The 72,089-nt window shown below is 32.9% G+C and overlaps 4 protein-coding genes, 1 long non-coding RNA gene and 2 pseudogenes across 5 annotated transcripts; 3 read left to right on the forward strand and 4 right to left on the reverse strand.

Moving 5' to 3' along the window:
- Nucleotides 1–18,175: 18,175 nt before the first annotated feature.
- On the reverse strand, nucleotides 18,176–18,757 carry LOC114744454 (putative glycine-rich cell wall structural protein 1). The gene has a single exon (XM_028932625.1). The coding sequence runs from the start codon at nucleotides 18,755–18,757 to the stop codon at nucleotides 18,176–18,178; it is 582 nt and encodes a 193-aa protein (XP_028788458.1).
- A 5,575-nt stretch (nucleotides 18,758–24,332) lies between these two features.
- Nucleotides 24,333–26,345, forward strand: LOC114744448 (trihelix transcription factor ASIL2-like; annotated as a pseudogene).
- A 2,059-nt stretch (nucleotides 26,346–28,404) lies between these two features.
- Nucleotides 28,405–38,012, reverse strand: LOC114744451 (DNA mismatch repair protein MSH7). The gene is made up of 17 exons (XM_028932619.1): nucleotides 37,559–38,012; nucleotides 36,394–36,925; nucleotides 36,155–36,250; nucleotides 36,008–36,063; nucleotides 35,659–35,725; nucleotides 34,990–35,085; nucleotides 34,000–34,128; nucleotides 33,870–33,903; nucleotides 33,725–33,772; nucleotides 32,741–32,937; nucleotides 32,521–32,647; nucleotides 32,140–32,417; nucleotides 31,419–31,613; nucleotides 30,736–31,143; nucleotides 30,315–30,411; nucleotides 29,256–29,383; nucleotides 28,405–29,080 (listed from the first exon to the last, which is right to left on the reverse strand). Exons 1-17 carry the CDS (start codon nucleotides 37,894–37,896, stop codon nucleotides 28,604–28,606), a joined length of 3,303 nt encoding a protein of 1,100 aa, XP_028788452.1. The 5' UTR covers nucleotides 37,897–38,012; the 3' UTR covers nucleotides 28,405–28,603.
- Nucleotides 38,013–42,145: 4,133 nt separating this feature from the next.
- On the forward strand, nucleotides 42,146–42,797 carry LOC114744450 (multiprotein-bridging factor 1c-like). Its single transcript, XM_028932617.1, has one exon. It carries the CDS (start codon nucleotides 42,190–42,192, stop codon nucleotides 42,625–42,627), a length of 438 nt encoding a protein of 145 aa, XP_028788450.1. The 5' UTR covers nucleotides 42,146–42,189; the 3' UTR covers nucleotides 42,628–42,797.
- A 61-nt stretch (nucleotides 42,798–42,858) lies between these two features.
- Nucleotides 42,859–48,412, reverse strand: LOC114744449 (aldehyde dehydrogenase family 2 member C4-like; annotated as a pseudogene).
- A 4,514-nt stretch (nucleotides 48,413–52,926) lies between these two features.
- LOC114744461 (aldehyde dehydrogenase family 2 member C4-like) lies at nucleotides 52,927–57,219 on the forward strand. The gene is made up of 9 exons (XM_028932632.1): nucleotides 52,927–53,032; nucleotides 53,673–53,815; nucleotides 53,968–54,351; nucleotides 55,895–55,984; nucleotides 56,096–56,269; nucleotides 56,359–56,496; nucleotides 56,580–56,717; nucleotides 56,804–56,865; nucleotides 56,946–57,219. Exons 1-9 carry the CDS (start codon nucleotides 52,927–52,929, stop codon nucleotides 57,217–57,219), a joined length of 1,509 nt encoding a protein of 502 aa, XP_028788465.1.
- A 1,531-nt stretch (nucleotides 57,220–58,750) lies between these two features.
- Nucleotides 58,751–59,324, reverse strand: LOC114744446 (uncharacterized). Its single transcript, XR_003740102.1, has 2 exons — nucleotides 59,124–59,324; nucleotides 58,751–58,943 (listed from the first exon to the last, which is right to left on the reverse strand). It is a non-coding gene; the product is annotated as an uncharacterized LOC114744446 (long non-coding RNA).
- Between the last annotated feature and the right edge of the window lie 12,765 nt (nucleotides 59,325–72,089).

The raw sequence follows: 72,089 nt of genomic DNA on the forward strand, positions 1-72,089 counted from the left end.
TTTTAATGTCTGTGTTAGTTAACAATTTTTTTAGTATAATTAGTTAACTGTCAGGTTTTTAGTTAACAATTACTTGATATTGGTCGGAGTATTTTGACACTAGAATACAATTTTAAACTTTTAATGTTTTAATTTAAAATTTTCATTGGTAATTTTTAATTGAAAAATCTTTTTTAAAAATTTAGTAGTTAAATGAACATAAATAAATGTATAACTATATACAAATTGGGTGAGATGAGATGAGGAAGAAAGGTGAAAGGGTAGAATGAAAATATTAAAAATAGTCATAAACAATTTAGTCAAAATAAAATAAAAATATACTTTTTCCTCTAAATCTTCTCAACTTTTGAGGGGGAAGGGGAAACTTCATGAAATTTTTCCTCCCCTCCTATAAAGTTTGGATTGCTAAACAAAGAAAGGGAAGCAAAATCCTTCTCCTTCTCTCCCCTTCTCTCTAAATCTCTTATACCAAACGCACCTTAAAACTCTTGTTTTTTTTTTTCCCCAATCTTTTTATTTACAAATTTATGTGAGGTTCAATGATGGAATTGCAAGGTATGAAAGGTTAAGGATGTTCAATGTGAAAGGATATCTTGTTAGGTAAAAAAAAGTATTTTAGTTAAATATAATTAAATTTTAGGGAAATCACAAATAAAGGTCGTGGAATATGAAAAATTGCAAATAGCAATATGTTACAATATTATTATGAGTTTTGATAATTATAGTATGGGTTTTGATAAAAAAAGTTGTAAACGGGTCCTTATTCATAATTTTTCAAATTCTATGGTCTTTATTTATGATTTTCTCTAAATTTTATTATAATCTAAACTATTTTATAATTTATTAAGGGAAAATCCCTTAAAGAGGTACTTTAATAATTCAAATTCTTTGAGGAATTTTAAAATTTTATAAAATGACTTTAATGCCCTTTTTATTAGAAACCTAGATAGATGAGAATTTTTATTATTCCCATATTACATAAGAACTTTGAATAAAAGAAACTCGATACCTACTATTACAAAGTTAAAAAATCAATTAAGTAAACAGCGATGAATTAGTTTTTATATTAAATTTTCCTCCCTTAGTGCAAGTGTATTATGAAGATAGAATGTTATTAACTTAAAAATTAAAATGTGTTAACCGTGAAATGAAACATGTTAATTTTCAATGTTATACTCTAATCAAGTTTTATTTAAAAACTCATTGCAAGGGTGCTATGCCAATATAAAGCTATTAAGTGAGAACTAAAATTTGTTAACTAAGTAATTGAACATATTAATTTTCAAGATTGTATTGTAATCAAGTTTTACAATAAGTGTGTTATGGGGCCAAAAAGTTGTTAATTTAAAATTGAAACGTATTAACTGTAAAAACAGAACATGTTAACTTTTAAGATTATTTATGATTAATTTTTATTCAAAAATTTATTGCAAGTGTATTATTAAAGACTTCCTGTAAATGTATTATAAAAATAAAAAGTTGTTAATTTAAAATTAAAACATATTAATTGTAAAATGAAATATGTAAATTTAGAATTCTTTTAGCTTTCAATGTAAGGGAAATTAGAGTTATTTCATAAAATTTTAAAATTTTTCTTCAAGCCATGTGACGTGATCAGAAGTTTGATAAATTTAGCTACCTAAATAAGAATTTGGGTTATTTAATTATCTTTTTAAAGAATTTTCTCTCTTATTAATCTATATGTAAATTTCATAGAAAGTAAATATTACTCGCCTTGTTTCTAAGTCAAAATTGAGATTGTGGTGTTTATGAGCGCGCCCACACAAAAGATAACTTACAAAAATTATAGGAGTAATAATTATTTCTTGAAGTACATTTAATTAAATAATTTTATTCTAGAAAAAAGAATGGAATGAGTATTTGATGGGAAAACTTGCAACAAAAACCTTAAAAATTAAAAAATTGCATGAAGGGACCTATTCAAAAAAATTATTATCTATGCTAATGCTCTAATGGGATTTTATTTGTATTTTTTTTTGCGATTATCCCTTTTTTTTCTTGGTTTTCCAGAATATCCTTCTATCCGAAAAGTAAGAGATTAATCTCTCAGAGTACTGTCAAACGTCATAGCGAGGATCATCCTAACAATGTTTTTTCCATATATATCCCATTTTGATGTGGAGGAAATCGAAATTCAAAAATTAATGAATCAAACGAGGCCTACAGCCCATGTTCCATTTTACTTCGACAGTTTTGGGCCTATTGCTTTGAATAATACCCTCTCTTTTTTTTCAAAAAGAAAGCTGAGCGAGTGCCGTACTATGGGAGCGGAGTCCCTTTAGTTGAATAATATTCCTTTTCCATCTCTCCATTCTCACATTAAAAATTTCAACAACTAAAGCCTCATTTGAAATTATTTATAAAGATATTTTGCATAAATCATAATTAAAATATTGCTCATAAGTAATTCCAAACGAACTCTAAGATCTAACATAAAATTGTTATTATACTTCATCTAATTCTTAATATAAAAATTATTTAATTAATTTAAATAGATTATTAAAGTCAATTAATTATAATAATTGTGACATGATCTCTTACGATATAAGATTAGATCGTACATCATTTTATAAGTTAGATAAATGAGTTTGGACAAAAATGATGAACATAAAAAATAAAGGAGATTAATGTCTTATATTTTAATATTAAATCTTAGGCAACCTAACTCTCATCTTAGGCACTGAAGGGAGTATTATTGAATAAAAATAAATAATTTAAATTATTAAAATTTGACCTCAATTGTTTAGGATTATGATAAAAATTAAAAAAAAACTAATAAAATATTTCAATAATAGTTTATGGTTATATACATGAAAAAAATTTAATTACTAAAAAATCTCAATAATAAGTGATCGACCAGAACTTGTTGTTATTACCTACTCTGGAACTCACTATTACTTACTATTCACTTGTCAATGAATTTTAGAGTAATTAAATCCTAGTTTTGAGATCTGATTGTAATTCTTTCTAAAAGTTTTACAATATACTACCTTCGGTCTTTAATATAAAAGCTTGTTTGACTTTTACTTTGGTTCTAAATATAAAATATCCCAATTAGGAGTGAGCATTCAATTTTTCGATTCAGTTATTGGTGATAACCAAATAACCAAATAGAGCAAATTTTAAGCATTGAACCAAAACTGATTAACCGAACTAACTAAAACTGAATTTATCAAAATATTTCAGTTCGGTTAACCAATTAACCAAAATATATAAATATAAAAAGTGATTTTAAATTAAAAATAATAATAAAACACAATTGTAACCATTAGTTAATAAATATTTCATCATTCAATGTGATTTATTATAGTAATATTTATTATAATCATATTTATTGAACATAAATATATTTAAAGAGTTCACATAAACCCACATATATATTTATTATAATAATATTTATTAAATATGAATATATAATATATTTATTTCGGTTTTTTGGGTTATAATTGAATTTTTTTTCTACTAACCGAACCGAACACCGAAACTAAATTATTCAAAAAATAAAAACCAAATATGTAACTGAAAACCGAAATAACCGAACTGAAAAACCAAAACTAAATTCAGTTCGGTTTGGTTTTCTATTACAGTTCGGTTTTGCTCGCCCCTAATCTCAATTTACTTTATTTGTCATATTTATCTATTTTTTTCAAATAATTTTTGTAATAATAACAGTTCTAACCAATATACTTTATCAACATGGATATTTTAGAAAAGATAACATATATGTATTATAAATAACTAGCTTAATTATTTTTTTAATTTATTTAAATTAGTCTATTAGCTTTTATATTAATTACGAGAAGTAGTATTCCATATCTATCATTAAGATTTTGATCCTGAGTGGAGAAGAAAAAGAGAAGATCGTCCATGTGCAATTAATAATAGAGTATCATATACCACTCCGGTCCTAAAAGTAAATTATTTGTAAGGAAAGTTTTGCTTCCAAATATAAGTCACCCTTAATATATTTAATGTTTAATCTTTTTTTTTAATTTTCATTAAAAAGAGAGAAGATCGAAAAGGAAAAACATGAAAATGATTTGTAAATGAAGAAAGTAAAAACTTTAATAAATGTAAAATTAAAAAATTTTATCAACTTAATATATTTCTTAATATACTAAAATATGTTACAAGTGATTTATATTAACAAATTGTATAAGGTGAAAATGCCTTTTATGAAAAAGTAGAGGTTGAAGGTATAATCTTGCAAAAATACGTGTCAGTGTATTTGTAGTTGTCCCTGCTAAAAAGAAATGAAGCACACAAGATTAAACACGTAAAGTTATATTTTATTTATGATGAAATCACGGGATCCTACATGAACCTTACACTCAATACAATCTACGTACAAACCCTGCCATAACACTAACCATAACAAGTCCAAACTAATAACAAGATCCACGCATGCATGGATTTATTTTGTGGTAAACATATCACATAATAATAGAAAATTATATATATATATATATATTAACGTAACCTTTATAACTTAGTTAACTAACGTACGCCATAAGCTTCCAACGTAACCCTCCAATGACGTAAAATTTCATGGCTTTTTTGCATTGCTTTTAGTTTTCATGGCAGTCACAGTTCTACCCAGGCCACCTCGATATCCGTACCTTGGCCGTCCCCTATAGCCAACATATCCAGCTCCGCCACCTCCATATCCTCTCCCTCCATAACCACCGTCGCCATAATATCCGCCTCCGGGACCAACATTGTAACCGACACCACCACCTCCATATCCTCCTCCTGGCATTCCTCCAACTCCACCACCTCCATATCCTCCTCCTGGCATTCCTCCAACTCCACCACCGATGCCACCATAATATCCGCCTCCAAGACCACCACCGCCTCCGAGACCACCACCGACACCGACACCACCACCAACTCCATAAGTGCCACCAGCGTGCCACTCTCCCCGGATTGCCTCTAATGACGACTCGTCCAAATCTTCCCCCCTAAGCTTTCTCCCATCTCCATTTCCTAGGGCTGAGCAGATCAGCCCCAGAAAAATCACACAAATGAACTTGCTCTCCATCACAACGTAACGTTGTTATACAAACTAGATAACTTCCTATAACTGCCTCCTACACAAATCAAATGCAGAGGGTCTGCCATTTCTGCCATGCACGCTTGAGCTTAAATAAGAAGGTAACAAAAGGAATATTGAATAATGTTAGGCAAAAGTAGTAGTAATTGTACGTAGATTTGGTATGGGGTTAGGAGAAATGGCTTAATTATACTGTACCATTACCTGTTCCCTCGTCAGAGGTTAATTACGCAGAGACATTTCCTTCGCTTCATGCCACTGCTATTTGCGGCGTCTATGTATTATATATATATATATGATCAGGGTTTCCTTTTGATAAAATTTTTTTGTCTCTCTCAACAAATACATTTCTTGATATTCAAACTTATGTTTTACTCTTTGGAACCTTAACTGACAGCCACTACAAAAAAATATGTTAATTCTAGCGGTTAGAGTGTTACATTTCTAGCGGTTTTAACCGCAACAAATAAAATTTGTAGCGGTTAAGGAAACCGCTAGAAAAACAGGTGCAAGAAAAAATTTCTAGCGGTTATCGCAACCGCTACACATCATGGTCAAAACGATAGAAAATTTCTAGCGGTTCCGAACCGCTAGAAAATATCTGAAGAGACACATTCCTAGCGGTTAGAAAACCGCTAGAAATTTTTTCTGCTAGAAACTTTTTCCCGGAAAAAATTTCTAGCGGTTTTCTAACCGCTAGAAACCTGCTAAACGAAATCCATTTTGCCGGGAATTAAATAATTTCAGTAGCACGCGAAAATTACTAGCGGTTATAGAACCGCTAGAAATGTTTGGGAAATTAAATTTTCCCGCCAATTGAATTTCAGGAATGGCGGGAAGACGTTTCTAGCGGTTTTGAACCGCTAGAAATTTTGGCGCAAAATTTAAATTTGACGAAATATTTCTAGCGGTTTGGAACCGCTAGAAATGTTTACCGTGCCAGAAAAAAAAATTTATGGTTTTTCATATTATAATTTTAAAAATCATTAAATAAATTATTTTGAAGAATTTTTGTTAATTTGTATAATTAGTTATATGTTACATTTTATATATTCAAATTTTGTAATAAAAAATATGTAATTAAATTATGAATGTGTCAAAAGAAGTGAATTTAATTTAATAAGATAATTTAATTGAATATTTAATAAGATAGTTGAATTGAAGATGATATATTTTGGAATATTGAACCTATAGTATTAGGTTGATGAGTATTTGAATCAGTTGAGGAGGGCATGACAAATGTGGAGAAGAAAAATCTGAAAGGAAAGGAGAAATAAATATGTTAGTAAATTTTAAATAAAAACAAATAAAAGATACAATGAATTATAAAATAAAATTCACTTACCATAGAGTAAAGAGAAAAAAACCACAATATGAGATAGTAAGAAAAAAAGAGAGAATTATGAAGAAGAATAGGAGAGGAAGGAAAAGATGGAGTAAATGAATGTAGAGAAGATATGGTATTTATAGAGATCAGCGACACATTTGTAGCGGTGTTTTTGTAACGTTTTATAACATTTTGTAGCTGTTATTCATTTTCTAGCGTATATATAAGCGCTAGTATTTAGTAGCGGTTATATATGTAGCGGTTATTAACCGCTAGAAATTTAGTATTTTTTATTTTTAAAATCTGAACGGATTTTAATTTACAGGTATGTATTTTGTAGCGGTTAATAACCGCTACAAATTATTGTAATTTGTAGCGGTTATTAACCGCTACAAATTACAATTTCGTGAAAATACATTTGTAGCGGTTATGAACCGCTACAAATGAAAATTTTTTTATTTTTAAAAATTTTTTACGAATTTTAATTTATACATATGTATTTATGGACGAAAAATTTGTTAAATAATTTATTTTGGATGCTGCTACTCTCCATCATCATCCGGCCTGAAAGGACACATTTTAAAAAAATTTGTTAAATTTATGTTGTATTTGGAAAAAATTAGTAATTAGTAGTTAATTATTTAAATAATTTAAGAAAAGACGTGTACCTGATAAGTGGCAAATTATCATCTCCTTGAGGAAAGAAGTCTTCAAAATTCGAGGGTTGGAAGGGTTCACTGTCGTAAATAATGTCACCATCACCCATATCGTAAAGATCCCGTGGCTTGAGGTGAACGACCATATTCCAGTCTTTATGTTTCTCGTCCTCGACATAGTAAATTTGGTGTGCCTCAGAAGCAAGGATATATGGCTCATCATCTTCAGATGCCCCTGTATGAATAAGTCTAGAGAAATTGACTGAGGTGATGCCCAAATGGTCAGTAGCGAGTCCCCGTGAAGTTGTCGTATTTGCCCAGGAGCATTTGAACAGTGTCACGGTGAAAAGCTGGTAAGTCAACTCAATAATGTCAATTAGCTTTCCATAGTAAGTGACGCCTCCAAAGCGCATATCGCCATCACTACTGCTAGCATAACATCTCGTTCCGAATGTCCCGCAAACTCCAGAGTTTTGTGTGAGCAATCCCTGATCACGTCCAACCGTACAGAACTTGAAGCCGTTGACATTGTACGCGGTAAACCTTCGTGCATGGTCTAACGGACCGAGAGAAAGAGCTCTGAATTCATCTGTGTATGGGCTGTTGTCATTACGTATTCGACGTGTAAACCAACTGGGAAACTCTTTGTGGACTCTTTTATCAATGTCAGCAGAACGCGCACGGCCCCGTAGCTGACGCCTGAGATAACTCCTAAACTCACTATAGTAAAGTGTAATTTGTTAGAAGAGTCAGTAAGAAACAAATATAAAGTGTAAAAGCTAGTGAGCTTATATGATATATATACTTACTGCATGAAGGGTTCAACTTGGCTGCAATTTATCAAAACATGTCTGTGTGCCTGGAGTTTCTCTGTAGGAGTGAGTCTGAAGAATTCATATCCTCCAACTGGTTTCCCAACAGGAGGAAATAAAGTTGACGTGGAAGGACCGGAGGAGAATCATCTACGCGACGCGGGCGGTTAAAAGATGTCTCCATGTCATCAAAGTACCTCGAACAGAAAGTTAGGACCTCATCTCCGGAATAACCTTCTGCTATTGACCCCTCAGGCCATGCCTTATTCCTAACATATGATTTTAATTTTCCCAAGTACCTGTAAGTTAAAATTGCATTAATAATTACGAGTAAATGAAAGAACAATGTGAAATTTAAAGAGGCGGGAATAAAAGATAATCTAGTACCTCTCTATAGGGTACATCCATCGATAGTGAACTGGGCCAGCAACCTTTGCTTCTCGAACAAGGTGGACAGTCAAGTGAACCATAACAGTAAAGAATGATGGAGGAAATATCATCTCCAAGTGACAAAGTGTAAGAATAATTTTATTTTGCAGCTGATCAAGCTCTTCCGCTACCAAGACCTTCGCACACAACTTCTTGAAAAATGAACATAATTCTACCAAAACCACCGATACATCAGAAGGAAGTGTGTTTTTCAAGGCCAATGGAAGTAACTGTTGCATAAGAACATGAGAGTCATGACTTTTCAACCCAGTAACCTTTCGAGCCTGCAGATCGATACACCTTGAGATGTTGCTAGAATATCCATCTGGTACTTTTATGTTCTTTAACGTCGAGAGGAAGATATCCTTGTTCTGCTTTGTCAAGGTGAATTTAGCTGGCTGAAACTTGTCGTTTTCATCAGCCAAGCCTCTTCACGAATTCCCCAGGCCCGTAAATCTTTTCTAGCTGCGAGATGGTCTTTGGACTTTCCAGCTTCATTGAGCAACGTATATAGCACATTATCGCACACATTTTTTTCAATGTGCATAACATCCAAACTGTGTCGTAGCAAATTAGATTCCCAATAAGGAAGAGTGAAAAATATGCTTCTCTTCCGCCATTGCATAGGTTGCGTATCAGATGTCCCACGAGATCGTCGTCCCAATCGTTCGGGATCCACACTCTTACCAAACTCGATATGAACATCTTCTAACTGCCGCAAAATATCCATACCAGACAAAGTAACAGGAGGATCTCTCTTCTCCTGTTTCCCATCGAAGCGAATCCGTTGCAATCTAAGTTGTGCTTGGAATCAAGGAACCGTCGATGTCCTATGAAGCACCACTTGCGACTGTGTGGAAGGCGACATGGCACAGAATCAAAATTGCACTCAGGACAGGCCAACCCAGTATGCACATTCCAGCCAGACAAAGTTCCCAAACCGGGAAAATCACTTATTGTCCACATCAAGGCTGCACGGAGATTGAATAGTTGCTTGTCATGTGAGTCATATGCCTCAACACCATTCGTCCATAGGTCGAGCAATTCGTGTATCAACGGTTGCAGGTATACGTCAATATCATTTCCTGGTGCTTTCTTGCCAGGAATGATCATGGAAAGCAAAAAGGAGCTCTGCTTCATGCACATCCAAGGTGGTAGATTGTATGGAATTAACACCACCGGCCAGATACTGTAACTTGTGCTCATGTTTCCGAAGGGATTAAAACCATCGGTTGCCAATGCAAGACGTACATTTCTAGGATCATTGGCAAAGTCTGGAAATTTCGCATCAAACGCTTTCCACGCCTCCGAGTCTCGTGGGTGCCTTAACCTACCATCTAGGTTTTCCTCAGTCGCGTGCCACCTCATGTGCTGAGCCATTTTTGATGACATATACATTCTTTGCAACCGTGGTTTCAAAGGAAAGTATCTAAGAAAATAATATATTAAAAATTTAAAATACCGAATATTTAAGTACTAAATATTGACTCAATTTAAGAAAATTGATGACATAATCAATTGTTTTAAGAATTTCAAATATCGAATATTTTTAGAGACGGAACAAGTAACACGCTGTAATAATTTGTACCTGAGAATTTTGGCCGGTTTCTTCTTTTGCTTCTTGCCCTTCCGTACTGACTTATAGCGTGACGTCTTGCATCTCGTACAAATCTCTTTGTTGGCATCATCTCCCCAATATAGCATACAGTCGTTTGGGCATGCATCTATCTTCTTATAGTTCAAGCCAAGCTTGTTAATAATCTTTTTTGCTTCGTAAAAAGACGGAGGGAATTCAGCTTGGGGGAAAGCATCTCCCAGTAATTCCAGCAACATAGACATCGCCTTGTCAGTCATACCGCACAAGCATTTGATGTGATACAGCCTCACCAAGAATGACAACTTCGAATACTTTGTACACCCAGAATAAAGAGGCTTGTCAGCTTCGGTCATGAGGTCAAAAAATTCCCGAGCAGTTTCGTTTCTTAGAAACTCCGGTTGAGGTCCCTCTACTTCATCTTCGTTGGGATTCGAGCTTTCGTGAACACCAAAAGCATCACGCACAGCATCATTCACGGCATCGGCCTCATCCACTCGAACTCCCATCCGTGAAACTACTGGCACTGACTCAGCACCCATATCTAGCCGTTCCCCATGTAGTTGCCAAAATACGTACTCTCGCGAAAAGGCTTAAAGATTAAATGTTCCCTAACAATATCTTTGGGATGCCACTTTTTGAAATTACATTTAGGACAGGGACACTGAATCTTACCATTTACGGTAGCATTGGCGAAAGCAAAATCCAAGAAATAGTTTAGACCAGCCAAGTATTGCGGAGTCGACCGGTGCAAGTTGATCCACGACCTATCCATGACTAATAATGCTCAAATTTCATGAAAATATGACACAGAGCTCAAAGAGAAGTTAAAATGGAATTCAGTTGAAGTGCTTCAGCTTATAAAGGAGGCTGGAGGAACGGTCATTTTTTTGTAGCGGTTACAAAACCGCTACAAATTTGTAGCGGTTTTAACGGAAATTTTCAATTTCCAGCGGTTATTAACCGCTAGAAATTCTAAATATCGGTTACAAACCGATAGAAATTTCTAGCGGTTTAACGGGAATTTTCTCTCCATCGGTTTTGAATTTTCTAGCGGTTATAAAACCGCTAGAAAATTAGGTAAAATTTGCTAATTTTCTAGCGGTTCTGTGAACCGCTAGAAAATTGGAAAAATTTCTAGCGGTTCCTGTGAACCGCTAGAAATTATAAAATTTTGTAGCGGTTCACATTAAAACCGCTACAAATATGGTTAAAATCCAGTTGAATTTTCTAACGGTTTTTGAACCGCTACAAACGCTATTATTTTTAAATATTAAATAGAAATACCGCACAATAAATTAATAACATTACGAAAATAAATATTTATTAAATTAATAAATGATTATAGAATTATTTTGATTAATTAACATGTTTAACGTGTTTAATAAATTGTAATGTTGATGTTGTAATAAATAAATAAATATTTCAATATTAATTAGTACTTGACATAAATAAAATTATAGAAATAAATCAATAAAGGAAACAAATAAATATAAAATTTAGATAAATATCTAAATAGTATATAAAACCGTAAAATCAAGATTCTAATAAAATCCCATATAATGAAAGCAAATCATGGGTGGGGGGCAGAAGCAGCATCATCGGGATCATCCTCTGCTGAATCCTCCGGCTGACGGTGGGCAGGCCGCTCAACCTGCTGGGACTGGACTGGCGGATGGCGGGGTAGGGGCGGGACTGGTGGCATGTGTAGGTCGGGGATGTCAGGAACTGAGATGTTTGGAGCTATACTGACCACCACATGACGCAGAGCCGTAGCAGCTGCCAAGAGCTGGTCAAGCTGCGTCTGGAGCTGACGATCACGCTCCTGGAACTGACGATCACGCTCCACGATCCTGGCCTCGAACTCTTGTCTGAGCTCCTCTCGCAATTCCTTTGAAGATGAGGAACCCGGCCGCTTCGCACTCGCATGAGAGCTCCCAGCAGTATATGAAGGGCCAGCGCCACTTGAGCGGGGCAACCTAGTCGGTGTAGGTCCAAGTCCAAGCCCGCTAACTCGACCAGGGTGCTGCGGCCGGCCACGACCCGATAAAAGTGAGGCGGTGGGATCCAAGGCAGACCCCTGAGACTCACGCAACTCGGAATCGACCTGAGTCATCCGTGCCTACCAAAATTAATATAAAGAAGTTAATTATAATATAATGATATCTACACTGTGATATTATATTAATATTTAATTTATTACTTACCGCTATCTCCTCAACCTCATCCGACGCACGCCCGTCTCGGGGTCTATACACCATCGGCCACATCTCGCCATAAGTGGGCGTGTATCCCTGCTCCTGCTGCGTCTTTTCCCTCTGTAAATGAAATCAAAGAAATAATTAGTTACAAATTAAATACATCTACATATTTAATAAATTTATTTCAAGTACTCACAATCTCGTCATAAGTGATCGCAAAGCTCCTGGATCCAGCCCTATGACGTATCGTCTGATGCCTGACGCTCCTAGCATTTCTCCTAGAAAGAGCCTGAAGCAAAATGTAAAAAAATTAAATTAAATGAGTCAAGTCGGATAAAAAATAAAGAAATTATAATTAATACAATATTATCATACCATCTGGTCAGCCGTCATCCTAAAATAGACGTAAGTGGACCAGTCTTGGTCCGGGACTCCACCAGGTACATTGCCAGTATCTCCTGGAGGGGCCTCGTCCCGTCACCTTTCTTCTCCCTCCACAGGTCGGCCCTCCTGTTCTTCCATGCCATCCCAAGCCTCTTGATCGTGTCAGCCCTCAACTCCTCCCCCAGAATAAATTTACTCTATGATTAAAATAATAAATTAACTAAATAACAAATTATAAACAAATAATTAAGCAATTTCAATAATCAAAAACAAATAATTAGTTTTTAACTAATTTAACAATATTATAAATAAAATATAAATTAATCAAAAACAATAATAATTAAACAATTAAGTAATTTAAATGAAAAAATATTTTTACTCAACTAAATTTAAAATTATTATAAGTAATAAATTAATGAAATCAATAACAAATTATTTTCATTTAACTACTTTTAAATAATTTAAATAAAAATATATTCATTTAACTACTTTTAAAAATATTATAAATAACAAACAAATTAAATAAATAAAAAATTATAATCAAACAATTAAATTATTTGAAAACAAAATATATAATCATTTATTTAAATTAAAAAAATTATAAATAACAATTTTATATTACCTTCATCATTTCCCAGCCTTGCTGCTTCTTGTCTAAGGTAATCTTCTTCCAGTCCTGCACGTAGATAGGGAACAGCGTCCACTGCTGACCAAGGAGGCGCACGTACTTGTTGTACAACTGGCCACCTTTCTTCGTCGGTTGGCCCAACTCATTGAGCGGCACAACCACTCGTCCGCCCGTCATCATAGACAGCTCTCTGGCTGTCAGCCTCCGATAGGACCTATTCCCCTCAGTGTCTGCAAAATTTAATTAAGAAATAAATTATATATCAATAAATTAATATAATTTCTATATAAATTAAATACTGATCAAAACTTTAAAAAGTTAAATAAATACTTACCGACAAATTCCACCTCATAACCAGCCTGACGTCTCGGAGCAGGACGCTGTGCAGCCTGGGGATACTCATTCCCCTGATCCTGCTCCTCCTCCTCCTCCTCCTCCTCCTCGTCAGCAGCATCAGCATGGGGTTGCTCATCCCCAGTAAAATGAGCCTCCTCAGTCCGCTCAACACCATCCTGCTCCATAAAACTGAGGATATCCTCCTCGCTCAGATCGTAGTCATGAATGCTGGGGAATGGCTCACCAGCATCATGATGAACCTCACTGGGACCAGCTCTCTCAGGATCAACTGGGTCTTTCCCGTGTCGACGAGGCATCCTAATAACAACAAATAGTAATTATTTATAAATGAAATAAAAAAAAATTATTTTTAAGCTATAACATAATAAAATAAATAAAATAAAAACATAAAATAAAAATTATTTATCAATAAATTACTATTTTTACCTGAAAATAAGGATCTGCAACTGAATCAGAACTCGAATATGTTTGTGAAGAAAATTCAGCAGAGCTTCGCTTCCAGAACGATTGAAGAACTGAGAGTGTGGGGGGGTATATATAGACCGAGACTTTCTAGCGGTTAGGCACAAAACCGCTAGAAATTTCTAGCGGTTTTGAGCCGAACCGCTAGAAATTCCCAACGGTCACATGTGCCTCGGGAATTGGCTAGCGGTTCGGTCCAAACCGCTAGCAATTTCTAGCGGTTCGGCCAAGAACCGCTAGAAATTCTGGCGGTTCGGTCCTGACCGCTAGCAATTTCTAGCGGTTCGGCCAAGAACCACTAGAAATTCTGGCGGTTCGGTCCGGAACCGCTAACAATTTCTAGCGGTTCGGTCCATAACCGCTAGAAATTGCTAGCGGTTCAGGACCGAACCGCTAGAAATTTCTAAACTCCTCGGGGAATGAAAAAATTTCTAGCGCTTCATGCATCAACCGCTAGAATTTTCGGTGTCTAGCGGTTTATAGCCTGAACCGCTAGAAATTAAACGCTACAAATTTGGCGCCAAGTTCCCGCCAAAGCCCGGGGAATTTTCTAGCCCTAATTTTCTAGCGGTTAAGGGGTAACCGCTAGAAATGTGCGGGTAATGGTCAAACCGTCTGTATTTTGCAGCGGTTTTTTATGGGAACCGCTAGAAATATTTGGAATTTCTAGCGGTTTTGTTGAACCGCTAGAAATGTTCCGCTGCTACTTCAGCAATTTCTTGTAGTGAGCTTGTTAATGTTACTTGTACGTACACATACTTGACGTCATCTGGATTTATTTTCCCTAACAATCTTATTAATACATACAGCTATACAATGAGGTGGTTTTTAATCCAAATGAGTTATTTTAAAGAAACCGACATATATTTATTATAAATAATTAATTTTATTAATTTTTTTAATCTCAAAAAATTAATTACTCAATCAATATAATCTTTAATATAAAAACTATATAATTAATTTAAATAAATTAAGAGAGTTAAATAAATTAGTTTAAGAAAAATAGTAATAAATATAAAAATAAAATGGATTAAGATTTTACATGTATCAACAAACTAGCTTCTATATTAGAGGGAATTTAGATTATATAGTTAGGATTAGAGAGAGAATACGTAATATATGTAATTAGGTATATCCCTAGCTCCATTAGGGTGGGCAAAATTTGAAAAATTGATTTATTATAGATCTAATATTGCTATTAATGATATTGACATTTTGTTGTTTTTTGAAATTGCAGTCAAACTGTAAGTTCCAATACTTATTACGATATTCCAGGTCAACAAAAAAATTACTTATAAAATAGTGCGGAGACTGGAGAGCCAGGAAGTGTACCGTGAGCTGGCATCTAGTGGACATTTTCTTTTTCTTTTAAATAAAAATATGAAAATGAGATTTTTCAGATTTATCTCATGTTTTTACTGTTATTACAGATTGCATTTTCACTTTTTTAACATATTTTTTAAAATTGACAATTTGATTTAGTCATACATTAATACTAAATCCACAATATTTTTAGAATTTCAATAAAACTTGAATTTTTTAAAACTATTTTACCCTTTATATAATAAGTTCATAAAATCAGAGTTGAATATATATATATAGAATAAAAAATTGAATTTCTTAACAAAATATCATTACAATTTATTATATTATCTATTTAACAATTTAATAATCATTTCGATGCTCGTGTAGAAATAATAAAACTTAAATGCTGCTCTCAAGTGACAAAGGTAGAATAGGATGTGGGTAAAGATAAAATGTTTAAGTATATTCAAGGCTTCAAATTCTTTTAATAATACAATATATCTATATATATTTATATAATAAATTTGACGTTTTTAATCTTTTTATCGGATTATCCCCCCAAATATATACGCAATAACTCAATAATATACTCAATTAACTAATTTGAATAGATTAAAGATATTAGTTAAATTAATTAATATGACATTTTGTTTGAAAACACCATAAGCATCTTTTTGAATTCACTCCCTCATCCTTCTACCTGATCATTGTCAAGAAAATATCAATACGGTTAATTTTTTTAAAAAAATTGATAAACATATGAAATAGGCTTTACCTATAGAATTAACATTAATTTCCTAGTTAGTTTCTATATTAAGAATCGAAATAGTAGCATGTTGAACTATAATGCGTAGAATCATATATAGACTATCTTTTACAATTTACACGCTTTCAAATTAAATAACATACTCGTATATTGTGTCGGTATTTATGATATTCGAAAGAAATGCTTTTTGACAAGTCCCTGCCATGGCCATGAAACGATGAAGATGAAAAGTAAAACTATGACGAAAACAAGTTAGGAAGTCCTTCATATGCAATATTTTGAAATATAATGAAAACTATAAGTAAAACTATGGTTAAAAGAAAGTACTACTATTTTGTAAATTAGCTTGAGGTGGAATAGATATAGTTTTTGTTACCAATTGTGTAGTCTCAAAGCACAGAGTAAAACATGAATAACAGGGTTATATATTTGGATTAAAAAAATAATTCAATCTAAAAAATAATTATAAAGATCAAATAACTTAGCTTTTTTATTAGTAAATGTTATTCTTCCAATCCTAAATATAAGACCCATTTTATAATATAATTTACGTTGCAAAATATATTTTACATTTAGAATCGAATGAGTAAATGATTAAAATTTGCTTACAGAATCAAAGAAGGAGGAGTATTGAGTTATATAATATCATTCTTATTTGAAACATTTTTTACGGAGAATAGCCAAAAAAAAACCGTGAAAATAAAAAAAATTACACATAGGAACCTGTTACAATATTAATATTAGTTTTGATAACAATATATAATTAAATAATAATTTTGTGAATGAGTTCTTATATGTAGTTTTTTAATTTCCAGGACTTTTTTTGGTGATTTTTCCATTTTTTTTATTCTTTATTATTCATTCTAACATGCTAAACTCACAATAAATGAATCAAGATGAGGTATACAAGAATACTATATGTAAGTTTTATACTGCCTTGGCTCTTTAATATAAGATTCAATTGATTAATTTGAATAGAGTAAGCAAGTAACTAAATTACTTTAAACTATTTATATTTATTTTTTTTCCAAACTAATTTGTCTTATTTATAAATTGATATATAATCCAATGATCTATATGAGTATTTTGGAAAGATTACATATCACATGCTATAATTAATTAATTTGGTGATTTTTTAAATATCTCCAAATTAATTAATTGGATATTATATTAAGCATCCGAGGGAATATTTTACTGATGATGGAATTACAAGATTCTGTGAATATTATATTACTTTATGGGCAGCACTGCCGCACCAACTATTGACAAATAAGACACATAAAATGAAATATACAGGCCAACTAATAGCGTATGCAAAAGGTGATAATTTTTGGCACAGTTTTATTTTGTAGTAACAGAACATTAATGAAAAGATGTTATATTAAGGGAAAATGACATAAAAAGAAGTTAAAAATTACAATATTCTAATTTAGGCATTTAAAACTTCAAAATCCCATGAAAGGAAGTAATACTTGATATGGTATTTTGCAAAGTTAAATGACAAAAATGCCTTTGTATTAAAATGTTTATTAATAAGTTATAAACTGACAATGATAAGTGTTAGATAGCGAACAACAAGAAATGTACTGACAATGACAAGTTCTTTATTAACAATTTGGCAATGACAAGTGTTGAATAGTTGATGACAAAAAATATATTGGTAATGATAAGTTTGATGACTTTTTTTTTTAAAGAAAATTGATATAAGGATATTTTAGTCATTTGATTACATTTGCAAAATACCAAATCAGACACCAGTTTCTCCTTTGGGTTTTTGAAGTCTTAAGTGCCTAAACTAAAATATTGCAATTTTTAACTTCTTTTTATATCATTTTTTATTATATTGGAAAAATCAGAAAAAAAGACCTTGAAGATAGAAAAATCATAAATAGGTACCCATTACAATATTAGTATAGATTTTAACAATAATTGATAAATAAAGGACAATAATTTTTGTTAATGGGTTCCTATATAAAATTTTTTAATTTTTAAGGTTTCTTTTGCGATTTTCCCTTAATGTTTGCTACTTTAGCATTTAATAATAACCTAATAACACAATAAGGTGCGAACTCCACGACAACTATTTCAAGGTTTATTTGCTTTACCATTTTTCATGGCAGACTCACACTTCCACCCATGCCACCTCAATAGCCTCCTCCGTTTCTAGATACCCTGCTTCACTAACCACCTCCTCCGCCCCCACCACCCCCGCTGCCACCTCCTCCACCACCCCCACCCCCCCCCCCCACCACCCATGCCGTTCCAACCGCCACCTCCCCCACCGCCGCCCCCCCACCCATGCTGTTCCAACCTCCACCGCCGCCCCCACCACCTCCCCCACCGCCACCTCCTCCTCCGTACCTTGTCCCTGGGCCATAGCCATCATTACCACCTCTATATCCGTTCCCTCTGCCTTCCATTCTTCCACCATCACCGTCACCATCATAATCTCTGTCTCCGCGACCACCATCGTAACCGTCACCATCACCATCACGACTGCCACCTCTATATCCTCCTCTTGACATTCCTCCTCCATTTCTGCCTTCGTATCCTCTCCCTTCATCACCCCCGCCACCATAATCTCCACCATCGCGACCGCCACCTTCATAGCTACCGCCACCAAACCACCATCCCGAGAAAAACGAATCAGGCCGTCTCACATCGTCCAAATCTTTTCCCCTCCTATAATAACTTCGTCCATCTACATTTCCTAGGGCTAAGCAAAGCCCCAGAAAAATCACACAAATGAACTTGCTCTCCATCATCTCACAGCGTTAATATAAAACTATGGAGCTTTCCGACTACCTCGTACCCACAAATTAAGTCAGTACAAGAGTCTTCCATTTTCTTCCATGCATGCATGAACTTAAATAGGACCGCAGCACAAGAAATATAATAAGTACAGATGGAAGGGTTAGGAGAAATGGGTCATTGCAGTGTTATTACACGGTCCCATTCCTCTGCATATAATTCTTTCATATGTAATATCGTCACGCCATTAGTGTGGGTGGATTTATATATTTATGTTTCTACGTCGTACACACGCACCTTTCTGGCTGCCATTTAACGAGGGACCATCACCCTCGCTGCAACTTTAGAATAGCTTCCCATAGAAACTTTTAACTTTTTTTTAATATTTACAAATTTGTTATCCGAAGGTTTTTTTTGTTTAGAATGATTTATAAATAATTTTTTAACGATAATTTATGAAATACAAAGTAAATATGTGAGAGAAATTTTTATATATTTAAACATACTTATTGATTATAAATTCAAACAAGCCTTGAGTACACGAGTGTAATGCAAATTTAATGAGTTTTTCCAAACACTTCATCTTAAAAGTAGTATTCCTCCAGTCCTTAATATATGACTTAATTAGAAAGTTGATCTTGATCCTAATATAGGATTCATTTCTCATATTTATCAATTCTTTCTTAAATTACCCCTATTAAATAATTAAATACCACAATAATACTTGTTACTCATTAATAATACACCTATATATTTTATAAAGTGAGTGCGTACTTATTACTCATTAATTCTACACATATATCAATTTTACCCTTTTATATTTTTAATTGAAATGTTAGTTTTTAAAGAAGTTTTAACTAAATATTTTGGGAAACATACACCATATTTATGATTATTACCTAATTTAACTAAATTTTTTATTTTAATCAAATAGTTAAATAAATTCTATATTAAAAATAAGAGAAGTATGATGTTGCTGCTCAAGCATTAACAATGGAAATGGATAGTTAGGTTGTGTTTGGATGAAACCAAACCATGGTTTGGAGAATAGCTTCTGGAGAATAGATTCTGAAAAAATAGATTTTGGGAAGAATAGATTTTGTGAAAAAGTGATTTGAGAAGTGTGAGTGTTTGGATAATTGTTATTAAAAGTACTTTTATATATACAATTGGCATAAATTAATATGATATTATAGAAAAAATATATTTTATGATATATTTTAATTGAAGGAATAAAATGTTAATAATATATTTTTATTACATATATTAATAATATAAGATAATATAATTAATAAATAATTAATTGTATATATATTATAAGATATAAGATTAATATGTTTATAAAAAATATAACAAGATATATATCCTATAGGCTCTCACACTCTCCATTTTTCCTCCAAAAGTAAAAAATTTCTGCTTTTTCCAAAATCATGGTTTTGAACTCAAACCATGGTTTTGATTTTTTTAAGGGTGTTTGGCTAACATTTTTCCCAAACCATGGTTTGGGTCCTAAACCCATGGTTTGGGGTGCTTGCCAAACACACCCGAAAAGGAAGGCAACAGGCCAGCCATATACTTCTGAACAGAATTTGTGAACAGCGCAAGCAAACAAAAATGGAGCAATGGCGGGCCCCCGCGGCCAGACGCCCTCCTGCTATTGTTAAATGTCCGACCTTATTGTGGGGCCCGTGACTGGTGACGGTCATGCCACGTCATCATCTCCTATGTTCTGGTTTTCACTGATCTTGGGAATTGCCACTGGTCCTTTGATCGGTTGATCCCTCCAAGGGATGGTTCTTCCATGGAAGTGTGTCCCTTTTGCCATCCTACACTTACTCCGATGGATTAAATTACTTATTTATAAAAATTTGTTTCTCTTTTTGAAAACTGTAAACTGATGAATAAATAATAAATATGGATATATTTTGTAGTATAAATTATATTACAAAATAGGTATTATATTTAAAATTAGAAGAAAAGTATTAGTTAAATCAATGTTCATTAGAAGAATAATCAACTCTTCCAAAAGGTGATTAACGTTAAACTTTTAGACTACACAGACATGATGAAGTGAAGATCTATGTTAAATTTTTGTTTTTTTTTCTTTTCTTCTGTAGAGAACCTGTGTAATCCCAAGAGTTTGGAATTGGCTCGCCCTTAATTTTTGAAAGTTTCATTATTTTGTTCTTCTTTCTTCATAAATTTTCAATTCATTTTTACATTTCAGGTAAAAAAAAAATTTACATGTAGTATTTTTTTTCCCCCTTGCTCTTCTTTGTTTTTTTTATGTACTTTTTTGGTGGCCCAAAAATGGGGCCTACGCCAGGGCCCCAAGTTTAAAGGCGTCATTATGATGGCACATAGATGAGCTTTTTGGCCACTGTCAGGGTTTGAAAAGTCTTTGTTGACCCAAGAAGAAAGGGTCTGAAAATTTCTCTTCTGCTGTGAATTTATCATAGCATTAACTGACAACAACAATATTATTTAAAAAAACTATTTCAAGAATATTCATAATCTCTTTAAAATACTATTTTTATAATTTCATTTTATATTTAATGGCATAATGCCTCGATACTTCTAAATGGATAGTTGTCTAATATTTACTCTATATAACCTTCAAAAGTTCCTTCTTCTTTTTTTTTTGCGTAATTGTAAATGTTGAAATAATTGTTAAGGTTTGAGACCTATAAATGGGCCACATGCAGATCAAATACATGGGAGTGGTCCCAAAAAAAAAGGGTCCCCGTTAGGTTCCAGCAGGCAGCAAGTAGAACTGTAGAAGGCAGTTGGCTGTAATGCTGCATGTGCCCGGATGGCATATGCCGGGATCGAATTTAATTAGGACTAGCTTTTTCAAAAATGTTTTGGGCTTTTACATGGACTCTAACTCGAAACTTTATGTTTAAATGGGCAAAACTTCACAAGATAATAAATCAAGGTTTAAATTCTTATATCAAGGAGATTAGGTCTGGTAAAAGAAGTTATTCCTTCACAACGTGGTAAATCAAGATTCAAATGCCCACATTTAATGACTGACAGTACCTCGAATAGGATTGCTTCCAATAGAAAGATACCTATACTTTAGTAAAAAAAAAAGTTTGAATTCTTATTGGGAGAGATGCTCACATTTAGTGCTCAATAATATTTTGAATATGATTGTTTTTAATAGAATGATACCTATATTTTAACGGAAAAAAAAGGCCAAAACTTGTTCACTAAGACCAACACCTAATGTTAATAGCATATTGTTTTTGTAAATATGCCAAGGGCATTATTGTATCTATCTTTTTCCCTGACATGATGTTGTATCTAGTTGCTGATTGTTTTATAAAGATTAGATGCAATAAATTAAAAAAAACAGAGTAATGTAAAATTAAAGTATAATTACTTTTTAACTGCTTTTTTGATATTTAAAAACATTTAAGAAAGATAAAAATAAAAAGGGGATAGTTTTTTTTTTTGTGCTTAAATTTGAGATGGTTTTGTTTGAAGATCCTGACCTCTTGAGGCTTCTAAGGGGAGATAATTGTGTTATTTGAAGGTCTGATTTTTAAGTTCAAAGGAATCATTAAAAAGTAGACAAGTATTGACGAAGGAATGGAGGAAGAAGGCATATATTATTGATGGCTTAATCGCTACACAATTTGAGAATATTTGAGTCATTGTGTTTGGCATATGGCTCAAACAAGATAAAAGCTCAATATTTTCGCCCATTTAAAAACTATATGCAGGAGAATGAGAAAGAATATATTTTGAAGAATATGGATGATACTGCCATATCAGTTGAAGGCTGACCACCATCTAGGCATTATTTGTCGGAAAAATCATTACAAGATCTCAAGAAAAATATATAATTATAAGAAGTCTCAAGAAAATAAAATGCAATACAAAAAAACAAAGCCAATGCCAGATAAGTCCGCACGAGCCTAGCTTGTGGAGAAAGATGGAGAATGACATATGACCCGAAAACAATAAAAACAACTACCATACCTCTAACACTAAATATAAGATTTAGTTTGTAATGTACTAAATCCTATATTTAGGATCGCAAGTAGTATACATTATGTTATGTCAAGTTACAATAATGCCCATGGGTCATATGTGTATAACTCAGTCCCTCAAACTTCACCTTTTTAGCTTTCACAGACGAACTAGAGCTCCGACAAATTCCATGATGATCGATGAGTTCAGGGAAGAAGAAGAGAACATTGTCACTCTTTTTGTTCTTTTCATCTTTCTCATTTATTACTCATTAAGGGCAATCTTGTCTTTCTTCCCTCACCCTTCTTTACTCTCAAGTAGGGGTGGAAACATGCCAGGCCAGGTCAAGCCTTACCCTTAACAGGCCCCACTTGTGGTGAGGCCTGTTCCTGTGGCCTGTGAAAAGTTTTTTGTTCGGTCTGAGCCTGGCCTGTGGCCTGTTAAGATGCCTGTTTTTTTTAACAAATTTCAAACATATATAAATCAATTCAAAATTATAATAATTCAATCCAACTTATTTAAAATACAAACAGAAAATATGAAATTATCAAATTAACACAATTTGTAAAACATGTTCCTTTAGACCAAAAAAAAAATCGAATATGAAACGTTATTAGAAAACATAATTTCACCCTGGTATAAAAATAACACTTCATTCCATCTCTAGTATAAAAATTAGTTGATGACTAGATCTAGTTTAAAATATGAAACATCCTTAATCCCTTTTATATTCTAAATTTATCATTTGTTCAAACTAATTTACTAACAAAATGATATTTGATCTTGTTGTTACACATGGTTGTTTAAAAAAAATGTTACATTTATTATAATTTAAATTAATTGAGCAACTATTATAATAAGAATTAGATTGAGCACACATATATACAGTTTAAAACATAATAGATCAATTATATATACATATATATATATTCTATGTAAGATTAACATGAAAAGCATGGATCAAGTAAATTAATGATGCTTTTTTTTTAATGTACTTATGTTTTCTTTCTCTGTTTAAATGTGTCATTATATATACATCAATTATTTTTATTATAGAGAATGGAAATGAAATGAAACGTGCAATGAGTTTTGAATAACACGTTTATGTGGGTGGAGTTTTTTCAATTAACCAATCAAAATAGGAGATTTTCTCTTGTTCATTTACAATTTTAACCTAAAAAAAAAAGGATAACAGGCCCAGGCCGCCTGACAGGCTAACAGGCTTACTATCAGGCATGAGCCTGGCTTGATAAAGTAAACAGGCCTTTTTACAGGCCTGAGCCTATTCTGATATCTAAATAGGCCAGGTCACAGACCCCTGATAGGCCGCCTGACCTATTTCCATCCCTACTCTCAAGGACCTCGGACTTTTTTCAAATTTTAAGGAATATGGGTAATAAATTTTCCACAAACATCAGAAAGAGCAAGGGCCTGAGATCTAGTTCATTGATATTTGAGTCAATTTAGGCCCACGTTTGACTAGTTTCAAGGCCAGATCTTAATGGGCCCATTTGGGATCACTCCACACCGTTTCGACCCATAATCAGGGATCATTGGATTCATCCTGTGCCACAAGTCGCGGTTATCTCTCCTTCGCACGCCTCGTCTAGTTCGGTATCCCACCCAAAACCCTAACGATTTCGCGTTCTATTCATCCTTCGTCTTTTCCAACATTCTTTTCTTCTTCGAATGGTGAATTTTGCTTAGCGAGTTAGTTTCTCTTTAGCTTCTTAAATTCCTTGTTTCCCCTCAATTTTCAGAAAATATTCAATTGCGATTCTGAAAAATTGCTTATCTGTTCCTTTATTAGCATACATGGACAATATCGTGGAAGATGATGCAACGTACCTTCGAAAGCCCTACGCTTCAAGCCGTCCTAACTATTCCCATCGCCAAGAGCACTTGGTTCGCGCCGCCCCATATCGTCGTCCAGTGATTAGTCGATACGACGAGGACGGTGATGATGAAGAAATGGATGAATATGATGTAGGGAATGACCTGGAGGACGGCGATGGTGAAGGGGAAAATGGTTATTGTATGAATATTGATAGCGAAGACGAGTGTGAGAAAAACCCGAAGAAAAGGAAATTGCGGAATCCGTCTGTTTCGAACTATGAGTTGGTACCTCATGGGAAGCTTTCGCATGGGAATCGAAGCCCAACAGATGAATGGACGGAGCATGCGACGTTTGTTTTGCTAGAGGTTTGGGGGGACAAATTTCTTCAACTTGGGAGAAAGAGCTTAAGGTCTGAGGATTGGCATGATGTGGCCGAGAAGTTTTCGGAGGAGCTGAAGATGGAGAGGACCGTGGCACAGTGTAGGAGCATGTTGGATAAACTGAAAAGAAGGTACAAGAAAGAGAAAGCGAAAATGGATGAAATGGGGTGAGTTCTAGTAAATGGGCTTATTTTAAGAAGATGGATATGTTAATGGCTTCATCAGCGAGGCAAGAATATGGACTGTCCTGTGGAATGGACTCTGGGGAGTATGTTTTCATGAATACAAGGGTTTATTTAGATAGATCGAATGGGCTGGATGAGATGAGAGATAGCCCTGGGGAGTCAGAGACGTCTGAAGATGATTCGGATGGGCTTCCACCCAGGAGGACTAGGATTGGAGACAATGATAATGGAGAAGAGTCTTCCTTTAGGGAATTGGCTGATTCTATTCAGAAGTTTGGGAAAATATATGAGAAGATTGAGAATCGTAAGAGGCGGCAGATGATGGAGTTGGAGAAGATGAGATTGGATTTTAATAGGGAGTTAGAACTGCAGAAGAAGCAGATTCTGGAAAGAGCTCAGGCCGAAATTGCAAGCTTGCAAGAAGGAGGTGAGGAGGATTCCGAGACATCTACAGAGAATGGCAGTGAATGATGTAGGTGGGTTGCTGTTATCCTGCTTATATTTTCAATTGCTTGTTGAACGTGGATACTTTTGCATCATTTGCCTTGTTGCTTTTGATTCATTATGCTGACCAGTGTAATTATGTTACTTGGAAGGGCTACGTCTACATCATCTTTCCGCGAAAAATGCTGAATGAAAAAAGATTATTGAGTCTATTTGTTCCTTCTTAGTACTTAAAACCGAGACATTGATTATGTTACATTTTGGCACGCTTGTATTGATTACATGTTTAATCTTTCAGTATTATTTCAATTATGGCGCACAAGGCATTCGCTTAAATACAATACTCGTTATGTCATGAAGATTTGGTTGGTTGTGGACAAAGTACAGTGGCTTTGTATAATCCTAGTGGGATAACGCTTCTTCTTGTTCTTGTTGGGGAGACTGTGTACTCGCTACCAGGAATTTTACTTGGATGAGTGGTTAGAATGTTGAAATGGTGTTCTATATTCACGATATCGAGTGGCATACAAGTCCCAGAACCAGACTGGTCTGGTCGACCAAAAAAACACATTTTAAGACTACTCAGAAGGGAAAGTTCCTAACTTTGTAAGGTGGATAGCGCATTCTTCTTACATTGTTTGGGATATGTAAAATATTCTACTAAAATAGAAGGCATGCAGAGCGTGTATCTTTCTTTGCCTTGCTTGCTATGCTCTAAACTTCCTTGTAAGATGATAATTTGATCTTAAAATGAGAAAAGTTTTGTGAGTAAGTTCATTCTTAGGGAAGCGTATCACTTTAAACTAGTTTGCCAGTTCTAAGTATCACACAAGAGGTGGTTGGCTAATAATATCTTAAAGATAGACATCTTTGCCTTATCTCAATCTGCTGCCTTTTTTATTTCCTGTTTGTCAACATTATAAGAGATCCTTGTTTGGATTCAATGATGGGCCTTTTCTCATAGCTACTTACATGTATGATTTCGAAGTGCAAATGGTGCTGGTTTTCTGGCATTTCTTTCGTCTTACTTTGTCTTAGGAGTTGGAATCAGGGCAAAGGTGGTATATGGTTTAGTGCAAACATCATTGAAGGAAAAGACCGTCTTCAAGTGAAAGTGTGGGTGTGATCTACGAGGTTTAACCATCTGTATTTATTCCTACGATTAGGACATTGTTTAAACTGTTTAATAGTTTTGTACTGTTACAAGGAAGGGGTAGCTCTGATTTTTTGGTCGTGTTGTGATCATCGTTACCCATTCCAGCCAGATGCTTGGTTTATCCTGTTGTCAAGAAATTGGTAGCTTAATGCTCATCATTTGCCAAAAGTTACATGCAACGCCCCTGAATTTTGATGTAAATTCCCCGCAAACCCAAAAAAAAGAAAAAAGAAATGTTAGACTCCACTTAGAATTGCTTCTCATTTGGTCTACTGGAGGGACAAATCTCTCTCTGAACTATGCTTATTCCTTTTGGATTTTGGATCTTGCGTTTGTTCAATGCGAAACAGTGAATATTTTCTTGGATTTAAAATGTAGGGAAAATTACAATTAGGTCTCATCCAAGGAAATTAAATACAAAAAAATCCTTGGAAATCATGAAATTATTCTTAAGTTCAAATGAATCCTATTGTAAAAAATTTTATTTGTTTAATTACTTTTTTTTTTTAAGTTTGTATTGACAACTGAAAGAATAATGGTTGACAACTTGAGATACAAGTATTGACAACTTATGCATTATATTTTATGATATGCTAAGAAAATGTGTTGTCAATATTTGCCGTGACAGTTGTCAATTCTTGCATTTTAAGTTATCAATGATTGTTCTTTTAGTTGTCAATGCAAACTTAAAAAAATAATAAGGGTAATTTGGTAATTAAACAAATAAAATTTATTGTAAAAAATTTTCTTGGGACTTCAGAATAATTTTATGATTTTAAAAGATTTTTTTGTATTTAATTCTTTTAGGTGGGATTTAATTGTAATTTTCTTAAAATGTACCTTTCTTTTGTTCACATCGTCCGCGATCATTCTGCCATGGATCAGCCCCGTTGATGAATCGCCTATTACATTTGCAACAAGTCTTTCGATCTAGTACGGTTCTTGGAGGGACTAAAACGGTATGGGGGAAGACAAGGGAATAGTGCTAGCATATTCAATTTCATTTCCAATTCTTAGAGTTGGAAGATATTTATTTATTTTTTGAAACATTTATAAACTTCTAAAGACAATAAATAGGAAAAATGTAAAATTTATAAACTGGCATCGAGTATCATATATCACAGATCCATCTCAAAACATCTATTTTAATACCATAAAAAATAAAAATAAAAACAAAAACAGGAAAAAGAAAAAAAAAACCAAGCTGCCCATTTTTTTCCTTACCAACGCTTCCAAAAATTGTGGTTATAACTGGGGGTCCTCAACTGCGTCGGCCGCAGGATAAATATAAAATAATTAGAAGTTATGGTTATTTAAATTATACAAAGATGATTTTTATTATTGTATATATGGTAATAAGCTTTTTCATGTATTAATCATTTTCATGTTGAGAAATCAAAATGGGCGCATGAGGCTACACAAAACTGTGATTCCACGCTGTTAATGCCGAAGCCAATTGCTAGCACCAACAGTAATTTCTAGTGCATCACAAAATTCTGTCATTATATACTGACCATTTTGTTTTTTAATTTAGAAACAGACACCATCGACATAAGATTATAAGCAAGAATGATACGAGATTAGAAGTTTTCATACAGTAGATTACATCGTTGTAAAACTGTTTAGGAGACATGAGTGGGAAAAATGTAAGTACTCGTATCATTGCGTGCTACAACTTACAAGGATATAAAGATATCTTATCGATGATTTCCACCCAGGAGATATTTCAAGCCATCTCTTCCAAACAGCCTGATGCTTGAAAGAAGCCAAGCCTCTTCTTAAAAATAAATGTGTTGACCACCTAAGACACTATAATATAACACTCAACCCTATGGACTTTCTACTCTAAATAATCTGCTCCTTGTTCCTACTTCCTAGTTTCCTGATCTAAGCGAAGTCTTTAGCTCACACCACGTACAAAACAAAGAATCGAAGGCATCTTCATCGAAAGTCTCGGAATCTTTTATTCTGGATATAGACACCAAGGTCTTCAACCACTCTTCATGAAGAGTTGAGAACTCTGATCTCTGTTCGCTTGACTGAAAACTTCTTCCAATTGATTTCTTCATCTGTTGGCTAGCCTTTGAAGCAACATTCACTGTCTTTTCTGGGATCCCAGCCATGAGAGCCACCTGCAATCCATAGCTCTCTGGACACGCTCCAGAGGCAAGCCGATACAGGAAGACTGGCTCCTTTCGACGCTTGGAATGGCCATCAGATTCTGACTCAAAAGCACAGGCCATGTGCTGCAGTATAACATGTGGATGAGAGGCAAACTCTTTTGTGAGTGGATGGTAGTGCGTGGCAAATAGTAAGCGGCAGTTGACTTTTTCCACCAGATGGCGGAATACCTGGAGAAGAATGAAAATGATTCACTATTTAGTCATGCGTTGAAGCATTGACAAGAACAATAAAATCTTTAACCGAGCCTTAAGCTTACAGGTAAACATAGAATAGGAACATTTAAGGAATTGAATCGGAGATTCCAGCAAAAGACGATGCAGGCAGTTAAAAGAAGCAACTTACTGAATATGCTATTGCATAGCCATCGAAAGTACTAGTTCCTCGCCCCAGTTCGTCGAGAATGACCAGAGAATCTTGAGTAGCATTCTGAAGAACTTGTGCAGTTTCTGTGCACTCAATGAAGAAGGTGCCTGCAAAAAAGTGAACTTTGTTATTGGCAATCCTTCGAGCATAGAGACAAACAGTAGCTGCGCACATGGAAGCATCTAAATATCAGATTTCAATAATTCCCAAGTCCTAAATGGTTTGATTCATTTAGAAATCCAGCTTGCAGAAATTTGATGTGTTTAGGAAGAGAAATATCCTCTGCATACCTCATTTACATGCATGCCAATGGCCATGCAATCATATTGTCTGTCCTTTGATGTCCATGGGCATGTCATAATTTGACCATGAAAAAGTAAGTTTCACCCTCTAATATACATTGGGTTCTAAACAATCATTTTTAATGAGTTAAATACATATATCATAACCCGTTAAAATTATATAGGCATCTCCTTTATTTTGAAGACATAAAACTTAATCTAATCATAGATTTTTAAACCAAATCCCCTCATAACATGTAAGAACGCATTTTAGTTTTTTCTTTAATTTGCATTTGGGTTAATGAATCAAAATTTAAATTGAACTAGTCTAATGCAACTTGTTTTCTTATGAGGAGATCTACTTATATCAAAACGGATGAAAGATACCATGCAATTTGATACAATAGTCTACTTATATTTTAGATTATGCTCGAGAAAGCAGAGCTTCTTAATTAGCCACGTAAGTTATATTCACAAGTTTTGAACATCATATTTGGCGCTAGCAAGTCCTATCCAAACTAGCAAGCAATCCACATATGAAAATTCTTAAGGATATTCCCCCAGAAATGACACGTTCAGGCTACCAGTTAATTATTGTTAGGTGTTCCATTCCAAAAGCCAGTGGACAATGTTGTGTTAGAAATATCAGCTCACAGCTAGTTGGGAAAATTTTCGCTGCAGTGAAGTAACTAGCAATTGCATGATAGAAATAATCACTTTATTGATAAAGCACACTTTTATGCTGAAGAATACATACTCTCGCCGGCCATGATTCTATCAGTGGCTCCAAGCCTTGTGAAGATAATATCCACAACTGAGAGATCGCAGTTTTCACAAGGCACGTAACAGCCTAGCTGCAAAGACATCAGAGACACATCTATCATAAAAAAGAAACAAACTGGACATCATAATATGTCACGCAGTGCGATATGGTAAATGAATGAAATGTAACATGTTCCCTTGAGGCTTGATCATACCAAATCAACAACCCAAAATCTCTTGAAAAGGTTATGACCTACTGTTTATAATTTTCTGGAACATTTTTAACTTTCATCAGGGGAAAAGTATCTTAAATTTCAGTACTTTGTATCCAACACTAACGAGGGTAGCATGTTCTACAGATTGAAGTAGTCACCCATCATGCTTGTTAGAATTAAAAGAATAAAATGAACCAGAACCTGGGCCATAATAACAGCTAGACAGGTGGCACGCAAAAGTGTTGATTTTCCACCCATGTTTGGTCCAGTCAGCAGCAATGTATGAGGATGATGGGCACCCGTATTCTCACCAAGATTTATGTCATTGGGGACAGGCAAACTTCCATGCTCTCCAAGGGCAAATGGATGCCATAGTCCCTTCATTTCAAGCACAGGTCCCACATAATCTTGACTTGTGCTTTTAGATGAAGACAACATGACAGGCCGGCACATGGTTCCACATGACATGCTTGAAGTGACGGCAAAAGATCTAAGTACATCTATGCAATTGATGGCATGAACAACTTCAAACCATTCGGTAGCTTTCTCCATAAACACTTCCGTGAGTGTAGCAAGTATTTCAGCATCTGCATCTGTTACCTCGTGATTCTGGCATCAAAGAGAAAAAAAAAATCAGACGATTACACATTAGCAGAACATTCTGCACATTAAATAAATTGCCTTAAGGAACATGAACGACTGCAGAATATAACAATTAAAATCTCCATTGTGTTACATCCATCGAGTCAGTTGACAGTTGCCAACTCCATACAGAAGAAACAAAACAGTTCAAATCATTTATTAAATCAAAATGTACGAAGAACATAATATGTGGAGCAAGCTCCTGTCCTTGGCAATCGATACCAAATGAGGAAGAAAAATACCTGGTAATTGGGGAAGTCACTTTCTATAGCAGCTTCAAATTGAGTAAGAAATTGATCAAGCCCACAGCCACCTGTCAGAACTGGAACTTTGAAAACTTTTGTAAAGGATGACATTAGAGGTCTCTCGTTCTGTAGAAGCAATAATAAATTCAAACCAGTTCGAAGGCCTTTTACAAGTGACCCAAACACTTTTACCTGTAACAAACTTCACATTCATTAAAGAGCACTAAAAATATATACATTACAGACTATGAATACATCAGAAACATATAATGAAACAGAAGAAAGTTTGTTCATCTTCAATATGAATAGGACGCATTTACAAGGGAGGAGAGCTCATATTTATAGGCTCAAGGCATAAAAGAATTTACAATAGCGCCATCCACCAAAAAAATAAGAAAAATTCGCTTCTAAAACAGACATTCAACTTATCACACATAATGGACTGAAAATCAGGGCAGCAAAATTATAACAAAACCTTTCTCAACACATCAATAGGTTTACTTTAAAACATCAGAGAAACAGAAAGAGACGTGGCATAAAGAAATGAGACCATAGAAGCTAGGGGGACAAGTCTGATCTTAATAAAGTAATGATAACTAAGATAATAGTGCAGAATTGAAAGGGGAAAGAGGTATAGCCGAACATGTGAGCACCGAAGAGTCCTTCAAATTTCAGAGTAAGAAATGTTTCACAAACAAAAAACTGCAGCAGAACTGACCCTTTGCTTCAATATTTTCCGGCGGAACATTGGCAGTAGTAGAGGACCTGATGACTGAAGGGTAATCTTGATTCGGCCAAGCAGTCGTTCCAAATCTGGTAGCTTGCGAAGATGTTGAGTAATGAGTGACACAATCTCAGGCCGTGACACTAGACCATCCACCACGTCTAGCCTGTTGTTTATCCCATCAACATCTTTTAGAGGATGGCAGATCCAACTCCTTAGAACCCGCTTTCCAGATGAGGTTACACAATTATCAAGATATTTATATAATGTACCTGAAGCTCAAGCAGATAAACTTTAGGATTGCATACTGAGTTGTTCAAAAATACGTAGAATATATCCCGATCCTTAGTAAAAAAGAGAAATGCTAGGACTTGCCTGAGACACCACCATCAGCATTATTACTAAATATCTCAAGGTTGACCAATGTCTGTCCGTCCATTTTGAGGCAGCCCCTATAAACTTGGTATGGATATATATCCCCATTCTGTAGGACATCTTCTAACTGAAATTAAAGTAGAACTGATCATCATTATATACAAGCTATATGTGAGTTCCATTAGTATAGTAACTCTAAATGGCATAATATCAAGTATACCATCAATCTCGTGAGATGATTAATCAATCCGCCAAGAGCACAGGCGGTGGTTTCAGGATGATTCACTTTGTTCAGTGCATGATCTAGTGAATTAGATGACCTCTTAAAGTATCCATTCAAGCGAACTAAATCAGTAACTTCAGGGGATATTAAGTCAGTGAGCGACTGCACTGGAGTCAGTTGTAGTGTCGTGGAACCTACAAGAGAAACAAAACCTGTAAACAAAATGCAATTGATTTTTTTTTAAAAAAAAAAAACTTATATACTTAACTTGGCATTGTGACAAACATTTTGCTCTAGAAAAATGGGTATAATGGTAAAAGCATTTAGAGGCGATCAGATGGAAAAGCTTCATGGAATCATCTAAAAAGCTTTAATATTAGGAGGCCAAGGAGTGAGTCATATTAATATCCCCAGTGCAATCCTTACACAAAATCCCTTTGAACTCAAAGCATGGAAAAAAAAAAAAACTCTGTTGAAACTTTCATTTTAATTTGAAACGTGAAGTGTCAAGGTTTGGATTCTCAATTGTTTAGTCAAAAAGTTTTGGATACTAATAATTACTCAAAAGAACCAACTATCTGAAAAGCTTAAGCCGTTAAGAGTCAGGCTGCTAATAAATCATGATAGAATCCGAACATTTAATACAAGCCTTGACTTTGCAAGGAGTCCAAAAGGTACACATCTCTGAGGCCGAGTTCATGGGCGGATAAATTAGAACGAACAAAAGTTAAAGCACAGCTAATTGCAGCTAGGAATTATGTATTCTCATTAACAAACCCAAGACACAATTGTCATAAGAAATATCAGGCATAGAAGATCCACTATCCAAGCAAAGTTGTGTTTTATATCACATACCACTTCCAGGGAATGCAAAGAATTGAAACAATCCCATTTAGAAATTCCATGTCTGTACACCCAACAATGCTTTGCATATCTTGTTATTGTATCTTTAAATCATCAATCGCAAAGAACGTGTCTCACCATTTAATGTGTATTTTTTAAGTGCTTTCTGAGCTTCTTTGGACAACCCTGCAACAAATCATGTTTCAACATTAAATCACTGTTTCATCAATTTTGGAGTCAAAGCTAGTTCAAGCCTAATGAGAACGGGGATAAAACTGTTCACCTTTTCTTTCATATATAACTTCCTTCGGTGACACCTGAAATCAAACTCTCAGAGATAAATTAGCTAATCATACAAAATTAAAACTGTTCACGCAAGCTTAGTGTCAAGAACAAGTACAGGAAGAACATACTTGCAACAATAAAGCCCCTAAAGCAGAACATGATGCATCGTCATCAATAGAACCAACCCAAAACTTAAGTGCAGCACAATCAACAAAGGCGAAGCCATACAGAACTGAACCATTATTCAGGTCGCTCCCCTGCAAAAAGTTTTCAGTGCCATAAAATGTGAGTACCTTGCATGATTCACAAGATAATTTTCCAGGAGGGGACAAATAATTTAGAAATAGGGAAAAACTGGGAATGGAGCAGAAGTCCAATGTATATAGACTATGGAAAAAAGGAAAAAAGTAGTTATCAAATTGTCACTTGATGGGCAGCCAAGTGGGATGGGAAACCCTTCCCTAAAAGCTAGCTATTAAGATGGAGAATCAACAGATTTAATTACCCCATAAAATATCCCATATAACTCAATGTGAGAATCAGGCATCCCATGCTACCTATACCTTAGCGTCAATCTATTGGGCCCCTATTGAGAGCAAAGTTCTGGTATCTAAACTCTACTACAGTTCCTTAACTAATTGAGGGGTACTCAAACGGCATGAAGAAAACTCCCCCAAAAGCTAGCTATTGTGGTGGAAGAACTACCTACTTAAATCTTCCAGAGTATCTCATACCATATGCGACTTGGTCTTTCAGTCCAACCAAAAAGAAAAATATTTCTTGAATGTTACCCATTTTTTAAATGTCAGGGGTCCTTTCTAACATCAATCCAAAACCATTCATTGCTATGGGTAAATATAAATCTTTGATGACTGAAATATATCAAGCCTCAATTCTGAAGATATAAACAAAAGCTGAACAGGTCTTTTTACCTAATTTCCATATACGTCATAATGTAAAAAAAAGGAGCATTTAGGAGAAACAAACTGAACCGTAGTTGGAAAATGTTCATCAAACACACAAGATAAATTAAAAAGTAAAAGCAAAACTTTTATTGAATCACTAATATATGTAATCTGGCAACGACATGAAAAGGAGAAATCAGCAGCAGCGTGAACCTCTTTTATCGCAAGAAGATGAACAGCATCAGGACCAATATTGTTATCCACCAAGGTTGATGGAGTGACAACCTGAACTAATTTCCTTGGAATAATCTGCAACAAAACAGTGAGTCATAACATGCAAAAGGAAATCCATGTCCAAGCAGTCACGTAGATACTTGATGAATCCAAAAGCATCAAGGATACATTATGAAGTCAGATCTGATTTCAACTCCAAGAGTTTGAATAATTGGGGTAAAAACAACTTTTAAATGATAACAGCAAGTTCAACTGTAACTGTCCTATTTGAATAAACTCACATTAGAACTTCAGAGTTGAAGATAAATAAACCCAGACCTGAGACAATGATAGTGGAAGGAGAAATGAAATAAAAGTACGAGACTAAGAGTATCGAAGCATCATTCATCATGCCAAGGGGCGTTGGTGATTACAGGTTATATAGGTTAGACTTTCAAGGAATTAACAAGCTGACCTCTGAATAGAAACAAAATTAGCATTCTATTATTTATTACGCACCCTTTTCCATCCTAAGGAAATCTCCCAAGTATACAGTAAAAATATAAATGAAGCATTTTATAGGAGCAAAAATATCACACGCAACTAGTTTGCAAAAAAATTGCATCAATTTATTGGAGACAATACCATTACATGCAAAGTAAAACTCACAGAGTTAAAGCCTTTGGCCTTTGCTTCTTCAGATGTCCCCAGTTGCTCCACTCTTCCTACCTTGTATCTTCACAATAAGGAAAGAAAAAAGTACAGTGAGTCCACAACCAAAAACAGTGTGGAATGTCAGAATTGACATCTAAAATGAGTGTCAGGGTTAGATTTATGTACACCTATCTGGGATTAGGAGAGATAACAAGTAGTAGACATAGTGTGATCTGATATGCATGCAGTGATTCGTTGTTAAATATGCTCAGACAACTACATAAATTAATTGTATTCATCCCAATGGCTTTAAAGAGCAGGAATTTTCAATGATCTGACAATAAAATTCCAACTCCATCCTTACCCACGAGCTACCAATTTCTGAACAGCATCATCAATCCCACTTTCAGAGATACCGACCTGAAGACACAATTATAAATCACTTGCTTTTCAAGATGGACAAATAACCAAAAAGGGTCGAGAAAAAAAGCAATCATTGAGTTAGAACAACCTGCCGACATTTTCCTACACCACTTAATGTCATCTTCCAGTCAAGTTCCTTATGACCAATTTCAGCATCCATTTCATAAAGCTCATAAAATTTACCCTGCAGATGACCATCAGTTGCGGTACAATATAATTTCAAATAATGAATTAAGTATCAAAAACGAAAACAAAAAAATAAATAAATAAACTTTGTGGTAGAATAGGCTTTTATATACTGATATTCAAAGTACTGAATTGACTAACCACTTTGAAGAATAGCACAATATCCATGTATTTACATTTGACACCCCAATACTGTTTCTGAGATGCTGACATTTTTTTCAAAACTTCTGGAGGTATATAAAGGGTTGTCCTGTCATATAGAGGATCATCAGGCTTCCTTCCATTAGCATCTCTGATACGAGGAGGATCCAGCCACTCAAACTTGCTAATCATATCTACTTCCTTTTTGGTCATATTCGGGGATGTTAAATCCTCCAAAAATTTGACTCTTTTGCTAGAATCTAGCAAGGAACTAAACTTAGACCCATCATCTCGGCATCGCTTTGCATGAGAGGCAAGAGGCCGCATCCCTGGGGTTTCTGGTCCAGGAACATCCTCATTATCTGCAACAGGGATGATGTCTTCCTGATCTGCCCTATTGGAAATTGCAACATTATCCTTTATTATAGGTTGAAAAGCTACTTCTTGTTTGTACTGTTCTTTAAGGTTTGTATTCGTACATCTTCCAGATGCTGGCGATGTTTTATTCAATATCTCAATGGCCGACTGGCTCCTGCAAAAATTTCAAATGACATTGTTTTACATGAAAACAAATGTGATGAGATGCAAAAGTATCACAATCATCAATATCAATATATATAATAAAAGTCTATAATAAGTTACACCATTTACAAATCATAAACAACGTAGTTTATTATTGAAATTCTATGCAACGCATGTGAAAATGTATGTTTAACATGGTCACAAAAATAAAATTCAGTAAAAATATATTTGAAAATCCGTTACTTTGCTTCAATTTAATCTACGTCGTGACATCAGTTTGTTGAAGCGCCCGCAACTCATCAACACGGACTTCTCATAAATTCTGAGCAACCAAAGAAATATCATCGTTGAAGATAGATGGTACATTAATGTCTCCTTTTGGAATTCAATTAAGATGAAAGTTATAGAATCTTTTCAGTTTTCAATCTCAGGATTACCATTTATTAAATGAATAAAACACGAATGCGATTTCGTTTTAAAGTTTTAAAAACTTGTCTAAACATTTCTGCTTCCCCGGAGATAATATGCATGGGCAAAAGGGGGGGGAAGGGACGATAAAGGAGGTTCAAATTGCATTTAACACTGTACAAATTCTTCCATTAGCGGGGAAAAACTATCTTAGGTAAAAATACATTAAAAATACCTCCGGGTAGCTTTTCCGCCATCATCGTCTCTTACAAATTTATGCATGATCCTCGAAAACGGAGTAGCGCCATTCCTTTTCTCATTTGAAGAGAAAGTGGACGGTAAAATCTGACGCGGCACCTTCTCTGGTGGCGTATCAGTTCCCCTGACTTCAGCAGATGAATCATTTGCCGGAAGTGACGCTGGTTGAGTGAAAGCGGCCGGAACATTGAGCTTCTCTTCCTTACCCGAAAATATCGGAGCTCCAGGGCCGCCGCCTAAGTGTCCGGTACCGGAATCAGAGTTCGCCGATGATGATTTTTGGAAGAATGAAAGTAAAGACCTCTGGCGATTCATCTTTTCGACGAGCAAGAAAGAAACAAAGAGTGCCCGAGGACGAAAAAGAGGAAGTTGTAAGTCGCAAAATTTTGGCGCCAAAAATGATTAGCGCGCCAAGCCCATTGAACGAAAATTGGCGAGCGAGCTAGTTTCACTCCACTCTTTTCCAGGGAGAGGCTTCCGGCTCTCAAGCAAAGAACCAATATGGGTTCAGATAATTTATCTTATATATTTACTTCATATATAAAGCAAACAAATCAATCAGATGTTAAAAAAAAAAAATCAAATCAAGAAATTGTTTGAATCAACTTTTGAACAAACAAATTTTTACTTACATAAAATTTATATCATATATTTATTTGGAAAAATAACAAAAAAATGACTGTTGAAATTTGAAATGACAAATAGGCATACGAATATATGAAATAACCAAATGGGCATAAAGTATCAATATGGAATTTTGATAATTCGGTAGAAAAACTAAAATACTCATGAACCTCTTTGAAGACATGAACAGGTAGTAACTCTTAATACGAAAGTTATAATTCACATTACAAATATTGTCATTTTCATTACAAGGGTAATGAAATTAGCTCCAAATACATGTTATTTGAGTTTGAAAGAAACGAGTTGTAAAACGGCAGTAGCGAAATGGTAACTCTCGTTACGAAAGTTGTAATTCACATTACAAATGTTGTCATTATCATTATCGAGGTAATGAAATTAGCTCCAAATACATGTTACTTGGATTTAAAATAAACGAGTTGCAAATGATAATAGTGAGATGGTAACTTTTATTAAAAAAGTTGTAATTCACATTATAAATGTTGTCATTATCATTACCAGGGTAGTAAAGTTGGTTCTAAATATATGTTATTTGGGTTTGAAAGAAACAAGTTACAAATGGCAATAGCGAGATAGTAACTCTCATTATGAAAATTGTAATTCACATTACAAATATTGTCATTATCATTACCGGGTAATGAAATTGGCTCCAAATACGTAGGGGTGAGTATTCGGTTTTTCGGTTCGGTTATCGGTAACAACTGAATTAACCGAATAGAGTAAATTTTAAACACTGAACCGAAACCAATTAACTGAACTAATCGAAACTGAACTAATCAAAAAATTTGGTTCAGTTAACCATTTAACTGAAATATATAAATATGAAAAATGATTTTAAATTAATAATAATAATAAAACACAATTACAATTATTAATTAATAAATATTTCATCATTCAATGTGATTTATTATAATAATATTCATTATAACCATATTTATTGAATATAAATATATTTAAAAAGTTCACATATACCCACATATATATATTTATTATAATAATATTTATTAAATATAAATATATAATATATTTATTTCGGTTATTCGGTTATAACCAAAATTTTTTTTACTAACCGAATACTGAATACCGAAACCAAATTGTTTAAAAAATAAAAATCGAATATATAACCGAAAACCGAAATAACCGAACCGAAAAACCGAAATTAAATTCGGTTCGATTCGGTTTTCGGTTACGATTTAGTTTTGCTCATCCCTACAAACACGTGTCAGGGGCGTTTTAGTCTTTCTACTGAATTGTCAAAATTCCATATTGATACCTCATGCCCATTTAGTCATTTCATATATTTGCATGTCTATTTTATCATTTCAAATTTCAACAGTCTTTTTTTTTTGTCATTTTTCCTATTTATTTTATATATAAAGCGAAATTAATTTTTCAGGACTAATTTGAACAGGCACCAATTCTTTGGTTTTAAAAAAAGAGTGCCAATCTGAAGTTCTCTAGACAATTTATGCACTTATTTGGGATAATATTTAAAAACATTTATAAACACATTTTATGTAAGTTAAAGCAAAACTACTTTCACATAAAAATTACTTATCAGTTATTCCAAACGGTTCCATGTCAAACAAATCAACCATAACATCATATTCTTTTTATAATATGAGGTTTCATTCAAATTTATTTTTATTCGATTAAATTAATATTCCTCTATATATATTTCAGAACAGTTAAAATAATAAAGTGATATATATAATTTACAAAAATAATTAAAATTAAGATCTCTACAAAAAAATGGATACAGTATCCTGGTCAGTTATTAATTAAATGAAATAAAGTCAGGGAAGAAGCAAAATACAAACTAGTTGTAAATGTTAAAATCCATTTATTTAGCTCATTTCTGTCTTGATTTATTTTTAATTTTTAATTCTTAATTCTTAATTCAACTGAATAATAATATAGTATAACACATATAAAAAGAATAAAAAAATATTCTTGAAAGAATGTTCGAACTAGGGGTGTGCATGAAGCCCAAATGCCCGCTAAGCCCGCCCAAGCCCGAAGAAAAATTGCCCAGCCCAGCCCGAAAAAAAGGAGCCCAAAAAAGAATGGGCATATTTGGGCTGGGCATTTCATGGGCAGGGCTGGGCATCGGGCAGGACATGCTGCCCTGCCCAGATTATATTTATATATATTATAATTTATAAAATAATATTAATATATTACATTTCTTTACTCTCAAAAAAAGTTATTCCCTCCTCTTTGTAATTTAATTTATTATTGTTACATATCTGTTAGTTTTCCGTCTTAGGGATCTAATTTTTTAAAAAAACAATAGTATCTTGCTTTTAACTTGTTCTTCATGAGCTTTATTGAGTACATCCTATTGTGTATTGCTGTTGTAAAGAAGTCTTTTAGTTTATATTTAATTTATATTTAGTTATTTTGTATTAATTTTTTATGAACAAATCATATGATAAAAAGAAGTCTTTTAGTTGTATGGACTACTAACTGCATTGTATCACATAATAAGTGTTTGCAAATTAAAAGTGGTTATATTAAATTATTATAAGATTATAAGATTTTTTTATTTATCTTTTTACAATTATTTCACCATATTTTTATATGGTCTATATTATTCCTTTTAACCCATTGCTTCAGTTTTAATATCTTTTTACAATCCTTTAGAAAACATTTAATTTTTGCCACTTGAATGGATAATCAAGCTTCTACTACATCGCCATCTCCAACCCTTAATGGAATATCTCAATGTGCTTCAACCCATCTTCAATTTTTCAAATGTTTTATTCTTTTCTCAACTTTTTGGAAATTGACGCAAACCGTTTGAATTTCAAGGCTTTAATTACAATCTTGAGAGTTGTTTTGTTCTAAATGGATTGTGAATATTATTTATTTAGATATTTGCTGAGACTTGTTTTAAATTATTTCTGGATAATTTCAATGTGTGAAAATGCAAAATTATGAAATGTAATTTTCAGTTATGGATGAAAGTTTTTTTACATGTGATATCGGCAGGTTATCACTATTTGGGCAACGAAGCCCGCCCTGCCCAGCCCGCCTATGCCCAGCCCAAAATGGTTAGGGCTTCTATGGGCAGGGCCGGGCAGCGGGCTGCAAAATGCAGCCCGTTCATATTTCGGGCCGGGCATCGGGCAGGGGTCCTGCCCTGCCCAGTCCTGCCCATGTGCACCCCTAGTTCGAACTTCGAACCCGGCCACTCGTAGTGTATAAAATTTATGAAAGGAAAAAATATTACAGCAACTGTATTATTTATAAATATTTTATATTTTATTTTAAAATTTTTTAATTGAAAAGTCAATAAAATCATGATTAATTAATTTTATTGAAGATAGAAATAAAAATTATAATTGATTAATTAATTAATAAAACCTCATTATATTTTTTATTGCCTATGAAATATTACTTCCAGTATTTAATGTAAGAGCTAATTTAAATAGATTAACAAAATTAGTTAATTTAATTATTTATAATAAATATGTGTTATCTTTTTTAAAATATTTTTATTAATCATGTGTATTAACTAAAATTACTATTTGATAAAATCTTTGACATGTGTAACTATTAAAAGGGATAAAAAGATAAAGTTGATTAAAATTTTATATTTAATATTAAATTGGTTTTTACATTAAGTCTCCGCTCCTCAACTCGAGTACCCTTTCTGACTGCTGAGTCAGAATCCACGCAAGCTTCATTACCGGTAGATGAATGCCATGTAATCATTTTCCGCCGGATCTCGAACCGAACCGAACCGAACCGATCCCATGAAAAACGGTACGTCCTCGAACGTTCCAGAGAAAACTCGGAGCGAAAATATCAAATACTCTCCTGAGAACGTTCCAGATACTCATCACCTATATAAACCTCTCCCATGCCGTTGTTTTCCAGCGTTGTTTGGTGATTCATCATCTTTATTTGAGCGCCATTTTTGTCATTTTTGTACATAATTGTTGTTCTTCTCGTTTAAGAATGCCAAGCCGATCAACGGGAACCATAACTCAAGACTGGGAACCGGTGGTTCTGCACAAGAACAAACCCAAGACCCAGGACCTGCGCAATCCGAAGGCCGTGAACCAGGCACTCCGGTCAGGAGCTGAAGTCCAGACGATCAAGAAGTTCGACGCGGGTTCGAATAAAAAGAATGCTCCGGTCGTCAACGCGAGGAAGCTGGATGAAGAAACCGAGCCGGCTGCTCTGCAGAAGTTAAGGACAGAGGTGAGGACAGCTATACAGAAGGCTAGGTTGGAGAAGAAGATGAGCCAGGCGGATCTTGCGAAGCAGATCAACGAGCGGCCACAGGTGGTGCAGGAGTACGAGAACGGAAAAGCGGTTCCGAATCAGGCCGTGCTGGCGAAGATGGAAAGAGTTCTGGGCGTGAAACTCAGGGGAAAGACAGGCAGCAAGTGAGGATTTAGGCTTCCAATTAAAGGAATTGTAGAATGATTTCCTATCATTTAGCTCTGTTTAGTTGATGTGATCTGGGAAAAGATAAAATCAGGATCATATGATCTTGCATGTGGGAAGAGATCGTGTGTAAATTGACTGTTTCGATTTAATTATAATGAAACCTTGATGTAGAAATTGTCTATAATCAAGAGCTGAATTAACAAACGATAGGCGCAAAAAGCACCTCAGGATTTCTTCAGACAGAGAGAATTCTGGAAACTCATTGAAGCTCGAGGTTGTAGAATGAGATAAATTCAGAGCCATGGCGAATTGTAAATGGGAGTGACGACAGATTTGATTTGGAGGTACTTGTGAAGTGCTTCCATTCCAGACTCTCTACCAAATCCGCTCATCTTATAGCCTCCATAAGGGCAATCGAGGCTGAACACGAGGTAGCAGTTGATCCAGATGGTTCCTGCTCGGATGGACCTGGACATTGCGTTTGCTATATTTAAGTTGTTGGTCACAATGCCTGCTGCGAGGCCATACCTGGTGTTGTTTGCCCTCCCGATTGCTTCCTCCATGGTGCTGCGTTTTACGGACGCAAGAAACCAGAACCGAGTAAATAGCGCGAAATAGACACGACAGCAAAAGTAGAAATATTGGACACTGACATGATTCCAGTATAGATCAAGTTGACGAACATCAGTCATTAATGGTAACAAATGGAAAAAATAAAAGGAATCATGAAATGGGATTTTTATTATATCTAAAAAATGAAAATATATGTTGATTCATGTGAGCTGATTACTTAATTAGTTGTGATGCGTTGTAGTCAGAATCATATTAAATTAGGTAGCCAAAAAAAAAAATCAATAGAAGAGTTTGTTGATTAATTTAAGTGAATTAAAATGATTTGGTTGAAATTGATTAAAAAAATTTGTTAAGTTATTTTTTATAATAAATAGATTTTTTTAAATATTAATAATGTGTATTAGTTAAAACTATGGTACGATGAAATCTTTAAAATATGTTATTATTATAGTGACTATTTTAGAAAAGAAATATAAAAAATAAAGTGAATTAAAATATTATATTTAATATTAAATTGAAAGTTAAACTAGTTTGGTACTCCCTGGTAAAAAAAAACTAGTTTGGTACTCTCTCTGTCTTTTTTTTTTATAAGCAACAACTACAATTATCTTCTTGTTCCTAAATATAAACAATATTTATAAGTTGTTTTAAAATTTTATAACAAATTTTTTATTTTATCTCATTAATTACTTATTTCAATACTCAATATATTTATTATCACATCTACCACACTATCATTTTTTTCATCATATATTTCTCTTTCATAATTTTTTTATACTCTCTCCTTTTAAAGATATTTTGAAAAAAAAAACTTTTAATTTTTACCTATTTATTATCTTTAACTAATATTTTTATCTACATAATGGAGTCTAATGTTGCGGATGGAGTATTAAATTAGCTGTTTGCGTGAAAACACCAAATGGAATTGAAACACATGAGATTAGAGGTGTGATTGAATTTGTGAAACCATTTACGCTGCTACAGAATAAAATCATCAATGCTACCTATGTTTTCTTGTACACCCTGATCTTCTTTTTTCCATTTTAGATCGGCTCTGTACAGTAGTTAAATTACTTTAACTGACAGTAAATTAATGTTGCAGGAGAAATAAGGATGAAGACACAAGTCATCTATGTCCTATGTTTGCCATTTCAAAAAAAAAAAAGAAGGCAAAATGTGGATAATTTATCCATTTTTTGTTGTTATCCCCATTCCCCATCAAAGTATGTAGGAAAATGTTGCATTAAACCAAATGAATTGTGCGAAAAAAAAATAAAAGGATAAAAAACTGTACGTGGCTGAAGAAGATAAACAATTTGACACTAAATTTTATATTTACTTATTGATATTGATTGCTAGAAGTCATGGGGCAGAATTAAGGTTTTGGTGCACACATTTTTTAAAGATATTGCATGGGAAATAATGCAACCATGCTTACCGGAACTTCATTAGTGACATGACAGGTCCAAAGATTTCATCTTGTGCGATAAGCATGTCCTCCTAATCCAGTTTTCATGTCCCAGAGAGATCAGCAAAATGGTAAAGAAAAGTTGAGAATTCAAAAAGGCTGTCATACTGAAGCCGATGTTTATGTGATGTTAGAATTAAGTGAACCTACATTGACATTGGCGAAAATTGTTGGCTCGATGTAATAACCCTTGTGGCCCAATCTCTTGCCACCCGTCAGAAGCCTGGCTCCTTCCCTCTTTCCATGCTCAATATATGAAATTACTTTATCAAACTGTTTCTTGTCAACCTGTAGAAAATTATAAGCATTCTTAGGAGAAGCATGACATAATTGGTTTGGTGGGTTTCAAAACTTGGGTCTAATTTTAGTTCTGTTGTGTTTCCTCAATTACCTGTGGTCCTTGTTGCACGCTGGGATCCAAAGGGTCTCCAACTACCCAAGCTTTTGCCTTTTCCACCAATTTCTTCTCAAATTCATCGTAGATCCCTTCGTGAAATATACACGAGAACTAGCAACACAGGTTTCTCCCTGTGAGTCACAAATCAAGAAGAAAAGAAAATGAATTAGCATCAGAACTATGATTTGGTTCTACTTTAAAAGGAGCACATAAGAGTTAGTGAAACAGAAGTTTATTTCTTTCACCTTGTTGAACATGATGCCTGCTATTGCGAGCTCTGCTGCCTTGTCTATTTCAGCATCATCAAATATTATTAATGGGGACTTACCTCCTAATTCAAGTGAAACTGGTTTCAAGTTACTCAGTGCTGCAGCTTTCATGACTTCACGCCCTACTTCTGTTGAACCAGTGAAACTGACCTACACATATACAAGAATCAAGGCTAAACTGATTAGGACCGTCAAAGCAAACAAATCAATCTGGTAAGTTTGTCAGTTGTGAATACACATACAACAGTTAATTCCTCACTTCTTTTTGTGATAAGGATTCAATATTTTGCTCAAAGCCTTTTACTTGAGCGGTAACCCACATCCCCCTCAAATGGGACAGATTGTGGGAACATGCTCAAAGTGGGTGGCTATGTGTCTCCCTTTTATATGTAAGAGGACTAGGCTAAAGGTAAATTCTTTTTTTTTTTTTAAACAACTATTCAGTATTTTGTGTTATGATCTACTTTGAATTCAAATATTTTTTCTTAAGCCTATTCAACATGGTATTTTTCCATCTACAAAGCTCAAACTCAAAACCTTACTTAAAGGGAAACTAAGCCTCTTCCATCTGAACCAATCGTTGTTGATTAGTCATTTTTATCACATTGAAATGTAAAGAACTCAGGATTGAATCAATGTAAACAAACAAGTGAACTACCGCATCAATGTCCATGTGTGAGCTAAGAGCAGCACCAGCAGTAGGACCAAATCCAGGCACAACATTGAGCACTCCATCTGGGATACCAGCCTACACAAAAGATAGATTCTTAACTAGACTTCTATCTAAATATACATAAAAGCTGAGATATTCTTAAGTGGACTTAATCTATCCATATATATACACAAAAGCTTGCTGATAATTTGCAGCATGTGGCATATACCAGTTTGGCAAGATGAGCAAAGAACAAAGCAGAGAGAGGGGTTTGTTCAGCAGGCTTGAGGGCCATAGTGCGGCCAGCAGCTAAGGAAGGAGCAACCTTGGAGAAGAACATGAAGGTTGGGAAATTCCATGGAATAATGTGTCCCACCACACCAATTGGTTCAAGAAGTGTGTAAGCTTGGAACTCTCTGCTCATTTTCAGTACATCCCCATGAACCTTATCAGCAGCACCAGCATAGTATCTTAGGGCTGCCACTGCTTGCGGAATTTCAGCATCCTTGCACCAATGGTACAGCTTCCCACAATCAATCGCATCCAATGCTGCTATTTCTTCTTTGTTCTCTTCAACTATTTCTGCCCGTTTCATCATTATTCTTGCTCTCTCCTGATCATCATCCCACCGCAAAAAATCAATTTCTTGAATATTTTGGAGGGAACTCATGATAGGAGCTAAAGGGGGCAAAACGGTCACTTTACATGGGTGTTTTGCGTCCCCTCCAAAAAAACAAACTCCTTCAACATATTTGCCTCGTCTATTTCTATCTCATTCATAACATAGCCTCATACATTTCTATCACATTCATAACATAAAAGCTAGGTAGGAATTATATTTGATTTTAGGGTTAATTAATCTATAAGTCCTTATAGTTTCAACCAATTTTGAATCAGGTCCTTATAGTTTTTTTTTCTTTTTATTAGGTCCTTATTCTTTCATATATTTTTAATTAGGTCTTTACATTTATTTTTCTTTTTATAAAGTCCTTATAATTTTCCTAAATTCTTAATCAGGTCCATGTTGTTTTAATTTTTATTTATTAGTTAAATATAAACTTAATTAATTAGATTACTGAAATATAAAATATTAATAATTAAATTAAATTAATATAAGTAATATAATTAATTAATTCAGATAAATTTTTTAGAACAAATAATATTTTCTTGCTGGCAAAAAATAAAATTATTGTAATAATTCATTATTTTTAGAATATTATTGTTTATAAACTAATATTAAATAATATATACTATTTTATGATTATAGAATAGTATTATTAGAATTCATAAAATAAATAGTAAAAAATTCATGGACTTAATTAAAAATGAGGTGAACTTATAAGGACTTCATAAAAAGAAAAATAAATACAATGACTTAATTAAAAAGATGTGAAAGTATAAGGATCTAATAAAAAGAAATAAAACTATAGAGACCTGATTCAAAATCAGTTAAAATTATAAGGATTTACAGATTAATTATCCCTTGATTTTAAATATAAGATTTTAGCTCACTTCTCTAAAATATTTACATTTAAAAAAACTTCAACTCAGTTACAAATAACTAACTTAACAATCTTCCTAAATCAACTCAATTTTAAGTAGTTATTATATCACATATTTGCCTCATATGTTTCTATCTCATTCATAACATAAAAACTAATTAGGAATTATATTTGATTCTAAATATAAGATTTCAGTTCATTTTATCTTCTAAATTTTAAATTCATTGTCCAAAATATCCCAATTAAAAAAATCTCAATTCATGTTAGATACAAGAAACTAACTTAACAATCTACTTTAATTAGCTAAATTTTAAGTAGTTATTATATAAAGCTTGACATGCAGGATGCCACTTGGCCAAAGTTATGTAAAGTGACGGCATTCGCCCCTGAATTCATATGAGAGAGAGAGAGAGAGAGAGAGGGAGAGAGAGAGGGTACAGCGCCGGGCAAGCGAGGCCATTGACCGAAATCAAAGGCGTGACGAGCGGCCTTTACCGCAAGATCAACGTCTTCCTTAGTTCCCTCTGCAATACTGGCAATCACCTGCTCTGTTCTCGGATCAATGGTCTCAAACGTCTTTCCTGCTTTTTTTTAAATATATAGATATGGCGTTTAATAATTAATATTGATAAAAAAATATGGTATTTTTATGCTTTTCAATAATAAACAACAATTTCATAGCCTACTCTAAGTCCCACAAGAGTGTCTCCTATTGAATATAGACACGAGAAGTTAATTATGAAATGAAAAAAAGAAAAAAACCCCAGAAAGATTCATGTGAGAGGAAGAAAATGAGGAGGGAGATTAAGAAAAGAAACCTGAAATGGAATCAACGAAGTGTCCATTGATGAAAAGCTTTGTGAACTTGATGGTTGGACTCTTTGCAAAACTCTCAGCCTGGTTGCCATTGGAGAAACCGGCCATTTTCTCTGTGTTTGTGAGGGGATAAAAGGAAGGAGAGTGATCAAGGTATTTATAAGGGCGCAAGAATAATTAGTTCAAAAAAACTGAGTTTCAAGATTTGGAATCTTTCTGACACTGATTAAAATATAGAAGTTACCCATTTTTGGAGCTGAGACTCTTGAGAATTCCATTTGGGTAATTGTGAAGTGCGGTAAATTTGAGATTTATCCATGGGCATTTAAGTGAACAATCATTATTTCAAATGACACATACTATTTGGATTTATTATGTAACTATTATTAATGAATCTAATTGAGATTAAATATCATCATTTTTTTTGGGCATTAACAATTAACAATAATTGTAATATATTAACCCTTGCGTGCATAGCGTGAACCTCGTTTATTATGGTTATTCCTAAAGAGTGGGGTCTAGTGACCCTGGGATCATTATCCAATATGAAAGAGTCTGTGACCTTAGGAGTAGAGTTTGCCAACTCTGGAATTTTATTTTTTTAATAATATTTTTTTATTTTTAATGTAAGACCTAATTAACTAATTTGGATATATGAAAGATGTTAGTTAAATTAGTTAGTGTGATACGTTTTTTCTAAAACATCCTGAATATTTTTCTTAATTCTCTTTTTTCATTTTTTACTTGATTATTATTTAAGATATATCAATAAGATTAATTTACGAAAAAATTGATAAACATATAAAATAGGTCTTATATATGGAACCAGTATTAATTTCCTAATTAACTTCTATATTAAGAAGTGGAGGAGGAACATCTTCTTTGCTCCAAAAATCTTATATTAAAGGATAAGAAAGGGTTAAAGTACAAATCTTTGGACATACATTATCCAAAGATCCATGCTAAATAATGTACATGCATGCATGTCCGATCTTACTGCATCATTATTAATTAATTAACGTATTTGGTGATTATACATGAACGTTTTTTTCTCAACTAATTAGCTTTTTGTTTACATTTAGTTCAATAGTTTTATGAATTAATTGGATTCATGAACGTGAAATCGAAGAGTGAGGGTCCGTTTGGATTAGCGATTAGAAAAGCAGCTTATTATCTGTTTGGCTTATGGAAAAGTGAAGTTGAATAAAAGTTAAATTGGATAAGCTGAATTGTGTTTGGATTGTAATTCAGAAAAGCTAGTTTGTAAAAGTAAGATTGGTAAAATGTTGTTTGGATTATGATTGAGTAAAAGTAAGTTTGTTTGTAAAATTACCAAAATAGGTATGAGTTTTAATAAGTAATGAAACATGATTAAAAAATGATTTTACATAATATAATGAATTAAAATTTATTTTTTATTGAACCTAGATATTCATTTGGTGTTAAATATTTCGCATCAACCAAGTAATATTTTTTTTAAAATACAATTTTTTTTACCAAGAGAAATTTTATATAATTTTTTTTAACTTGAGACAACTTTTATATGTGAGATACCTCAAAAAGACAATTTTTTAAAAAATACACTGTTGTTAAATAAAATTTATAAATGAGCTTATAAGAATTTTACGTATTATTAATACGAATATCATATATTTTTCATAATTTAAAGTATATTAATTTTCAATAAATAAAATATAAAAATTGAAAAAAATTTATTCACATCGAAGAAGAGTAAATTCTTACTACTATTTATCACAACCTAAACTCTTTAGATTATTATATTTAAACAATTTATATTTTAATTTACTGCTTAATTTTAAATTTTTAATTAATTAAACAAAATCAAATTAAAAAAGAAGGAAAAAAAACAACAGCTATGCCAATTGTACTCAAATAGCCATTGGCTGACAGAGGGGATAAACGAAGAGGAAAGGTCAGAATTGGAAGGTGGACCCCACCTACATATACAGTTCCAGCGGTAAGCCCGATTTGACTCTCATAAGCTACAAATATCAGCTTATGTAAAAGTCCGTTTCAATCCAGCTTTTTGGGCCCAAGCCAGATGACTTATAAGCTCTGCCAAACATCCTCCAACTTTCCAAACGGGCTTATCAGAAAAATAAGCAGCTTTTAGAGCCTCAATCGCTGATCCAAACAAGCACTGAATGCTCAAGTCATGAAAGCTATAGGAAAAATTACAAATGAAGACTCCCAGTATATACAATTATGATTTGGGATCCCTAATTTAGAAAATAACAAAAAAAGACCCAGTCTCATTTTTGTAAATATGAAATCGTGGTGATATGTTTGAAATACCCCTCAACTAGATGACAAGTTGACTATGAAAAATAACAAGTTTATTTTAACGAATGACAATTTCAATAGATCAAATCACAACTTGGCTGAGGGTAAGTCAAATGACGAGTTGATTATGGGAAATGACAAGTTCACTTTAGTGAATGATAACTTCAGTAGACCAAATCACAATTTGGTTGAGAGGCATTTTAGATATTTCATCCACATTTCATATTTGCAAAAGTGAGCTTAGGTCTTTATTTACTATTTTCTGAATTTATGATCCCAAATCACAATTTTACATGTCAAGGGGTCCTTATTTGCAATTTTCCCAAAGCTATATGTGAATAGGGAGAATTCTTGGTCGTATTTCTCTTCATTCTCTACTAAGTTTGTGTGGCTCTCATTGTGAGAAGAGAGAGGGTTTAGTTAATACTATTCTAACCTTCTCCGGACACTTTTTATGTGCATTTGATGTAGAAATCAGATCAAATATGCCTCAAGATATGTTATTTATCTTGTTCCTTATATGTATGCTCAAAGCATTCTATATATTCTTCTTCTTTTTAATTTTTTTTCCTCCTCGTGTGTTTGATTTTACTTGTAACTAAAAAAAAAAAAGAGATGCTTCTTATTGGTTTTCACATTTATATCTTGTATTTTGTTTCAGCATTACGGTTTATGTATAAATGTAGTGGTGACTAGAGATATTTTTTTAACAGGTTTAAAGGTATGTTTTGATGAAACCAAACTATAGTTTGGAGAATAGATTTTGTGAAAAAGTGATTTTGATAAAATGAGAGTGTTTAGATAGTTGTTATCAGAAATACTTTTTATATATGCAAATTACTAAAAAAAATATAAATTAATATGATAATTACATAAAATATAGATTTTATAATATATTTTAATTTGAAAGAATAAAATTGTTAATAATATATTTTTTACCAACATAATTAATAATATATAAACTAATATAATTAATATGTGTACATATATTTATAAAATATAAGATTAAATATGTTTATAGAAAAATAATTGAGAGGTGTTAAAGTTATATTACCGTCGGAATCTACTCTAACAAGTACAATCATACTTTCTAATTTGAGTCAAAAGCATATTTGCTTCTTCTGAAACCATGGTTTTGAGTCCAAAACCATGGTTTGTTGATTTTCCTCCATGTTTGGCAAATTTTTGACTCAAACCATAGTTTGGATCTCAAAACCATAGTTTCAAATATTTGCCAAACAAGCCCTAAGTTTTTTTTTTTGGGGGCTCAAAACACGTTTAAGTTTAGGATTATAAGTTTTTTGAAATTTAAGTTGCAATTGTGATTATAATTTTTAATGAATTGAATTGACCCTGATAATAGTTGTTATGACATATCGGTTTATGAAGATTTGTAAACGACAGGTTTATTAGTTGAGTTGTAAATTTCGGAGACTTTATAAATTTCAAAAGTTGACTTTTAGATTTCAAAGTAACAATGACGTTGATGTTATCAAATATATTAAAGTATTTAACCAAAAAATTATAAATTAAAGTATTAACATTTTAAGAAGATATTATTAATTATTTTTAATTACTTACCATTGTTGTCACCAATAAAGCGGTTGGTCATGTGGTAGCTAGTTAAATGTTTGGTTAAAATGGTATTATGGTCTTTTACATGAGTAAGAAATAATACTTGTCCATTGACATAATTTTGTATTTTTTTAGGAATTTAATCGATATTAAAATTTTTTATCTGGTTCTTATTTGTAATTTTTGAGGCCTTTTTCATAATTTTGTTGATGTAATGGTGAAAGTAATGGATTTTTCAATACTTTAGGGCGTCATTGCACTACTTAATCCAGGATACCCATTGCTTTGAGAGAATAATTTAAAGGCAATAATGCATTTTAAACCTTTTTTTTTTTTTACTTTAATAAGGTTTGTAATTAGCCTTTTTGTCCCAACTACAATTGCACATATTAATCAAATTTAAATTTAAGATCTTTTGACATGTCAATTATTGCAATGGTAAAAAAAAAAAAAAAAAGTCACATTCTCATTCTTGAAGAGGAAATAAAAGAAGTGAGCAAAGTTTTCATGCACATCCATTAATCTTTGCATTGGCCCTAAATTGGTCCTCCAAAGTGGCACCAAAAGAGGAAGAAGGAACATCATGTGAAACCAAGAATGCATATTAGTATTATAATACCCACCAATATAATTCACCTCATAACTAAAACAAGCTGATATGATCTTATTATTACTGTAACTTAATTTCTGATTTTCACCCTCTAAACATTATAACTTGGCAGGTAATTGGCAAGATACAGAAAATGGCAAGTCTCTCTCATCATGTCCATCCTCATTCATCTCTCAATACTCCAACCATCAAGTTCACCAAGCTATTCATCAATGGACAATTCCTTGATTCCATTTCAGGTTCTAACTTCTCCCCTTCTCCCTCTCTCCCTCTCCATCATTATAAAAGATCTACATTTAGTTTTGTTCTTAACTGTATTATAAAATATTAATAAATTATGAAAAAAAATCACCCATTGAAAATTTTATTATTGAAAAGGAGCAAATAAATTTTTATACAGAAAAAATATCAATACTCTCCAAATTTTGTATGCATAGAGTGTTAGAATTCTGAATTACGTCATTTTCAGCAGTAAATTTTATAATAAAAAGACTTTTCCCGATTTCCCCGTATTTATATTATATGAAGACTCAGAGCCTTGTCAGAAAGTAGAAACCAATATGTACTTAACTGGATGTAACAACAGAACTAAGTAAATACAATTAAAATTTTGTAAGGATATATATAATATGATATAATGGTGGCCAAAAAATATATATAATATGACATAATTATCATTAAACTTGTTAATCCATTGCATTGAATTTTAAAAATAAGTCATATTATTCATAGTTTGATATAAATTTTGTCAAATATATTGAATATATTAAATTATTATATAGGCTTTTAACGAATTTTTATATAGATTTTTTTGGTCAGAAAATTTTATTTTATAGATTAAATATGTGTTTGGATTTAAAAAAAAAAAATTGTAAACAGGGAGGGCATTTGAGACTGTGGACCCAAGAACAGAGGAAGTGATCACCGAAGTAGCCGAGGGGACTGAAGAAGACGTTGATCTCGCCGTAAAGGCGGCGCGCGTCGCTTTCGATTCTGGTCCATGGCCGCGCATGACCGGCTCTGTATGTTCACACCTTCGCCTTCTTTTTTCTTCTTTTTGATACTATACAAGTGGCAAATTAAACGGATATATATGGATTGAAGCCATTATTGAAGCAGTAGTACTCAGTAATTAGTAAGTAGCACGCTGAGTGTTCGATGAAATGCCAACCAGGAGAGAGCGAAGATAATGATGAGATGGGCCGATCTAATTGAAGAGAACTTAGAGGAGATAGCTGCCTTGGACACCATTGATGGGGGTAAGCTATACACGTCGTGTAAGGCGGTTGATATTCCTCATGTGGCTAGTCTTCTTCGTTACTACGCGGGCGCTGCTGATAAGATTCATGGAGAGGTGTTGAAATCGTCAAGGAATTTTCACGCTTATACCTTGATGGAACCTATTGGTGTTGTTGGCCACATCATACCCTGGAATTTCCCTACCCACATGTTCTTCGCCAAAGTTAGTCCTGCCTTGGCTGCTGGCTGCACCATGGTCCTTAAACCTGCTGAGCAAACTCCTCTCTCTGCTCTCTTTTATGCTTATCTTTCTCAGCTGGTATAGTTCCTCAAGCTTGATAATTGATAAATATGGTTCAGTCATATGATCATATCATTGTTCAAATAGGTATTTCGGTTGAATTGAGTTCGTTGCCCTTTATTAAGGTCTAGTAACTCAAGCTTGGACTTGGTCAATGCTTGTTTGTATATACTGAATATTGTTTTGTTTAGATTCGAGAAAGAACAGGTTTGTGCATAGATTTTTTGAAGTTTCTGTTACTAAACTTTCTCATCAAAGTGTGAATGCTATTTTATGACTAAATCCTATAATATATATTTTTGTTTTTTTTAAAAAGAGTATTCCCCATATTCTTTTTTTTTTTGGGGGGGGGGTGGTAAGATCCACATTTCCTATTTTTATTGCAAGTATTGTTAGCAGAACTGCAAGACTATTACATAAGTTGTTCCTGCTTTTACTCCTTGATAAATGTTCTTCTTTACGTTAGTTTGATGATCTCTATTAGCAAATGGCATTTTCTATTAAGAAATTGCTGAAGAATCAATCTAGGGTCACTTCCATTAGTGAGGGAATTTTTGTCTTAGTTGTCACTTTTCTTATGCTTGATCTGTGGAATTAAATCATATAGTAAACAAATGAAAAATGAGACATAATCAATGAAAATATAAAGAATGATAGAGAATAATATGTATAATGTTTTTAAAAAAAATCGGAGTGTAGAAATTAATGTATTATGGTATTGAGAGTGCTCAAACCAAGCACGTCAAAATTTGAAGTCATAAATGATATAGGCCCTGTATTCTACACTATACCAGTTTCAATTTGAGCTCGTTGACTGATCAGAGAAAATATAAATTAGGCGGAGTATGAAAACAGAACAAGCTACTTGATGAACAGCATACTTCATTGACGCATTGGGTTTTTCGTACACTTATTTGTATGCTGGATATAGTTTTGTTTACTTTCGGAGAAAAATTTTATGCATATATTTTTAAGTGTTTGTTACTAAACTTCCCCGTGAAAGTTTAAAAATATAACTTAATCCTATATAATTGTGTTGTTTTAAAAGGTTTTTCACATATTCTATTTTTATTCTAAGTTCTTTTAGTAAAGCTGGAAGAATTTTACATAGTTTTTCATTTCTTTTATTTACTTTCCCCCGGATACAGGTCCTTCTTTAAGCAAATTTCCTTATTTCTACTAGCAAATAGCATTTATCTGAAAATCGTTGAAGAATCAATTGTGTGACTTCCTTTAAGTTTGGAGGATATTTTTGTTTGAGTAGTCACTTTTTGTTATGCTTGATATGCGAAATTAAATGATGAAGTAAACAAATGCAAAATAAAATGTAATGAATGAAAATATACAGAATGATAACGAGTAACCATATGCATAATGTAAAATTTTGCTAGTGAATAAATTAATGTATTGTAGTATTGCAAATGCTCAATTTAAGCTCATTTGACTAGTTAGATGCAATAAATTAGGCCGAACATGAAAATGCAACCTACTTGATGAACACCGTATTTAGATTCATGCAATTTCTTGAAGACTATGCTTAATTGTATTTTTCTCTGTGAAGGCTGGAATCCCAGACGGGGTGCTCAATGTGATACCTGGGTTTGGCCGGACTGCTGGTGCTGCAATAAGCTCTCATATGAACATTGATGCGGTAATTTGCATGCATGTCATGTATTTGGGAGTTTCATAGCATTGGGTTAAAGACTATTTTCCATTTGACTCTATCAAAGCTGATAAAGAAATCTGGGTTTTCTATTTGAAGGTGAGTTTTACTGGTTCAACAGAAACTGGTCGTCGAGTAATGCAGGCAGCAGCGATGAGTAATTTGAAACCAGTTTCACTGGAATTAGGAGGCAAGTCACCCCTCATAATTTTCAATGATGCTGATGTTGACAGGGCCGTTGATCTTGCCCTGTTTGGCATCTTATGCAACAAGGTAAAATTGCTTTTTCAGGATGTATATTTCTGCTTCACAAAAACAAGCTACACTTTCAGTGGTTGATCTTCTTGGATTGGAGCTTTCAGGGGGAGGTTTGTGTTGCAAGTTCCAGAGTTTATGTTCATGAAGGGATTTATGAGGAATTTGAGAAGAAGGTGGTGGAGAAATCCAAAGCTTGGGTGGTGGGAGACCCTTTTGATCCTAAAGTTCAGCAAGGACCCCAGGTAGGATGGTTTAAGCAAGCACGACTATCTTCAGACGCTGTATCTCAAACAAAATTCTCTGATACTTTGTAACACTATTGCAGGTTGACAAGAAGCAATTTGATAAAATTCTTTCATATATTGAGCACGGAAAGAGAGAAGGAGCCACTTTGTTGACTGGGGGTAAGCGAGTGGGCAACAAGGGATACTATATTGAACCCACAATTTTTACCAACGTAAAGGTGCATTTCAGACCCAAAACTCTTGGAACTGGCTGTTTTTTAATATAACAGAAAATTAACCATGGAATTTCCTTTCTTTTTCAAAGGAGGACATGCTAATAGCGCAGGATGAAATATTTGGGCCTGTGATGACACTATTTAAGTTCAAGTAAGTTCACGATTCTGCATTCCATTTAACTGGGGTTTGTGAGGTTGAATGTTGAACTAGGCATGAAATATGAACAATAGGAGCATTGAGGAAGCAATAAGGAGTGCCAACAACACCAGATATGGCCTAGCAGCTGGGATTGTGACGAAGAACTTGGATATAGCAAACACAGTGTCAAGGAACATTCGTGCAGGCATTGTTTGGATCAACTGCTATTTTGCCTTTGATAATGACTTCCCTTATGGAGGGTACAAGATGAGCGGATTTGGAAGAGATTATGGACTTCATGCCCTTCACAAATATCTTCAAGTTAAATCTGTTGTAACGCCTATTTACAACTCTCCTTGGCTTTGAATTTGTGTCCCCTCACTCTGATAATCTACTGAGTAAGCAATAAGGGAATCTGCTTAGCTTTCTGTTTGAATTGTGTATTGAAAAATGAGTTCCCTGTTTAGTTTTTGAATTACGGTCTTGTAATCTTTCTTTATATCACCAAAACAAAGTTGTCATTTCTACTTCAAAACACATTGTCCCTCACATTTCTCAGCTTCTTGCAGAGTTGATCATTTTAATCAGGGACATAAAGTACACAAATTTCCTAGGCTAGAAAAATCCCCACTTTCCAAATGCTCTCTAGAAGGATCAGCAAACCGAATAGAAAAAGATGTAAAGAGATAATCCGGTTCATTCTGTGAAGAACGTTGATAAAAGTTCCGAGAGTAAGAAAATATATCACAAGGGACTTTGAGGGACTTCCCTTTCTTGAGCTTCGTCCTCAACTTACATGATTCAGTGAATGATAAGTTTCTGATATCCGTGGACGCACTAGAATCAGAAAGCTTCTCATGGTTGAACTTGGAATCCCCAGTGTTTACAAACAAGCACGTGGGTTTGGGATTGAAATGATAGAATGGTTATTTCACTGAATATAGTTACCATTTTTTTTATTAGAATATCTTTTTGGGAGCAACATTGCCTTGTTGAGCTGTGGTACTTGATCTAACTTTCATTTAGCTGATGGGATGCCTATGTGGTATTTGATTGTGGTTGCCAGACGGTTTTTACAACAATTGTTTCATATAGAAAATTTTCAAGATAGAAAGAATAAAATATGATAAGAAACGACATAAAATTATCTAATAAAACTAATAAAGAACAAATATAATTACTAAAATTTTATACTGACATAGATCCATATGCGCAAATATGATTTAAAAAAAAAATTGTTTCATTTCACTAAAAAAAAAAAATTGTTTCATTTAATAATAGAACTTACACTCCCATATGATATCAATTTCCCGAGAACTCAGGTTTTAAGTTTTCACAGCTTTTATACAAGAGAATTCCAATGAGGTCTAAGGTTAAAAAAAAAAATTATAAAACAAGTTTAAGAGGTTGTAATTTTTTATTTTAGAATTTATCATTACAAACTATGTTGTTGAAACTTTTTAATAATTATTTTTTTAAGACTTGATTGCAATTTTTTTTTATATATATATTCAGTTTTTACAGTTAAGGGCGGACCACTTCACAAATGGATTTAAAACTTTAAATTAAGCGGACCAACCTTAAATTCCACAACATTCAAAAGTCAAAACTGTACGCTTGACCAGCTGTACGCGCTTGTAACGGAATCCAATCTCTGCTGGCTCCATTCTAGAATTCTTACTGATTGGAAAAGTAACTCGAATCGATGCCGTAACCAAGCGGGCTTCAAGCTGTTCCTTTCAGATCATTCCAACTTTTCCAGAATTTAAAATCTTTTTAATTATATTTAGAAGCATTGGGGTGAGAAGAAACAAAGAAAGAAAGAACTCAATCGGTAGCGTCGTCTGGATATGGACATATGAAAGAGTATAATCTTATCGTTAAATTACAACAAAAGTGATGAAAGAGTATAAATTTTGTTGCTAATTACAATACAAAGATATCGGAATTTCCTCAACTAAGTATGGAGAAAAAAGAATATTGGAAAATGAATCAGGGGATCAAAATAATCCCAAATCAATGGAACATGTAAGTAATCGCGAGCGCAACCAGCATGAGAAAATAAGCAATTCCTTGATCAATGGCAGTTCCTGCAACACAAACCCCAAAATAAAGACTCAGAAAAATCCAGATTTGGAACTTTGGGAGGAAAATCGATTAGGAAAAGAAGAAACCAACCAAGATTGTGAAAACTAAAAATCCAGATTTGGAACTTTGGGAGGAAAATCGATTAGGAAAAGAAGAAACCAACCAAGATTGTGAAAACTAACCGTCACTCGAAGGAGGAGGGGATGGGGAAGAAGCGAGATCCTGAGCTTGGCCGAGATAAGAGAACGCCATGAGCAGAATACTGAAAAATGGGAAGGCGAAGAGTCTGAATGATCTCATGGTAAGAAAACAGAGCCCAGCAAAATGGAAAGAACTGGAGGTAGGAGAAGGGGAGGGGATTTAGATTAGGGTTTGGGAATGAAGACATAGATGCAGCGAGCCAGGGAGGAGAGAGATTTATAGGGAGAGAAAAGTGGGGGTTTTGAGTAAATTCGAAGAAATTGGGGGAGGAAGGAAGAGTCAGCGGATGAGGTGGCCGCCTGTTGACTTTGACTGCGGAGCCGAAGCACACATTGAAGAAGCTCATTTCCATTTGTCTGCCGCTTAGTGGTCAACACGCGTTGAAAAAAACAAAACAAGAACAAAAGTGCCACGCAAATAAAATTTTAAAAAAAAAGTGCTAAGCAAAATTTGTAAGAGGTAATGTGAAAGAGAGAAATAATAAGAAGAAAGATGAAAGAGAATTTATAGAGAAAAATGATGATATAATTATTTAGGGATAAAATTGATAAAAAAAGTATTTAATATTTAGAAATTTCCAAATTCTACCTCTTCCAATTCTTTTTAGTTTTGATTTTTGAATGAGTGTGATCCTTTTTATAAATTACATTATACCTTGAAAATGTCCGAACATTTAATTAATGTGTTTTTTTTATTCTTAATTAATTATATGTTTTTCTCACTTGATTTTTTCACATCACATTCTCTCTCATATATTTCTTTTATTCATTTTGCTATCTCTCGCTCACACTCTCGAGTGTTTTGGGAAATTTTTTTTATTTTTAATCAATTGTAACTAAGTTTTTTAAATTTGGTAATTTAGTTATTTGAAAAAAATATAATCATTTAAGATTAATACTGTTAGGGTTAGAGGGTTTAAGAGATATTTTATATAAAATTATAGAAGCAAATGTGACCTTTATCATTAGAATCAAACCAATGATAAAAGTAAACGGAAGGGAAAACGTAATTGACTTTTATAAATTAAAAAAATTTAAATGGTCTTTAACTTAATTATTTAACTCAGTTGCAGATAATGAAATTTTAGTTAAACATTATCAGAAATACAAATATTTTAATGCTTTGTGAGAAGCCTTGTTTGATCATCATTATTATTTCTTTTGTGAGAGTTGAAGTTCTGGAAGGAAATCGTGCTTTGAATTGTAGTCCTTTTTGTCTTTAATCACTGTTGGTTTGTTAACCTTTCCTTTTCAGTATATGTTTTTTTCCCCCCTCTTCCTTTTCAGTATACCTAACTGCTAGATAAACATATATGTGTGTGTGTGTATTTTGGCCAAATGTGTGTGTGTGTGTGTGAAACCCTACCTTCCACGGTCAATACTAGGTTCTGGAATTGAACTACCATTTTATATACTTGAACATTATATGTGCGCGCGTATGCATAAACGCGTTTTTTTTTAATATTACACTATACTATATCAATAAATTAATTGGTGAGATTCGTGTTTTGGATGAAATTGGTGTTATGAATTTTATATTACATGCTCCTCCAGTCCTAAATATAAGACCCATTTAACTAATTTGATTAGATTAAGAAAGTTAGGTAAGTTAGTTGATTATAAGAAAAGTGACACATTTTTTCCTAAAACACCATAATCATCTTTTTTAATATCACTCTCATTCATCTACTTGATTATGGTTGATGGAGTATCCATAAGTGTAATTTAGAGAAAATTAATAAATATGAGAAATAGTTCTTACATTGAGGATCAAAACTAACTCAAGAATTAGGTCTTATATTAAGGACCGGAGGAGTATTAATTTAAATATTACACTATACAAGTTTGGTTTTGTCATGACTTCAGTCTTGAGACTTCTCTTCTCTCTTAAGGCTTTTTTTAGTTACCCATGCCATACTTTTAGAATTGTTAATATTAGACCTGATTCTTACTTAACGTAGGAGCTAAATAATTGATTTATAAATATTAGAAAACTCTAACTAAGTTAAATATTTGTTAAAGATGTATGTTGATTTTCTTGAAATATTTTCTTTAATAATTTGTATTAGAACTACCGAAACTCTCTTAATATATATATAATTAATAAGAATAATTTAAAAATAAATATAAATTTAAGAGATAAAATTAACTATTCAAAAGTAATTGAGTTTGACAGGTCTTGCACTTTCTTACAATGGCTCATTTATAATTTTATAATTATAAAAATTAAGATGGCTGCAGCGATGAAAATTATAAAGATTCACGAGTGAATTCAAGGAGGGAGATAATATAGACGAGAAACTTGTGAAGAATCTAAGCGTGTTCACCGAGAATTCAAGGGCGATAATAATATAATATATAGACAAGAAACTTTCAATTATTTAAGAAAATTGTCGGTTAATATTTCTGAAAATAATTTTAAAATACTATACTTAGCCTTTAACAATGCCATCAGTACTTTCATTTATTACAAGATATTCTGAATCCTAAATATAGGATTTAGTAAGGGTTTGATTTTAGTCTTTAAGTAAAAAAATTTATTTATCTTATCTCTCTTCATCATTTTCCTCCCAAAACAGTTTATTAGACTTAGAGAATGATATATAATTTAATATTGTTATTAGACTTAGAGAATGATATATAATTTAATATTACATGAGAATATTTTAAGAAAATTATCATATTTCATTTGCTAGAATTAAGTAATTTATTTAGCTTTTTAAATTTATCAAATTAATTAACTTTTACATTAAAGAGTAGCGGATTATGTGTAAATTGCAATGAGAAAAGGTTGTGTAAGGTTTTATTTCCTTCAAGTATTTGACCGAAAAAATGTAATCGTCAAGAGTTTATTTTTTTTGTTGGGTAATAGATATAAATTAAAACATTGGACTATCATGCTTCGTAAGCTGCATGCAGCATTTTGAAATATTTTTGTAGGTATATTTAATATTTTAAAGTATTTTGTAATGTAACTAATTTTTTGTACTTATCTTTCATATTTTTATTAGTACTTATCCTTAACACTTTTAATAATCAAGTTTGCAATTTTTTAGCAGTTGTCTTAACTATTTTTTAGACTTTCTTCTCTGCTTTCAATCCTAATCTTTATTTATTTTCAATACCAAAAACATGGAAGATAAGCACCCTCACTTAACAGACTTTTTGAAAGTTAACATAGAGATTAAAATTACTCCTGAAAAATATTTTAAGAAAAAAATTGAATTGCAAAATATTTTAGAATATTAAATGCACATAAGAAATACTTTAAAGTATTGGATGCATTAAAAAATATTTTAAAATTTTTAATGAACCATAAAATACTTTAAAATTTTATACACACATGAAAAAATATTTTAGAATGCTTGATCAATAAACAATGAGAATTAACATACGGTAAGAAGATCAGCATGAAGGCTTGAATATGAAAAAAGAATTGATGTGTTTGTGCAAATAAAAAGATACTACCTCCAGATTTATCTATAAAATACAACTTATAATTATTAGTGTAGGTTGTTTTTTTTTATTAATCAGACTCGTAGTCGCAGGGAGCATGTAATCATGTTTTTGTAATCCATGCCACTAGAATACAATGTCTTTGGCTTGTTTGTAATCTTTCCGCCATAGATTCCGAAAAAAGGGCATAAACACAATTATTTCATCTGAAAGTCTAAAAACCAAAATATGCTTCAATATTAATTATAGTCAGATCTCTGCAAGTAGTTTTCCTAACCTTTTTACCTGACCAAACTAGCCGAGGGAGAGAGAGCAAAGTTTCAGTGTAGGGAGTTGCCAACTAAAGACAGAACAACATAGAACAACAATAATATTGACGACGCTGTGATTTTTTGACGACGTTCTTGCAATTCTCCTTTCTCATTCCATTTTGGTGAAGCACAAGGGGAATATGTTGTCCAGAAGCTTACTGTAAGACAGAGAGAAGCTTAGTCCAAGATGATTTCACCCCATGCTCTCTCATCCTCCATATCTCATCGTGACCGTTCATTCCAAACAAGAGAGCGAGGCATCCTTCAAGTACGCGCAGATCATACATTACTTCTAAGAAGTGACAATCACATCCAAAGGGCGTAGGAATCTCTCTTAAACTCTTTGTTGTTATATCAAATGATATAATTTCTATCTCAGATGGAGTCCGAACAAGCCAATGAACAGCATTGTTTAAGAAGAAACCAACGGTTGATGGACTACAATAAGCGGCGCGCAGTTGGCCATGTTTTTCCCATGAGTCGGTTCTAATAGAGAAGACTTCAAAATCTAAAAGATGAATACCAGATGAAGGTGGATCCTTGTATTCCGATGCGAGCACTATTAAGTAGTCCTCGGCCAACTGATCATACAGAAGCCATATAAGGTTCTGATATTGTGTTTTGAAGGAGGTAGAGGAATTTCTTTGCAGATCCTTGTGGAGGGATTCAAGAGAAAAACTTTGCGCTCATTTATAGGCTTATGATTTGAAAAGGGGAAGGTCGAGTTTCACAATAGCAGAATCGTCATGGAGGGATGAGTTGAAATCTATGGATAGGATTTCTGAACCATTTTGCTTTCGTGATGCACCATTTATACCCACGTTGATGACCACGCATATTTAATAGGAAAAATTGCTGACAATTAAATAACTCAAATTCTTATTTGGGTTAGTGAATTCATCAACTTCTAATTAGGTTTCATGACCCCTTCATTAAAAGTTGAAAGAGAATTTTAAATTAACATGTGTCTTTTTGCAATTAATATATTTCGATTATAAATAAACAATTTTTAATCTCTAATAAAACACACTTGTGTGAGTCCTTGAATAAAAATTCATCACAATACAAACTTAAAAACTAATAAGTTAACAGCTTATATCTACAAAGCGTAATTGCAGTAAGTTTTTTAATAAAAATAATTAATATGTTCTATTTTATAGTTAACACATTTATATCCTAAATTTATATCTTTTTGTCTCCCTAACATACTTGCAATAAGTGATTAAATAAAACTTGATCATAATACAACTTTGAAAATTTAAATGTTCCTTTTCACAGCTAAATAAGTTTTAATTTTAAATTAACAACTTTCTACCTTTATAACATACTAGTAATAAGTCTTTGAATAAAATTTAATCACAATACAACCTTAGAAATTAACATGTTTCATTTCGTAATTAACATGTTTCAATTCTAAATTAATAATTTTCTATCATAAGGAAACTATATATTAAGATTAAAGAACAAAGATTAATATGAAAACTAACTCATCAAATTTTCAACTTTGTAATGATAAACACTAAGTTTTTCTCGTTCAGAGCTTCACGGCACAAAAATAATAGAAAATAATCATTTCTATAGGTTTTCAATGAAAAGGGTATTAAAATCATTTTATAAAATTTTAAAATTTCTCATTAGGTCGTGTGACCTGATTAGGATTTCGAAAAATTCAGCAACCCAAATAAAAATTTAAATTTTTTAAGTACTTTTTTAGGGATTTTCTCAGTTTAATACCCCTATGAGAGTGTCTCTTGATCGGTATTCGCAATTTTCTTAAGTTCAGCACCTGAAAAAAAAATTTTCTTCCATATATAAAAATTTTGTGTACTGTCCTTATCCCTTTCAACTTAAAATCCTCATCTTGAATGGTAATATTTTTCTTTGGAAAAAGCAGGATAAAGTAATGTGATTTCCGAAAAAAATATATGTCTCCTGTTTATTGAAAAGATATTAGCATTCGTGAACAAGCCCCCTTTTCTGCGGTAATATTTTGTATGTACTTTTATTTTTCAAAGGTTGTGTGTATTATAAAATCTGAAAATTACTAAAACATACGTACAAATATTTTTAATAATGTTAACCCAATGCATTATAGTTTTTGTTTTTCAGAAAATTTCTAAATAATCCAAAATTCATGCAGGCTAGGAAGGAAAGAGATGGGTGACCAGGGAAAGAAATGAAACCCAAGTAAATCAAGGGGAAGATATTCATAATATCCAATATTATTCAACAGTTTTTTTAATAAAATATTATTCAGTTCATTAAAAAGAAAAAGCCAATAATCAAATTCTATCTATAAAGATCCGAACAATCTAAACTTAACTTTAGTTTCAGGAAGAGGAAACAATAAAAATAGGAAACTTGAGTAAAAAGAAATAATATGATAAATCTAAATCCAGTTAAAATTATTTATTTTATCCACCGTTGATTACACACACATATCCAGCAAAAATGATTTTTATATACAGTCTAAAAATCACTTAATTTTTAAGTTTAAACAATGACTGTAATTTTTGTTTAAATTTTATAGGCCTTCAAAGATACGATGGCTCTGAACAAATCTAGGCTGTAATTTTGAAAATTTAACTCTAAACAAAATGTATCTTTTCTCGAGCCAATAACATTTAATAAAATTCCTTGTTGATAATAATTTTGAAATCATGTCAAATAATAGAAAAATAAATTATTTTTTCCTCAAATCACTTTCCATATTTGAATATTTATTCATTGTCTATAAATAATTAAATCTCAAGTTGAGTTTGATTGGAAAAGGATTTACCTTAAATTCTTTATTTTCAAAACACTTCATGTGTCCACCACAAATCAACACTTAGGGCACAAGAGAAAAAGAACATAAAGCATCATCCACCTGTTAACCTTGAACTATTAATAGTACACAACTCAACACAACCTGAAATCAAACAATCAATTCAGTTTTCAAAACCAACACCAAAGTATTAATATGGACCCACAAAAATCACCTATATAAAGGTCCTACAATCTTTGGCTATTTTACTAGCACTCCATCAATAATACAATAATTCTAAAGGTATAAACATGACAACAAAGTACATCATCATAATTAACAAGTATCACAACAAAGAAAAATATGTGGGGCCCTAGATGATAATATAGAACCATTACAAATAGCACGTGAAAGACACCGATAATTTATAACATATGCAATAACTTAGAGTAAGCTATTGAAGTAGTACCATTTAATACATAAAAATAATTATATGTTACCTATAAGATCTCATAACATAAGTCATCACACTCATATAAATTCAACATATGATTACAATAGATAAAAATTCATATCTCATTCAAGCTTAATTACCACTTAGTTCTTGATTAAAAATCAGGATGTTATAGGGGACAACATCATCAAAGATCATCATCATCAGAGGTGGCAGATGTAGCTGCAGCATCGTTAGGTGCCTTATCATCGCCACCAGAGTGTTGCCCGTGGATATTATCATAGTCACTATATAGTTTTGTTTATTTGGGTGCAGCCGTAGCCACCCAGAAAATGTGTCTATGAGACAAAGGTATCTACACTCTTTTAAGGAATGCGCCGTTCCTCTTTCCAGTTGATGCGAGATTTCAAAATCATCCTCTCTAGAACCCAGCGTCCTCACTGGCATACCAATCTGATCCTAACTCTGATACCAAAATATAATGTCCCCAGATCCTGAAACACAGCCGTAGCCACCCCAATATGGGATTTCACAATCCGCCCCCTTAAGGCCCAACATCCTCGCTAGCAAATAGATCCGACCCTTGCTCTGATACCAAAATATAACATCCCCAAGTCCTAAAGTGCAATCGTATCCACTCCAATGTGGACTTCACAATCCATCACCTTGGAGCCTAGCGTCCTCGCTATTACACTGACTCGACCTTGGCTCTGATACCAAAATGTAACATCTCCTGGTCTCAAAGTGTAGTTATAACCACTCGACGACTTAAAGTTAAATTATGAGTAAATGTGATGCTGAATGTATTAAGAGCAAGTGAGATTCACCAATAAGTGGATTTCACCCTATAAAACTAGCAATATCTCTGGTGTTTCCTATTATATTGTCATTCTCAAATCAAAGATTTTGAAAATCATTGATGAGCTTACTTAGTTCAGTTGCTGGATTATGAGGTTGATTGACTATGTTAACAACTCTAAATTAAGGGTTTCCTGACGTTTTTTAAGTCTACTAAAAATAAATAAAAAACATATTGAGAGACAATAAAAATTAAATAAACATTTAAGCAAATATAAAAATAAATAAAGAAATAATAAGAGAACATTACACTAATTGTTGTTGCTCCGTTTCTATAAAAGTGGAGGTGACCGGATGGTTTTGTGGGGAGGACAAGAAGTTTTAATAAGAAATAAACATAAACAATGTACGTCCAAAACTAACAAAAATAAACATAAACAGTGCATGATTAAATGTTTGCACATCTCTAAACAAATGTTTCGCCTAGGTTAGCTCAGAAGTTTGCTTTTACTTTTATTTTTATTTTTTCATCACTCAAAATTTTAAGTTGAAATTTGAAGACTATATATAAATTAAAAAAATTTTAAACAATGAGTAAATATGTATTTCATTTTAAATTTTAATTTGATTGAATTATATAAATTAATATTCCATAAAAAACCAAAATAATAAAAATCATATAGAATTTTTAAAATTAAAATTAGAAAATAAAAATTAAGAGTAAAGTAATACATTCGCGACCATACAGTCTTTTCAAAATTCCATAGAGCTCTTTCTAATTTTTAAAATTTATACTTTAATCTAACTTTATAACTGTTTGGAATATTTTGTTAGTAATTATAAAATTCTGAATTTATTAATTAAAGTATGTAATCATGTCCTCTCATGATTAAATAAGTTTTTTACTGCAAAAAGTTATACTTTACTCTAATTTTAACGTCATTAAATATATTATTTAATAAGTATAAAATAATGAATTGATAATTAAAATTTATAATTATGCATCCTTTTGATTAAATAATACTTTTATTTGTAAAATTTATAATTTGATCTAATTTTAAATTATCAATCTATACCTTGTGCCTACAACTATATTTTCTTGATTTAATTAATTTATTTTTAAGGCAAAGCAGCAGGTCCACGTGTTTGTGTTGACCCTTAATATTCTTTTTAAATTAAAATAGGAATACAACTTGTACATTTTGTTATCACGACTATGCAAATTCAGTTGCATTTTTTGGACATATGTGCCCAGAATTACAACTTTGATTCTCCCAAGTTCTATTGTTTGTCTTCCTGAGATAATTTCTCCCGTACAATACTTGATTTCTCCCCACTCATTTGAATCTAAATTACTAATCATGATTCACATCTTTAACTAATATAGTTGTTACAAGAAGAAAATCCCTGAAAACTACTATTTGATTTTCCAAATTCCCAAAAATAATAGCAATTTTTAAAATTCTAAATCTATACTCATGACTATAGGGATTATAAAATGTTAGTGTTTTTATAATTTTTTTTCCCTTGCAGTTTTTTTTTTTGGTAGAATGCCACTTAAACATTCTTGGCAGGAGCCCTGGCATCGACGACCCTTCTGATGACTATTCTTATTAAGCTATTAACTATTCTTATTTCAAAGTTCCGGTGATATTGACTACTCTCGTTTATGTATTAACTATTTTAGATAACAAAAGTAGTTAATAAATAGTAAAGTTAAATTAGTAAATAGTTAAACAAAAGTTGTCACTAGATCTCTGATAGCCCCTAATACATTTTTTTAATTTTTGAAATAAATATATTCAATACCAAAAATATAATAGTAAATATTTAGATAATAGTATTTATTGGATCTTTAGAGATAAAAGTTGCATGGCTTCTGATTATTAATATAAGTATTTCATTCATTTACCTTCACTAAAAAACTGAGTATCGTATTGTTACTTGTCTGCTTAATCAAAATCTCTAACTAATTTTTTTCAATTATCCGTTTTCCTATAAAGAAAATATAAATCAACTATATAAAATACTTGAAGTTAGTTATTTAGGGTTGGCTGTCAAAATATAAATTTAGATCCTCAAATATAAAATCATCCACTCATGCACGTTAGCCGATCTCATTAACGAAAATTTCTTTTAAAAGTTAATTACATAACTCATATTGCAATTCGGATCATCTGAATTCCTCAATTGGGCCACATAGCTTAAAAAGTAATTTAGAAATTTGGTCACATCATTATATCAATGTCCTTAGGTCTAATCAATACTGATTATAGGGAAAGAAAAGTTGTTAGTTTGAAATTAAAACTTACGAATTGCATAATCAAAGTTGTTAATTTTAAAAGCTGTCGTGTGCTCAAGTGTTTTTTAAAGATTTATTAAACATGTTTTATGGAGAAAAAATTGTTAATTTAAAATTGAAACTTGTTAATTTTTAATGTTGTATTGCATTTAACTGATTTAAGTTGTTTTTCAAGATTTATTGAAAATGTGTTGTGGAGAAAGGGAAGTTATTAATTTGGGTTTTCCAAGGAAGAAAAACTCCATTCATAATATAATTATGAAAAGTCCAACCGAAATTTTTTTTTTCATGCCCAAAGAACAATCATGATTCACATACTTAGAATTAAGTGATTCAGAAATGCGTTTTCAAAACAATAAAATTTTAAACTAGGAAAAAGAATGAATTCCTAGTAAATGAGTAGGCAAGTTGAAAAGTTAAAAATCGCAACCTTTATAACTTTTATTAGGCCAGTTTACTATTTTGATCTTAAAGCTTATGGAAAATTTTTTAAACTTATAACATTTTATTTTGTTTTGGGAAAAAAATATCTTTCAAACTCATTTTCTTTCTTATACGCTTCTTTCAATTTCTATAGCGGTTCCCAAGCCAAAATCAGTTCTTTTTATTAGGCTAAACCACCCCTTTTAGATGCTAATGTCCTCACTAGCACATCAATTCGACCGTGGCTCTGATACCAAAATGTAACGTCTCTAAGTCCCGAAGTGCAACCGTATCCACCTTAATGTGGGACGTTGCAATCCATCCCTTTGGAGCTTAGCAATCTCGCTAGCACACCGACCTGACCCTGACTCTGATACCAGAATGTAATGTCTCCTGGTCTCGAAGTGCAATTGTAGTCATCCCAACGTATCACCTGTAGATATTGTCTACTTTGGTGCAGTCGTAGCCACCTCACGGTTTCATTTTCCTAAGTATAGTCATAACAGTCTAGGAAACATGTCTACAAGGGAGAGGTATCTGTACCCTTATAAGACATGCTTCGTTCTCCTCTCCAACTAATGTGGGGCTTCACAGGCTTCATCTGCATCATTACTACTATCATTAAGGGCTTTATCAACTTCATTAGTATTATTGGGGGCTTTATTATCATCATCAAGGACTTCATCGACATCATCGCCACCATCATTAAAAGCATCACCATCACTATCATCATCAAGGGCTTCATCAACATCATCACCACGATCATTAGGGGCTGTAATAAAATTGCGAGCAGAGTGGGGGCATTAGTATTACCCTCAAACTGTTATCTTGAAAGCAATTGTCCTGAAACAACCAAAGTACAATAATTGATCGTGTTGAAAACTGAGTCTTACTTAGCAATTGGTCCTAATAAGTACCAGAAGTGATAGGAAACTCAAGATCATAAGTATTTTTAAGGGCTTGCATGTTGAGTATATTTGAATGTCCAATCTTGTCATGCAATATTATTATGTTGTCATTATTTCTCATGAGAGGATTAATTGTTTCAGTTGCACCACTTGACAATCGTAGGACCCAATGACTTAAAATTAAACTACAAGTGGATGTGATGCCGAATGTATTAAGAGCAAGTGAGATTCACAAACAACTAGATTTCGTCCTATAAGACCAGCAATATCTTTGGTATTTCCTTTTATATTGTCATCCTCAAATCAAAGATTTTGAAAATCACTGATGAGCCTACCGAGTTCAGTTGCTGAATTATGAGGTTGATTAACTATGTTGGCAGCTCCAAATTGAATGTTTCTCCACATTTTTTTAGTGTACTAAAAATAAACAATATTGAGAAACAATAAAAATTAAATAAACATTTAAACAAACATAAAAATAAATAAAGAAATAATAAAAGAGTATTACACTAATTGTCTTTGCTCCGTCTCTATGAAGGTGGAGGCGACTGGATGGTTTTGTGAGGAGGGCAAGGGGTTTTAATAAGAAATAAACATAAACAATATCTATCCAAAACTAACAAAAATAAACATAAACAATACATGATTAAATGTTTGCACATCTCTAAACAAATATTTGGCCTAAGTTAGCTCAAAAATTTACCTTTATTTTTATTTTTATTTTTTCATCACTCAAAATTTTAAGTTGAAATTTGAAGAGTATATATAAGCTAAAAATTTTAAACTTAAAAGATGAGTAAATATGTATTTCATTTTAAATTTTAAATTGATTGAATTATACTAAATTAATATTATAAAAAAAACCAAAATAATAAAAATCATATATAATTTTTAAAATTAGAAAATAAGAATTAAAGAGTAAAGTAATACATCTGCCTCCATACAGTCTTTTAAAAATTACATAGAGCTCTTTCTAATTTTTAAAACTTATATTTTAATCTAATTTTAGAACTTTTTAGAATATTTTGTTAGTAATTATAAAATTCTGAATTTATTAATTCAGATATATAATCGTGTCTTATCATGATTAAATAATTCTTTTACTTCAAAAATTTATACTTTACTCTAATTTTAATGTCATTAAATATACTTTTAATAATTTTAAAATAATGAATTGATAATTAAAATTTATAATTATGTACCCTCTCGATTAAATAATCCTTTCATTTCTAAAATTTATAATTTGATCTAATTTTAAATTATTAATCTATACTTTGTGCGGTTGTGTCTAGAAGGCTACAACTATATTTCCTTGATTTAATTAATTTATTTTGAAAGGCAAAGCAGCAGGTTCACGCATTGGTGTGGACCTTTCATATGCTTTTTAAATTAAAACAGTAGTACAACTTGTACATTTTGTTGTGTAGGATGATGCAAATTCAGTTGCATTTCTTGGATGTATGTACACAAAATTACAACTTTGATTCTCCCAAATTCTTTTATTTGTTTTCCTGAAATGATTTCTCCTGTACAATACTTGACTTCTTCCC

Source organism: Neltuma alba, unplaced genomic scaffold, assembly GCF_004799145.2.
Source record: "Neltuma alba isolate B1F8T4 unplaced genomic scaffold, ASM479914v2 tig00004369_pilon, whole genome shotgun sequence".
NCBI lineage: Eukaryota > Viridiplantae > Streptophyta > Magnoliopsida > Fabales > Fabaceae > Neltuma > Neltuma alba.

Coding starts and splice junctions, on each gene's coding strand:
- LOC114744454 (XM_028932625.1), bottom strand. CDS start 18,757: ATGGAGAGCAAGTTCATTTGTGTGATTTTTCTGGGGCTTTGCTTAGCC.
- LOC114744451 (XM_028932619.1), bottom strand. CDS start 37,896: ATGAATCGCCAGAGGTCTTTACTTTCATTCTTCCAAAAATCATCATCG. Junction 35,086..35,658: donor AGGCCAAAGGCTTTAACTCT/GTGAGTTTTACT, acceptor GTTTTGTTGCAG/ATTATTCCAAGGAAATTAGT. Junction 33,773..33,869: donor AGTTATATATGAAAGAAAAG/GTGAACAGTTTT, acceptor GATTTGTTGCAG/GGTTGTCCAAAGAAGCTCAG.
- LOC114744461 (XM_028932632.1), top strand. CDS start 52,927: ATGGCAAGTCTCTCTCATCATGTCCATCCTCATTCATCTCTCAATACT. Junction 53,816..53,967: donor GGCCGCGCATGACCGGCTCT/GTATGTTCACAC, acceptor AATGCCAACCAG/GAGAGAGCGAAGATAATGAT. Junction 55,985..56,095: donor CTCATATGAACATTGATGCG/GTAATTTGCATG, acceptor TTCTATTTGAAG/GTGAGTTTTACTGGTTCAAC.
- LOC114744450 (XM_028932617.1), top strand. CDS start 42,190: ATGCCAAGCCGATCAACGGGAACCATAACTCAAGACTGGGAACCGGTG.